This window comes from Castor canadensis, chromosome 19 (assembly GCF_047511655.1).
Source record: "Castor canadensis chromosome 19, mCasCan1.hap1v2, whole genome shotgun sequence".
Taxonomy (NCBI): domain Eukaryota; kingdom Metazoa; phylum Chordata; class Mammalia; order Rodentia; family Castoridae; genus Castor; species Castor canadensis.
The window spans coordinates 4,634,926-4,706,041 of record NC_133404.1 but is presented as its reverse complement, the minus strand read 5'-3'; the positions used below and the strand labels follow the sequence as shown (position 1 = coordinate 4,706,041).

The 71,116-nt window shown below is 48.1% G+C and overlaps 1 protein-coding gene across 2 annotated transcripts; it reads right to left on the bottom strand.

Moving 5' to 3' along the window:
• Positions 1–26,818: 26,818 nt before the first annotated feature.
• On the bottom strand, positions 26,819–36,593 carry Tbc1d21 (TBC1 domain family member 21). 2 transcript variants are annotated; one of them, XM_020165617.2, is made up of 11 exons: positions 36,534–36,593; positions 34,018–34,125; positions 33,795–33,898; positions 31,782–31,876; positions 31,071–31,181; positions 30,885–30,985; positions 29,826–29,922; positions 29,413–29,513; positions 28,093–28,209; positions 27,188–27,271; positions 26,819–26,851 (listed from the first exon to the last, which is right to left on the bottom strand). In XM_020165617.2, the coding sequence occupies exons 1-11, from the start codon at positions 36,591–36,593 to the stop codon at positions 26,819–26,821; spliced, it is 1,011 nt and encodes a 336-aa protein (XP_020021206.1). The 2 variants fall into 2 exon arrangements, with proteins under 2 accessions (XP_020021206.1, XP_020021207.1); XM_020165618.2 differs by lacking the exon at positions 34,018–34,125.
• Positions 36,594–71,116: the final 34,523 nt, after the last annotated feature.

The window sequence follows — 71,116 nt, the reverse complement described above, 5'->3', positions numbered from 1 at the left end:
GTGTCACCTTCTGAAACACCCCACACTGTACTTACTTAGAATGTGAGCTCCTGAAGGCTGGAGGGAAGAACTTAATGCTTAGAGCCATGTCTGGTATTTAAGAGGTGCTCAGACCTCCTAAATGAAAAGCCAAATGAGTGATGAATTTCCTGTTCATGTTTTCTTTGACTGTTTTCTATTGTGATGGCCATCTTTCTAGTATTGATTTGTCGGATGTAGTATATTTAACATACACTGTTCTTTATCACATTATACAAGTAATTATCTTTGTATCGATATTCTTAATACTTTATGTACCAAAGTACATGATTTTTAATGTCAAATTATTAACTTTGTCTCGATGACCTCAGTGTTTCTTGTTGTATGACCACTGCCTTCACTAAGAATTCTTTTTTCAGTTAAATTATCTTCTATGATTTGTGATTTCTTTTCACTTTTTTATAGTTTTTGTTTTTTCTTTATGTGTGGTGAGAGGTAAGGACATAGCTTTAAAGCAAATTAAGAACTGTCTCAACATGAATCATAAATGAATTCATCATTTCCCAATGATCTGAAAGACCAGTTTATCATATACCAAATATTCAAAAATATTCAGTGAACTTGGTTTTCTTACACTAGTATTGATTCCTTTTTAATTATTCTAACTTTTTTTCCTGAATTAAAAAAAATTATTTTATTAGCATATAATAATTGCACAGGGAGTACATTGTGACATTTACATGTGTGCTTACAATATATCTTAGTTAGATTACCCCCTCCATTGTTCTCTCTCCCCACCTCTTAGAATAATTTCAACAGGTTTCATTCTTCTTTTTTCATATATGGATGCAAAATACATCTATCATATTCACCTCATTCCCCCTTTCCTTGTACCCATCCATCTCCCACTGATACCCACCCCAGAAAAGATCCATTTCCCCCCTGCCTTCATTTTCTTTTAAGTATATGTTGATAGTCCAAGGGGTTTTGCCTTGGTACTTCAGGCCTGTATATATCATGTATTAGTCAAATTAACCCCCAATACTTCCTCATTCTCTATTACCATGTTCCCCTAATGGTCAACAACTTACAGTACAGTGTATTATATTATATTCATGTATAGATGGGTTGTTTCAATATTTAAAGCATGGAGTTATTATGACTTTTTGGTTTGTTTGTTTTGTAGTCCTGGAGTTTGGCATACTGTTTTCTTTTTTGGCAGTTCTGGGACTTGAACTCAGGGCCTCACATTTACCAGGCAGGTGCTCTACCACTTGAGCCACTCTGCCAGCCCTACAGTTGGGGTTTGAATTCAGGGTTTTGAAAATGTAAGGCAAATGCTCTACCACTGAGTTGCACCAGCAGCCCCATTAATTGTGGCATTTTAATCAGGATTAAAAATTGAGAGTCCAAGTCTCCTTTATTTTTAAAAAATTGTTCTTTGCTATTGTTTTATATATATACATATATATATATATATATTTTTTTTTTTTTGGGTGGTACTGGGGTTTGAACTCAGGGCCTTGTGCTTACCAGACACTCTAGCAAGCTTGAACTGTGCCTCCAGCCTTTTACTCTGGTTATTTTGGAGATAACAGTCTCAGTTGTTGCTCAGGCTGGCCTGGATTTTGATCCTCTACTTTATGCTTCCCACCATTGCTGGGATGACAGAGGCACACCACCATCCATTCTCAGCTTTTTTTCTGTTGAGATGAGGTCTCTCAATATTTTTTTGCCTGGCTGTCTTGGAACTGCAATCTTCCTGATCTCAGGTTCCCAAGTAGCTAGAGTTACAGGAGTGAGCCAGTAACACCTGGCCACATATATATTCTTTAAGATGAACTCTAGGGCTTGCAGAGTGGCTCAAACAGCAGAACGCCTGCCTGGCAAGCATGAGGTCCTGAGTTCAAACTCCACTACCACCAAAAAGAAGACGAACTCTAGACCTAGTGACTAGTTTCTAATGAATAGGATATGAAAAAATGGTGGACTGTTGTTGCTTCTGAGATTAGGTTATAAAGGCTGGCTCTCTTGCTCACTATTTATTCTCTCTCTCTCTCTCTCTCTCTCTCTCTTTCTGGCACTCTTTCTCCTCTGCTCTGATGAAACCAGCTGCCATGTTGTGAGGTGCCTTATGGGAAGCCCATGTGGCAAGAAACCGAGGTGGTCTTCAGCCAATAGCCATCCAGCAAGGAATTGAGTGAATGTGGCTGCAGATCCTTCCCCAGTTGGGCCTTCAGATGACACCCCAACCTTGGCTAACACCTTGGTTATCTCCTCATGAAAGACTCTGAGTTGGAAATCCAACTGCACCTCACCTGGATTCTTGCCTCACAGAATCTGTGAGATAATATTTTCATCTGCTAAGATTCAGGGTAACTTATTACACAGCATTACATAACTAATTCATCCCTTTTTCCTCCATCATGTTTTCTGACAAGTTATTAGGAAGTGGAAAAGCTATTAACTTTTCTATAGTTGTTTTATAACTGGCTTTACTAAAGTCTTCTACTTTGATTACATTCTTAGTTTTCCTGGGAAGACAATTCTGAGGATGTAGATGGAAAACAAAGTCAGTTTCTCCTGATGTGTTCCCACAATACTGACACTTCTGGGACCAATGAGTGGGGTTGTCCCCACCACACCAAGCAAACAATCAATTCTGCAGTGGATGCCAGCTGGATGTCCTCTAATTCCATTCTAGAGATCCCACAGGTTGATGGCTTCATCCCACAAGACTATCCCTCAAATGGCAATTGCAAGTCCAGGGCTCTGGGCTCTGGAATTCCTCACCAACCAGGATTCCTACAACCACCTTCTGGGAACTGCTCCATGTTTAGCTATCTGGAAGCCCTCCAGACCCAGTCCTTTTTTTTTTCTCTATACTGGGGTTTGAGCTCATGTTTGCTGCACAAGTACTGTACCATTTGAGTCATGCGCCTGGTCCTTGTGGTTTTTTTTTTTTTTTTTCCCAGATAGGGTCTTGTACTAACTTTTGCCAGGATCCTCCTACCTCTGCCTTTCAAGTAGTGCCACCACATCCAGCTTGCTTTTGAGATGGGGTCTCATTAACTTATGTCAGGGATAGCCTTGAACTATGTCTCTCCTGTCTCTGCCACCTGAGTAGCTGGGATTTCAGGTGTGAACTACCATGCCCAGTGTCTTTTGTGGGCTTTATAGAAGCTTCATTATGTAGCTATGATTGATAAACTCATTGGCCACTGGTGATCAACTCAGTCTTCTGCCTTTCTTCCTTCCCAAGAGATTGGGAGGTAGGGCTGAAAGTCCCAACCCTTAATCATACCTGGTCTTTCCAGTGACCAGTCCTTCATCCTGAAGCTACCTACAGTCCCAACCATCAGGTAACTCACTAGCACACAAAGAGACACATCATTTCAGAGAGTCTGAGGATTTTATGAGTTCTATCAGAGGAAACAGGGAGGAAGACCAAGTATCTATTTCACGACATCATAATGACCATATCTGCAAGTGCTTTCTTCCCCTCTTCTTTGATTTCTTTTCTTTCTAATTGCATTAGCTAGGGTCTTTAGAAAATGTACTTAAGAAGATCGCCAAAATCTTCCCTGTTCTCAGACTTAATAGCAGATTGGCGTGAGATTTATTATTCCATTGACTTTCAGACTGAAAATGTTGAAATTTACCAAACCTCTATTCAGCATCCTTTTCTCTTTTGAGCTATTGTTGTGGTAAATCAGTTTTCTGCAGTTCTGAGCCCTCCAACAATGTTTGCCTGTGGTGAATTCTTTTAATACATTGGACTCACTCTGATTATGTTCTTTTTTTTGGTGGTGGTATTGGGGTTTGAACTCGGGGCCTTGAGTTTGCTAGGCAAGTGCTCTGCCCATGCCCCAGTCCCCCAATTATGTTCTTATTAGGACTTGACACATCTATGAATGGTATATGATTAATTTTTTCATTCTGTCCTCCTCTGTGGCATTTGTCAAGTGTTAGCATCAGAGTTATTCTGGCTCTACAGAAAGAATTGAGTGGATCAAAAATCTTAAAGTAAGGCTTGAAACTGCTACAGGAAAGAATAGGGAAAACCCCGGAACATACAGGCATAGGCAATAACTTCCTGAATAGAATTCTAATAGCTCAGCAATTAAGAAAAAAGATAGATGAATGGGAGTGCATCACGCTAAAAAGCTTCTGCACAGCAAAGGAAACAGTCACCAGACTGCACAGACAGCACACAGAATGAGAGAAAATCTTTGCCAGCTATATATCTGACAAGGGATTAATGACCAGAATTTACAGGGAGCTCAAAAAAACAAAACTCCCAAAGAATCAACGATCCAATGAAGAAATGGGCAGATGACCTGAACATTTTTCAAAGGAAGGCCAATAAATAAATGAAGAAATGCTCACCATCCCTGGCCATAAAGGAAATGCAAATCAAAACTATAGTAAGATTTCGCTTCACTCCTGTTAGAATGGCTGTCATCAAGGACACAAACAACAACACATGTCCAAAGATGTGGCAGGTGGAAGGAACACCTAACACATTGTTGGTAGGAATGTATATTAGTGCAACCGTTATGGAAAGCACTGGGGAGGCTCCTCAAAAAGTAAAAACATGGCTACCATATGATCCAGTGAGATCACTCCTGAGCACGTATCTAAAGGAATGGAAGTCAGGGTACAATAAAGACACGGGCACACCCATGTTTACTGCAGCATTGTTACAATAGCCAAGCCATGGAAATTGCCCAGATACCCCACAACTGATGACTGGACTAAGAACATGTGATAAATAGTGGAATATTATTCAGTCATAAAGAAGAATGAAATGTCATTTTGCAGGTAAATGAATGGAACTGGACATCATCGTGTTACGTGAAGTAAGCCAGTTTCAGAAAGACAAAGGTCACATGTTTTCTTTCATATGTGGAAGATAGATCCAAAAGGTACATGTATACACAAATATATCTGATGTGTTTGCAATAGCAGGACTGTTTGAGGGGCTAGGGGGAGGAAAAGAGAATGATAAAGAGTGAATAATGTTGAAACGCATTGCCTCTGTGCAGGAAGAGGCATAACAAAATGCACTGCTGGCAGTATTGAATAATAGGGGGTCAGGAGGAAAGAGTAAGGAAGGGTAATAGAGGGGTTAGGCTGACTAGAGTATAATATATTTACAAGTGAAATTCCATGGCATAACCCCTTTGAACAAAGAACATACACTTAATTAATGAAGGACAGGAATGTAAAACAGATTAGAGAGAGGGTACGAGGGGGAGGGAAAGGGGACTGGAGAAGGGAAAGTGAAACCTGTCAAAATCATTTTAAGTAGCGGAAGAAGGATGAGGGAGAATGATGGTGGGGATGAACCTGACCAAGGTACATCATAAGCAAGTATGAAATTGTCACAATGAAACCCTCCTGTACAGATAATATATGCTAATAAAAAAAGGTTTAAAAAAAGAATTGAGAAGTGTTTGAGTCAGAGCCCTGGCAAGAAATGCCCACCCATGGTGGCTTAACTGAAGAGGCTTAATGAAGGAGCCAGTTATAGAAGTGTGTGTCAGGCAAAGAAAAGAAACGAGACAGGGAGAGGCCCCAGGATGCCAGCAACAGTGGGCAGGATTACTTTTCCAAGGGCTGCAGGGACTGGGGTGGAGCCAGTGTGGCTGGAGCCCAGGCAGAGCTGGAACCTTGGGAAGTCATGCAGGCAAGAGCTGAGGCTGTGGAGGGACAAAGCCACTGCCCAAGAGAGGACACCAAAGAAAGAATACATCAAACTTTACTTCCATGGTCAGAGCTCAGCCAGAAGCTGGAGGACCAGGGTGCCAAGGTGACAAATGAGGTTTGTAGGCATTAGCCCTGCTAGGGGTGCGAGGCTGTGCTGCGAAGGATGGGGCTTTTGTGTCATTTCTGTCCCCTGACTGATACATACAAAACCATGTGCTTAGCACCTTTCTGATATTGACGTCCAGATCTTTTCTACAATCACTCACCTGTATTCATTTTTTGTGTGTGTGCTATGATTTCACTTATTTGAATTCTTGTTTGCTAAGAGTACATCCCTGAGGAATTTCTTTCCCATAAAAGGTAGAGCCACCCCGGGCATATATCTTAAGTCCTGGCATTCAGGAAAGCCTTTTTCTATTATCCCCATGCATCAATGCACCTGACAAATTGTCAACACAGGTCACAATGACGATACTCCAAAATTCTATAGCTCAGAGATTCCCAAAGTGTGTTCCACTGAGCACCAATCTTAACACCTGGTCTGTGGTGAAGGCTTTCATAGTCAAATAGGTTTGGAAGACTATCCTTGCTAATGTTGGTAATTTAACAGCGTGCACAGACACTTAAAAAGCCCCGAGATGCCTCGGTGTAGGATTTTGTCTTGTTTTGCTTCATTTAGCATTTCCCAAGTTTAGTTGCTCACAGAGGCTTCTCCCCAGCATAAATGCTTACATCTCATAGCTCTCTCTCTTCCAATTACACACAGTAAGAAATTTCTATCTTTCTTTCTGCATGGGAGCTGGGGGGCTTACAGTTATTTCTTTACTCTTAAAATCAAAAAGATTCTGCCTGGTATTGCTAAGTGTTTATTTATTTATTTTTATTAATTTGGTTTAAATAACCAAGAACCTTTGAAGTTTATGGGCTCTGGTTTTTCATCGGCTCAGGAATATTTTCTTCCCTTCTCTTCATGATTCTTGCTTTGCTTAGAACCTTCTAGGCCCCAACACCTCCCAGGTTCTAATTTATTTGTTTTATTTATTTTTTTTATCTTCTTGGCTCCTTTGCCCAAGATTCTCAGAGAAACTCTTATTTCAGTGCTTTACCTCTCTAGGTTTGATTTTCTGTTGTAGTTCTGCTTTTCACCATCACTATGCAATTTTAAATTCTACTACTGCTCTTTTAGTTTATCATCCTCCTTTCTCTTATATGGTGTGTTTTGTTTTTTCAACTGCCTCTCAGCCAGCAGCCTTCTCATCCTCCTACTTATGTGAAGCTGGGGCAACAGGCGTACACCATCACTGCCGGCTTGCTGGTTGAGACGGGGTTCTCCATAACTTTTTGTCTAAGCCAGCCTCTAACATGATTCATCTGATCTCAGCCTCCCAAGTAGCTGGGATTATAGGTGTGAACCACTGTGTCAGCTCCATCTTATGTTTCAATTCTCATTCTTAAGGTTTCATTAAGTGAATTTTCAAATAATTCTTTTCTATCTTGTTTTTGTGTGTGTGGTACTGGAGTTTAAACTCAGGGCCTACACCTTGTGCTACTCCAACAGTTTTCTTTTTTTTTATGATGGGGTTTTTTGAGATAGGATCTCACAAACTATTTGTTTGGGCTGGCTTCAAACTATGATCCTCCTGATCTCTGCTTCCTGAGTAGCTAAGATTACAGGCCTGAGCCACTGCCTGGCACTCTTTTCTACCTTCTGAGGGATATACGTTTTTCCTTCCATGATGCAGAATCTTTTCAAAGGCTCAGTGTGTGTGCAGGCATATGTGTAGCCACATAGGGTTATGTATGCAGGTATGTGCTTTATTTTCTGTGTACTCCTTTAAAAATGGGTGTTTTATAAAATCTTGTTATTTTCCCCCAAACATGAGAAAAGGATTCTCTTTAGCTATCAACCTAATGTTTCTCGGATTGTCTTGACACATTTTACACTGAAGAACTGGTTCATGCAATTTCATATCACCAGTTGGCTGTGACATGTGTGGCCTCTGTCCCCCCAGTCACCAGAGTTGACCTGTGCATCTAACTGGCTGCAGGGGGTGTGTGTGTGTCCCCTGCTCTTCCCCAAGGCCCATCACCAGCTGAGGGACTGTGCTGGGAGACAGGGTGGTAGGTGGCTGGCCAGGTCACCTTGCCTCTGCCACAGGGCAGCTCCCCTCCTTCTGCTCAGTGTTCAGGGTTCCCTAGCTGTTCCTCTAGTTAGTTGGTGGAGCCATGACAAGACTTGTGTCCTCCACATCAGGAAAGGAAGAGCATGGGAGGAACCTCATCCCCATCCCCTGTTATCTACTTGGCATGGTAGCCACGTGACCCCCACTGTCAGGCCTCTCAGCCAGCTCCTTCTAAATGCTATTGATCCAGTCCTGAAAGGGGCTTTCCTGACAATGTATTCTCTGCGAGCTCCATGTCCCACAACCTGGCTAATTTGGGGGTAACACGTGGTACAGTTCTGCTGTCTCAGAAACTGGCATGGTGACTCTACCTTTGGCTGTCCCTTTGGTCTGGATCCTGTACATTGTGTGGAGACCCTGCAGTCTTGGCATGGGGATAGGCCTTCCTTGGCTTCCAGGTGGACCAGCTTTCCCTGCTGGCATAGGCTTCACACCCTTGTGGCTAGGGGATGGGGAAGCAGGCTCTGCTGAGGCATGACAGGACGCTGCATGGGACTCTGTCCCTGCAAACAGCCCCATCTCCTGAGGACTCAGGACTATGGAGTAGAGAACAGTCCTTGGCCACACAAGATGAAGGGCAGCATTGTGGCAGAGACCACTCACCCCATCTTCATGGAATGGGAGTGACTTCCCTCCTGCAGACACAAGGAGTTTCTTGTAAGGAAAGACAAATCTGTCCTGTCTTGGGTAGGTGTCCTCAACATTGAACCTCTGAGCCACCTGAGCAGGGGAAAGGGAAATGGGAGACAGGTGACCAGTGGAGTGAAAGCGCTGGTCTCAAGTTGACAGGCTGGTGTCCCACTTGCAGGAACTCCCTGCAGGGCTTGAGAGGGCTTGAATGCACAGGCCCTCCATAAATGTCACACGTCATGGGGCAAGGCAGTCAGAGAAGCAGGACAGTATAGTCAGGTGAGCATGGCTTCCATACCCTGCTCCTGTCCTCCCCGTCTCAGAGAGGCCTAGAAGATGGAGAGGAGGATGACTCTAGAGCCAGATGCCATGGCTTGGGGTCATGCAGCTAGGAGAGGGCTTCACAGCTCCAGTCTGAGCAGAGGCTTGGCCGGAGATCATGAGCAGGAGTTGATGACTGAGGGGAGGCTGGTCCAATAGATGAAGGGGAGAGCGGAGTTGTGGGATGCAATGACTGTGTCATTAGTGTCCCCACCACCCAGCAGGGAAGGGGAGCAGGGTGCAACTCGGGGCAGGGGGGGGAAATTAGAAAATAATTTTACATAGCTTCCGAACTGAGACTCCATGACAGATGTTATATTTGAAAGGATCTTTCTAAAGAGCAAAGAAGAAGAAGAAGGAAAAAAAATAACTTTGGGGCTTTTTGGGGGCAAAAATGTGTGCTGGGAACATGGGAGTGAGTGCAATGTAGAAGGCCATCAGCAGGGGACAGAGGAGGTTGAAGAACAAGTCCTTGTCCTTTTGCTTGCAAGAGAGAGAAGTACAACTCATAACAGCTTAAGCAAAATGGGGATGTACTGAAGGAATCCTGGGGTGTCTCACAGAGTCTAAGCAAGAGTCCATGGTTTTGGTGGGGGGAAGGCTGGGTTGTAACTCAGGGTTCACACTTGCCAGGCAGGCACTCTACCATTCAAACCACACCCCCAGCCTTTTTTGGCCTTGGACTAAAATCCTCCTACCTATGCCTCCTGTGTAACTGAGATGACAAGTGCATACACCATGCTTGGTTTGTTGGGTGAAATGGGGTCTCGATCCTCCCAATCTGTACCTCCTGAGTAGCCGGGATTATAGGCAGACGCCACCTCACTCAGCCAAGAGTCCAGTAATTGAACTGATGGAAGGGCAGTGATATTTATGGGCATCAGAGTTGCCTTGGACCCGAGATCTGTTGGCCACAGAAGCCCAGCCAGGTTCGTGCCCTTGCCTCCTGCTGCAGCCATCCTCATTCTGTCTTCTCCCTCCTCCCTAGTCCACAAGACAGACCACTGACACTTCTGAGTATCTTGTAGGCTCAGACATGGGAGAGAAGTGACCATAAGTGACCCTAAGTCTAAAAACACCAAAGGAAGGGCCTCCCACAGGGGCTAAGGCCTGATGCACAGCCCTGGACAGTGAGCCTGGCCCAGGAGAAAAGGTTCATCCAGGGAAGAGAGAGGGGAGCTCTGCAGAAGAGGGGGAAGGGCTAATCCAGGAGAAGGGATCAGACGATCCTGATTGGCATGCCTTTCCTGGCAGGCAGGACTCTGACAGTCTGAGCTGTAGCGTTTTGCAAAGATGTGACTCTGGCCACCCTACCAGGGTGACATGCCAGCTGCAGAGGCTCTAATGAAACTTCACTCTTCACCTCTTGTGAAGCCTATGGCAAGGGCGGCATCACCGATGACGTTAACAATAACAAGCAGCATTTATTCTATACAGACTGTGTACCAGGCCCTGGCTGTGTTCTACGTGAATTTTTATTTTATCCTCATGCAGCTGTATTGTTCCTGCTCTCTGCAGATGAGGACACAGAGGCTAAAAGAGGTTAAGCGCCTGAGGTTGTGCAGCTAGTGAGGGGCAGTGTCCCTGGGTCTGTCTGGCTCCTAAGTCTGTTTTATTAACATCAGACTCTCCTGCCTCCAGGACTGAAGCCTTCTCAAAGGAAGTGAGAAAGTGCCTGGCCCAGGACACAGCTATCATGTGGACTTACAGGCAGCACAGCCAGAGCACGAAACCCTGCCTGGGGCCTGTGCCCTTCACACTACCCTTTGTGCCACCAGGTCTCAGAGCTCCCAGGGAAGTAACTGCTGTGAGCAGCTGCTGTGGTTGGTGAGTGGCCGCATAGCTGGAGCCTCCATCCTGGTGGCTTTAGGGACAGAATGGGTCCTGGTTCTCTTTTCTCTCTCCATCCCCCACTTCCTTTCTTTCTCCCGCAGGCTTCCCTAGGCCTGCTGCACCTGCCAGGTTGAATATGGGCTGCAGGCAGCACTGGGGTCAGCAGAGGGCGCCAAAGCCTCTTCACACTCCAGGCTGAGGGCCTGGCCTAGAAGGGGAAAGCTGAGAGCTGGGCTGTACTGCAGGGCTGCCTGCTCCATTCCTCCATTGCTGGAGCCTCAGGCCCTCCATCAGCCACTGGGGCTGTGCGCCTGCGCCCTGAGCCAGCAAATGTGCACATACCCTTGTGGGTGGGGTGGGGCAGAGGGCCTCCTGAATGTCCGTGTGTCTGTGTTTGTACATCAGTCTGTGCCTCTGTGAGTCTGCATAGCCTTGTCCAACAGTGATTTCACTGTACCCATTCTGGTGTGTCTCTGGTGTGTGCATCTGCGTGGGACAGCTGAATGTATCTGTACCTCAGTGTGTGTGAATATCTAGGAAGGCCCCTGTGTTTGTATGAGCTGGTATGCTTTGTGGGTGCTCATGTATGTGCGTTATACATGTCAGCTGTCAGTCTCTGAGTTTGCTTGACTGCATGTGTGTATGTACATCTGACAGCCCTACTGTGTCAAAGAGGACGGTCAGGGCCAGGGTGTAGGGATTGATATTGTGTCTATTACAAGCCACTGACTTCACACATCTCAATAAAGTCACTTTCTGAGGCAGGCATTATAATTTTAGCTTCTGTTCTGCTGAGGGATAGTCAAAGATGGCTTTCCAGAAAGGGACAGGAACAAACGTTTATCCAGCCTTTCCTCTGTGCCAGGTTTTGCTAGAAGCCTGAATGTATTACTGTGGTTGACCTGCCTAGTGGTTCTATGAGCTAGGCGATGTTCGCTCCATTACACAGATGAGGACAATGAGGCTCAGAGAGGTGCAGTCGCTAGGAAGTGGTGAAGCTAAGATTGAATCAGTCTTTTTGATTCCAAAGTCCACACTGGTTTCATGTCCTCTAAAGCTGTCTTCTCAAACTGTTTTCCTCACATGCAGAATCCAACACAGGTGGGCTTGAGAGCAGACCAGAAAGTTCTAGGAATAATGGTTGCTCATGGCTGGGATGACTGAACTGAGAAAGTAATGTTGATGGACAATTTGTGGCTGATTTCTAGGAGTGAAAGACTAAGGACTGTATTTAGCTATTTGCTGTGCGCTACTTAGCTGGAGGGGAGTGAGAGCCTATACTGGGAAGGAGGAGAGAGAGAGAAAGAAGAGAGAGTGAGAGCCAGTGGTCTGCTGCTGGCCTGGGGTCCTCACCTCAGAGTTGAGTCTCTGCAGCCAGCTTTGCATGAAACAGTGATGGGTGGGGCCTCTTGAGGAAGGAAAGGCCTGATCATGTCACAGGCTGGTGTGGCAGAGAGGATCTTTTAGGCCTGAGGGAGTCCTCTCTGTGTACATGACATTGGTCTATGAGTTATTCTAAGCTTGGGGGTGTGGGGCCCTGTGGACCAACATTTGGCACAGTGAGGGCCCCCACACACAGAACTGCATACACATCCCCAAGGGGGTTTGGGGTTAGGTTTGTCCCTTTGATTTACTTGACCTCAGTTTCTCCTCCCCACAAGCCAAGACATCCCTCTTCTTCCTCCCAAGGGAAGATCGAGGCACTTGCTTTGGATGGACTTGGGCTTGGTTTGACCAATCAAGATGGTTCCCAGAGGAACAGAGGCAAAGCCTGCCTTCTCTCGCATGGAAGGTTCTGCTCCAGCCTGCTCTGCCTGCCTCCTTCTCAGATTTTGTCCCTCCACCTGGAACCAGTGGGGCTGTCTCTCATCATTTTCCTCAAACTGCCCGCATCTTCCCACCTCCAAATTCCACTTACTCAAGGACATCAGGAAGCAAGGTCAAGTTTACTGAAAATTTGGGCAAAGAACTCTAGAGAAGAGTGATAGCGACACTGGAAGTCCTTCTTGGACACATTTCTCTAACCTCTCGCCCGCTTTTCCCCACCTACGTCTCCCACCTCCGTGGATCCTCATTTCCCTTATTTCTCTTTCCATCCTCCAAGGTGACAGCACAGAGGGCCACCAGTGACCAGGACTCAGCTGCCTGAGAAGCCAGTGGAAATTATGAACTCCTAACAGAGAACTTTCCTATGCATAGAAGTAGCATGACAGGCTTCCTGGGTCTCTGCATCTGAGTGGCTTAGATTCTCAGAAAGGACACTAAGTGGGGACCCAGGAGACCCACCTAGGCTGCCATTCACATTACAGGTGGCCAGGAACTGGTCACTTCCCTTGTTGAACGTGGCTTTCCTTGACTGACTCTCAAATGTCTGAGTCTTCCTGACATTACAGCAAGTGCACTCCCTTCCAGACCACACTTCCTGGATGGGGAGGCACAAAGATCCCTGGAGGCCAGGGAAGGCCTCCTCCTTCTTAGTTGGTACTGGGTATTAAACTCAGTGCCTTGTGGTTCCTAGGTAAGTGCTCTACCACTTTAGTCATGCCTCTAGTCCTTTTTTGGTTTTACTTTGTTTTTCAGGTAGGTTCTCACACTTTGGCCCATTGGGCCTGAACCATGATCCTAGTACCTCTGCCTCCCAAGTAGCTGGCTTTTTAAGCATATGCCACCATGCCCAACACCATGAATTTCAAACGTTCAAAATTATATCACTATATTTGGGAGGCTGAGATACTAAGATCTCAGTTCCAGACCAGCCTAGGCAAAAAGTTTCTGAGTGCCTGTAAACCTAACTATTCAGGAGGCAGAGATCAGGAGGATCGCAGTTTGAAGCATCTGGGGCAAATAGTTTGTGAGTCCCTATCTTGAAAAAACCCATCACAAAAAAAGGGCTGGTGGAGTGGCTCAAGGTGTAGGCCCTGAGTTCAAATCCTAGACCACACACACACACACACAAAGTTTGCGAGACCCCATTTCAATAGAAAAAAAGCTGGCATGGTGGCATGCACCTGTCATCCCACTCAGGGCAGGAAGCATAAAATAAGAGAATCGTGATCCAGCCCAGCCTGGGTAAAAAGCAAGACCCTATCTCCAAAATAACCACAGAAAAAAGGGCTGGAGGCGTGGCTCAAGTGATAGAGTGCTTGCCTGGCAAGTTTAAAGCCCTGCATTTTCAAACCCCAGTATCATAATTATATGACTGAATGTAGAATTGGAAAAAGATGTGCAGATTTGATTTTTTTTCAAGTCAGTGCAAGCTGACTTCAGCATACCCTGCACACGAGGAAGGACCCCAACCTCAAAGATGTGCTGAATTCAGCTGGGCTCAACCACCACACATGCCCCTAAATCTGCATATCCCTTTCACAGAAGAAGGGACAATTAAAACCTCAAGGGAATTTTATTTTTCAGAAACAACCAAATAATTTAGCACTTTAATTGCCTAAACATTTTTTTAACCTAATTTAAAAGCACGTGTCATGTGAGTAATTGGATAACATATTGAATTACTGAGGAATTTAATGCCTAAATTGAAGAAGCAAATATTTGCTTCATCGAGTCCTTGATTGGCACCTGTAGAGGGACTCACAGGGTGGTGGGGTGGGAGACAGGGAGGCCTTGCTCCGAGTGGACTCAAGGCCTCTCTGGCCTCATTCACAAGCTGTCCTGTGCACCGTGAGCCTGGACACTGTAGAAGCAGGGTTCACTTCAACTGGACCTGGCCTGGTCCCCTCCAGATCCCATCCTGCAGCTGGTGTCTTTGCTTGTCTCCCCCTTCTCTGCCCCCCTCCCCACACCCCCTCCCCGAGTTTGTGCTTTTGGCCTGGATTCTTTAAGCTCTTGGTTTCACCTACACTCTTTCTCTCCTTTTCTCTGTTCTGTCTTGGTCTCTGCTGTTTCACTGTATCTCCTTCCCTCTCTCTGTGCTTTTTGTTTTGTCTTGTTTGCTTGTTCTCTCCACATCTCTCTTCTTTCCTTGTCTCTCTCTGGTTGTTTCTGTTTTCCTTGGAGCCTGTCCTCCTTTTTCCCTTCCTTCCTTCCTTCCTTTTTTATGGTGGTACTGGGGTTTGAACTCAGGGCCTGGCACTTCACTACTTGAGCCACACTTCCAGCCCACTTTTGCTGCTTTTTTATTTGCAGACTGGGATTTGAACTCAGGGCCTACACCTTGAGCTACTCCACCAGCCTTTTTTTGTGATGGGTTTTTTTTTTTTTTTTTTTTTTGAGATAGGGTCTTGCAAGCTATTTCCCCAGGCTGGCTTCAAAATGCAATCTTCCTGATCTCTGCCTCCTGAGTAGCTAGGATTAGAGGTGTGAGCCACTGGTGCCTGGCTCCTTTTTTGCTTTATTTTTGAGATGGGTTTTGTGGGTTTTGCCCAGGCTGATCTTGGACTGAAATCCTACCTACGTCTTCCTTGTAGCTGAGACTGCAGGCATGCACCATCATGCCTGGCTTATTTTGTTGAGAGGGGAGTCTCACAAATGTTTTGCCTAGCTTGGCCTTGAACTGGGATCCTACTGATCTCTGCTGCCTGAGTAGTTAGGATGAACCACAATGCCCAGCGTGTCTCCTCTCTTTTCCATACATGCATGTGCCCACAAACACATACCCATGGTTCTTGTCCTCCTGGCCAAGAACAGACTTCTTGCTCTGGTTCCTGCCTCACCTGGCTTTACTCTGGTCTCTGGCTCTTGTTGGCATCCATCTTGGCCCCATACTGCCCAGCTGACTCCTTTCCTTCAAGCTGGTTGTGCCACCCTTGAGGGGCATTCACAACTGGACCCTGTGCTATGAACAAATAGATGTAGGATGTCATTACACCTGGGGCCACAGGTTGTGTGGGGTGGGGGAAGGAAGGCCACTGTAGCACTCTGAAGAAAATGAAACCCCTGATTTGTGACACTTGCCAGTTCCCATGGTGTAAATACTCTCATGGGGCCAATTGCAGACTACCAGCATGATGGCATGAGCACGGAACTGGGAAACAGCACACAAGTTTGAGTCTTTGAAGCCAGAGCAGCTAAACTCTGCACACCCTGGGTGTGTCTGTGTGTGTGGGGGTGCTCCTTCCTGCCTGCAGGGCTTGCTGAGGCCTAGGAGCCACAGGGTGACACATTACCAGGACGTGACTGGACACCGGGCCAACCACTCCAGTCTGGTTAGTTCTTCCTTGTAGCTGACCACAACATTGCTGCTGTTGTGGGTGGGAATGATGACTTTGGGCAGTTTAGTGTTGTCACCGTATCAAGCCTGAGACTGAGATGGTGTTGGAGAGGAACATGGGCCAGGGAGGGCTTGACTCCGGAGAGAAAGAGACTGACCTGTTCTTGTAGGCAAAGAGGAAGGAACGCAAACGGATATGTCACCTTCATTTGGTTTTCTTCAAAGTGAGCCTTTCGATGATGATTTGGGTGAGATGATCCCTGGAAGCAGGTGGGTGAGACAGGGAAGAAAGGATGCCGATATAACCGTGCTAATAAGCAGGCTTTGACTGTGGACGGCTGGGACTCAGTCCTGGGGCCTCTGACTGTGCAGAGCAGGCCTCAGAACTGCCCCATTCAGGGCTGAGGAATGGGGGTATTTATCCAGCAGCTCCCATCTCTCCCACCGAGGCTTGCTCCTGAGGTGTTAATGCCGTTGACATCACAGTCAAACTCCTGTGTAAAGTTCAGTTCAGACAATGCCCTCATGAAGAGGGCATGGGTACCAGGGCAGAGAGCCCATGAAAGTGAGGACCAAGTGGTGTCCTTTGGGTACCATGGCACTGCTGGTGACTTTCAGGGCAGGTGCAGTGGAATAAAGGAACAGAGGCCGGGGGGAGTGAGTACAGGGAGAATGAGATTGAAGAACATGGAGACTATAGACTATTCTGAAAAGTGTGGACAAGCCACTGGAACTAGGAAAGGCGAGCTGTGAGCTGGTTGTGACATTGCTCCAAGCCATGGAGAGCAAGCAGGTGGCTCTGTAGGATCAGTAGCATGGCACTCCACCTGTTGCCAGACTTGGATTGGTGGAGCCTAAGAAATGGGGAGCAAGCACCCCAGCCTGCTCTGATTCAGACTAGCAGCTACCTTGCACTTTATCCTTCTCCTTGGGAGTCACAGATCAGCTCAGCGTGACCCAGTTCTGCAAGCGTTTATTTGATTGACTGGAAGCAGACAAGGCCCCTGCTCTCCAGGGGAGCAGACCCCGCGCTAGGCATCCCAGAGGGTAGGAAAACAAGAAAGACCTAACCTCATAATCTAGGAGAAACACAGGTGTGCAGGGGCAGATAGATGCACACAGCAGGCTGTGGAGTGTGCCCCGGGGGAGGTACCAGCAAACAAGGCCAGAGGGGAGGCTTCTTGGAGCAGTGGGGACTTGAAAGGCGACTACATTTAACAGGCAAAGAGGGACGGGCACCCAACTTGCATCAGCCTTCCTAGTAGCTGCACACCACATGTTCCTTGGAGTAGGAGGCTTACTGACTGCAGAGGCAGGTCTCCATGGCCAGGTCCCTCCTACCATCCTCCAATGGATTCAGACTGCTCTGTGAGGGGGTTGTTGACAGGGGATGTTTGGCAGATGAGGTGGGCCACAGTAGGCAGCCAGCTGCTTCCTGAGGTTACATTCCTTGGAAGGAAAAGCTGAATAACAGCCTCCCTCTTAATCCGGGTATCTGTGAGCAGTTACCTTACATGGTAAAAAGGGCTTTGGGGATCTTAAACTAAGGCATTATCCTGTATATTGTTATTATTATTTTGGTGGGACTGGGGTTTGAACTCAGGGCTTCACAGTTGCAAAGCAGGTGCTTTACCACTTGAGCCACACCTCCAGTCATCCTGGATTATTCAGGTGAGCCTTAAGTAGTTACAAGGGTCCTCCAGGGAGGCAAGAAGGTCAAAGGAGCTATGACAACGGCAGCAAGAGGTTGGGGGTGATTAAAGAAAGGTGCCCTGAGCGACAGAATGTAGGCAGAAGCTAGAATAGGCAAGGAAATAGATTCTCCCTGAGAGACTCCAGAAGGAACCAGCCAGGCTAACACTTTGACCATGGTCCAGTGAAACTGATTTCAGACTTGTGGCTTCCAGAACTGTCAGAGAATAAGCATGCCACCAAGTTTGTGGCAATTTGTTACAGCAGCCAGCGGAAACTTCACACCCAGGAAGCAGACTACCATGAGGATTTGCTGGGAATCTGAGTGGGGTGCTCTTGAGAAGTGCCCTCCCGTGTGGGGAGTGAAGAAGCAGAGGTGGGCACGGGGACTGCTGAGCTGCTGTGCTATTCAGTTGCTTTTCAGGGAGCCTCTGGGGCTGTGTTGACCCTATAGCGCTGCCCCCAAATTGAGGCAATAGAGCCTGGATTGTGCACCCACATGGTCATCACACGGGGTTTCCTTGTGCAGGGGATGTGGTCTTGGATGAACACAGGCAGTTCATGGGGAGGACTCAGCTGTAAGCCCTCAGCAGTCCTAAAAGTTTGCACAGCTCAGCATGCACAGAACTCAGGAAGGCACATCTCTCTGAGCCTCCTTCTTTGGTGTACAGCCCTGGAACTTGACAACTTTCTACCACCCTGGACTTTTTCATCTACTGGTTATTCCATGATATGCCTACATCTTCCCTGGCAAGGCATTGGAGGTTTCATCCCAGTTTCTATTACTGTCACTAAGGACGGTCTTTATTCCTAGGAATTGTGCGAGCTATTATTCCCATTTTATAGATGGGCAAACTGATACTCAGAAAGAACGAGCACCCAAGGTCAGGGCCAGGACTCTCCCTAACTCTTCACTGCCCATGACTTTATGTCCCATCACCCACCATTTCTCGTTACACTGTGGTCTTGAGCAGCTCACTTGATCTCTTTGATCTCAGTTTTTGTTTTGTTTTTAAGAATACAAGACTAGTCCTGACCTGCCTCTCTCCTGGGCTGTTTTTCCTGGTCCTCAGGACAGATGACACATACACAGGCTTGGTACCAGGACCTGACACTGTGCTATTGATACTGGAGGCCCAGCAAATTTGCTCCCACCTGGCCTCCTCTCATCCAGCTTTGAGTCTCTGGTGCAGGCAGAGGCAGAAGCGGGAAGGTGGGGGTGTCTCATTAGACAGTCTCATCACTGGTGGCTTGTGATTCCCAAGTTTGACTTGTCCTCCTCGTACGGTTTCCCTCATCCCTGGGAATTATGCATGATGGCAGTGTTTGGTATTACAGTTTGTGCATGGGGTTATCACTGAGAGTTAGTGAGGACTGAAATCCAGCCCACACTGGGCATTTTTTTGCTTGGCCAAGGGCTGCATCTGCCCAGAGGAGGCAGCCTTGTTCAGTTCTCATGAAAGCGTGCATTGGTTCTCAGGGATCCAGAAATTATGAGCTGGTTTGCAGGAGACCAGGGCTTGTAGCTTAGCCCTCAGACCCTGCAACTGGAGAATAGAAGGGGTAACAAAGGGTGTATAGGAGTGAGAAGCAAGTCCATCTCCACTTCAGTCCCATCCCAGAAGCCACTGGTTCTACAAATCCCCCTGGGGTGGCTGTCTGGGCCCTCCTAGAGTCACACAGAGGGAGCCCCAGGATTCTTGGGCTGCCCACCCCAAAACCCTTAGCCCACTTCTTACAGACCTCTGGCCCAAAGGCCCCCATGCCGGGCTGAAATCCTTGAAGCCAATCACAGAAGGATCCTGCCGATAATTTTAATTACCCCAGAGTGGGTACCTCCTTGCTCAGGCCAGAATCTCTTCCCGGTCCTTTCTACAGGGGTTCAGATTAACACACCTCAAATTCTGACCTCTCTGCACCCCTTCCCAGGCTCAGAGACTCCCATGGCCCCAATTTGTCTGGATTTGACATTTATTGTGTGTGTGTGTGTGTGTGTGTGTGCGTGCACACATAGCTGCTCCTTCTCTACTTTTGGTTCCCCTGGATGTCAGCTCCTGTCCCCCCATACCCTACCTCCATTCTGTTGCCCTTCCCAGACCTCTTTTCCTTACCATCATTCAAATATTAACTTCCCTTTCCATGCTTTTTTTTTTTTTCCTGGAGACAGGGTCTCAATATATAGTCCAGGCTGGCCTTGAACTTACTATGTAGCCCAGACTGGCCTCAGACTCGAGATCCTCTGCCTCAGCCTCCCAAGTGCTGGGATAACACGTGAGTGCCACCACGCCTGGCTTTAACTTTCTCTTGGAGCATTATGAGGCTGCTCCCTTGTAGGGCAAAGGGCCATCCTGGCCTCAGGCGAGAACAATGGACCAGGGGCGAGGAACTCTAGGAGTGAAATAGAGCCTTGAATGGCCCCCGACTGGGCTCAAAGAGGGCACTGATGCACCCTCTGCAGGGCTACACCAGATGGGACCTCCCTACCAAGGCCACAGGAACTGATGGCCCATCCACTGTGAGCTGGACCTAGAGCCAGCTCTCTGATCCCACAGGAGGCTCCCAGGCATCCCTTGCAGGAAGAAATAAGGGCCAGGCTCTCAGGTTGAGAGCTGGAAGCTCCTCAGACCCCCAGTCACAACTGCCACAGGATTCCTGGGAGACCCATCAGCCTGTATGGCAGACAGTCATTTCAGACACAGCATCAGCTTCCAGGAGATAACAAGTGTGAGGGACTGTCTGATATGCAAGCCACTGGCCACATATGGCTACTAAGGATTTGAAATGTGACTCCTCCTAGAAAAGACATGCTGATAGCATAATGTATACATCAGATTTTGAAGACTTAATATCAAAAATTTGTAATTATATATTGATTACATATTGAAACAATAATACTGGATTAAATTTTTTTACCTGTTTCTTTTTACTTTTTAATGTGGCTGTTAAAATATTTGGAAATGTATTTGTTTACATTTTATATCTTCAACACTGCTCTTGAGTGTAGGAAGACATAGGAGAGGTTCTCAGATGATTTTTCACACTGTGAAACAGGTCATGTTTAGAAATTAGCCAGTGGTATTAGAGGTTGCTTTCGGTTCCAGCCTCACATGAGCTCTGACCATGGCCAGTGACCAGTACTGGCCCCGTGGCTGGCCCTGTGGCCAGAGGGTATGGCTGGTGCCTCTGAGCAGAGCCCCCCACTGATATAAACAGCCCCTCTTGGGTGTGCCTGCCCATGGTGGGGGTGGGTAAAGACCAGTGGGCCCAGGGAGGAGGCTGAAGGATAGATCCTCATTACCATTCCAAGAAACAACTCATCTGAGGTCCCTGCTCTCCTCAAGCCACCCTGGATAAACATGGGCCATCTGGGCTATGAGGGTGATTACTCCCACCCTCAGTGAATGATGCTGGACGCGAGAGAGAGAGAGAGAGAGAGAGAGAGAGAGAGAGAGAGAGAGAGAGAGAGAGAGAGAGGGAGAGGGAGAGAGGAGAGAGAGGAGAGAGAGAGTGTGTATGTGTATGTGCGCATGCACACGCAAGCATTGGGGGAATCCCAGCCAAGAAAAGGAGTGTGGAAGGTGGGGTATGGTCCTCATTGCAAATGCCATGGGGCTCTGAGGTACTTCTAGTGGGGTCCCCATGGCTCCATTGGTCTCCAGTTTCCTTCCCAGCAAGTCTGCAGCCAGAGTGGAAGGCTTAGGACCGATTCCTTCTCCTTGCCCCCTTGATTCTTCTGCAAAGTAGCTCTAACCCAGGTGGTTAGGCGTCTTCCCCCTCTCCCGTTGCACCCAGGCACAATCTCCTCCCTGAGAAAGCTCTGCCTTCCCAGGGAGTCCTGAGTTCGTGGAGGAGGAGCGCCCTCTTCAGGATGCCATGTGCAAGTGCAGGTTGTACCTTGTGACTGTGGGAAGCAACAAGTCCTCTGGTACTGCTTCTTGGTTTAAAAAATAAATGACAATGGATATGATGGTTAATTTTAGTTATCAACTTCATAGCCTTAAGGAATACCTAGAAGCCTGAAAGCATTATTTGGGTGTGTCTGTGAGAGTGTGAGTCTGAGCACAGTAAATAGAGATCTGCCCTATATGTGAGCAGGCATTGTCTAACTGTTGGGAAAGGGGGAGTGCAGATATACAGAAGGTGAAGTGGTCTCTTCCAAAAGCTGGGGTAGACTTTTTTTTTTTACCGTCTTGGATATCAGAACACCAGGCTCACTAGCCTTTGGGCTCCAGGACTTATATCAGCAACCCTTGGTTTCTCAGGCTTTCGGCCTCAGACTAAGAGTTACACCACCAGCTTCTCTGGTTCTGAGGCCTTTGAACTTTAGCTGAACCACACTTCCAGCATCTATGGTTCTCTAGCTTGTAGACAACCTATCATGGGACTTCTCCATCACCATAATCATGGAAGCCAACCCCCTAATAAATCCCATCCTGTATTTATACACACATCCTATTGACTCTCTCTCTCTGGAGAACTCTGAACAAATACACTGATGCCATTCCTGTCCTTCCACCACCCTCCCCTCCCTCTTCACTGGCATTCTTTCCACGATAAGCATCATTGATATGACCCGTCATCTGCACTTCATCCATGGCATGACATCTGACATCACTTCCTCTATCCCTGCCATCACTGTCACCACTACCAGTACCTCCACTATACTTGTCTTCATCATTACCATGACACCATCTCCAAGCCCATTTTCACCTCTGTGATCGCATCACCCTCATTACAAGGAACTCTACCTTCACCTGTATCTTTGCCATTCTCAGCTCTACACTCCTCGATTTATGATGGGTTATATGTGAGAAAGCATCTGGGTACGTTGAAAACGCATCTAATTCAGCTAACCTACCAAACACCACCGTGTACTACATAGTAGCTGTTGGTTGTTTGCCATCACGACCCCATGACTGACTGAGACCTGGGGCTGACTGCCGCCGCCCAGCAATGCTAAGCTGTAGTCCTGCCTATGGCTAGCCTGGGAAGACAAGAGAAATGCAAAATTCAAACATGGTTTCTACTGAGTCGAAAGTTGTATGTTAAACCTTCCTAAGCCAGGGTCTGTCTGTATTTCCAACTCTGTCCTATCCACCATTACCTCTCTCATTTCCTCCACCAGTCCTGTCACCATCTCTCTCTTCTCCAAAGCTCACTACCTAGTGACTACTGGAACTTGGACCTGGAGCGCAGTCAGAGAACATCCTACTCCCTGGCTGACAGACATCCCCCACTGCATTTCCCGGGGCAGAACAGCAGCAAGCCAGCTGTCGAGCAGTCCTTCCTCTTGACCTCTGACAGGAGTCCATTCAGGCCTCCCTGTCGGCCACGCTGGTTCCCTAGTGACAGCTGCTGTCTGGTTGAAGGATGGAGGCCATTAATCCAGGGCCACCTTTGTTTGCATAATGACTGCATACATTTGCATCTCATTTGCTTCCCACCTCTGGATACTGCACTGTGGATGTTCGGGTACCATTTGCATATCACTGCAGGTGAGGGTCAGGCCTTTGAGACTTGGGCACTTATTAATTCCCTGGAGAGATTCTTCCATGTGCTGATTGGGAAAAGAACTTGAAATGCTTACTTCGAGACTCATCCAGCTGGAGGGCTCTAAGGTGGGCAGGTGAGGGGTCCAGTCCAGAGCCCGCAGGAGGGGGCAGCTGGAGCTTTGGTGTGGTCCAAGGAGGAGTACAGAGAACTCTGCAAGTCAGCATCAGCTCAGGACAGGACCCTGCAGTCACTGCTTTACTTTCTAGCCCTCAGTCCACTTAACTGTGAGACCTGAGCAAGTCTCTCATTGCCCCAGCGGGGATGGACTCCCTGTGTGTGGAAGGAAGGCGTTAAACAGACGATCATTAACCCCTCCGTCAGGCTCCTGCTCATACTCAGGGGTTCTCATCCCTGACAGCCCTTGACAATCAATCACCTGGGGAGCTTTTTAAAAATACCAGCCCTCTGGCCCCATCCCCAGCGATTTGGGTTTAGTTGGTGTGTTCAGGGCATTGGTTATTTTTAAAAGGCTCCCCTAATGGTTCTCACAGGCAGCCCAGACTAGAAGCCACTGCTCAGGACTCCAGCCTTGCACCAGCCTTCCTCATTTCCACTTGCTGGCTCACCGATATATGGCCCCAGCACCTTGAAGGACAGGTGGAGCTAAGTGCCCTTGTTTGGGGTCTCAGAAATCAGACCTCTCCTCTCTTAGGCCATGCCTGCTGGCTAGCATGTAGCAGGACAGTCCTTGTACTAGCTGGAAATTCCTTTCTCCTTGGTCTTGCTCCACACAACTCCTGGCTGTTGGGGCAGGTCCAGAAAGGGCTCTGAAGGGAAGGGTATATAGGAGGTGTACCATATTCTCTTCCACCCCTTATCTCCCAGAGTTGGTGCTGGCTTCCCACACATCTGCACATTCCAGCCTCTCAGGCCTTATTACTGCTGGTTCCATGTCCACGCTGCCAGACCTATCTTGGCTCCTGCTTGCCCCTACAGACTGATTTCCTAGTAACCCCAGAGCCCCAGCCCAGTTCCTGCCCTAGAGAAGAAACACAGAAGGAACGTCCAGAGCACTGAATTTGTTTTCAAAACAAGATGGAATAGCATGACTGTATTTGTACCTTCCCCAGCCTTCTGGGAGATATAACGAGCTTCGAGATAGATAAAGGAAGGAAAATGAAGCCTCCTCCCCACTCCACCCACCCACCCACCCAATGTCTGGCCTTGAGCATCTCAGCCCATCTGTGGGTCCTGTGAGATCAGAGCCTGCCCTGTAGAGGACCAGACAGGATGTAGGCTGTGGAAGAGGTGGGAGCCCTAAGCAAGTAAGGAAAGAGGTGAACACAGGAGCTGGAATGGTGTCAGGATTGTCATTGCAAGTCACTGCAGGACATCATTGAGATCCCCACTGGACTAACGACATGGGAACAGCCATGTATCTTTCTTCCAAAATCTCAATGCTTAGTTCTCAGTACTGAATCTCAGTACTTAGTTCTTAGTCTGAATGTTGCTGCCTCTCTAAAACTCACGTGTGGGAACCTAATGCTCACCATGATAGCATTAAGAAGTAGACTTTGGGGAAAGTGACTGCGTCATAAGGACCTCAGGAACAGTGCCCTTCTAAGAGAGGTAGAAGGGAGCTGCATTGTCCCACTTTTACCAGTGAGGAGGCAGCAACAAGGCATCAGCTGGAAGCTGAGAGCAAACCCTCCCCAGGCACCAAATCTGCCTTTATTTTAGGTTTCTCAGGCCCTAGGACAATGAGCAATGAATATTTGTTTATAAGTTAGCCAGTCTAAAGTATTTTGTTATTGCAGTCTGAACACACTAAGACAATACTCAGTGTGCTGAAATAAACTATGTAGACCAATGTAGTCCTGATAATGAGGGAAACTTAGGCTCTAGGATTCCAGTGCTTCTTACAGTTCTGTCCCTGAACTAGAAAAAAGAAACCTGTTCTATAAGTGAGAAAACAAGTGACAGAAACCTGCGCTGGCTTCAGGCTATGCATGGTGGCCTGAGGGGAAGCTCTTAATCTGAGTCTACTGGGCTGGGAGGGTGGCAGAGGAGGCTCAGTTCTTCTAAGATCTCCACATCCATCACCTCACCACCCGGGGTTTATCTGAACCTGGACCAGGTCAGTGTCAAGGCTTAAGCCACCTCATCTTTAACATCCAACAGAGATTGGCTCCCCAGTAGGCCAGAAGATCCTTGTAAGGACTACAGGGAAGTGAGATTCAAGGGGGAATCACAGAGGAGAGGGCTCTGGGATTTCCACCCAAACTTCATCCACAGGGGTCCAGGGACAACTATGTTACAATGGGGCTCCAGTGATTTTTAAAAGCAGGTTTGGAAATCATTGACCTAGAAGTTCCTGAATTTTTTAGTTTTGAAATAGATGTTTGACATTGCGTGCATATCCCAACAAAAAGTTACAGGCCACCAGGCTGAAAGAACCATGAGACAATACCAAGCCCATTTTTCTATCAACTCTTCTCTTCCCAATAAATGTCTTTTTCTGTGTGGTTCTTTGGCAAAATATAAACACAGGAGAATGAACTGTCTTGAGAACATAAAGATAAGGAGAACACAGTACCTGAATTTTCCCATGAGCCTTGCTACCGGCAAAGACAACAGCTAAGAGATTCAGAACCAGCAATGAATGGAAGATGATCACCTGAGAGGAGGACACTAACTGGGGACTTGGTGCCTTCTGAGAGATGGTTACTGAGTGACAGGAAGGGAGCAGGAGAGGCATGGTTGGCTGGACAGTGGGAGAATGGAACAGACCCCCAAGGACCAATGGATCCCTCTGCCTGACCAGCAGCCCTCCTGAAAAGTGTAGTCACTGGGCAGTGTGTGTGTGTGTGTGTGTGTGTGTGTGCGTGCATTGCTGTGCAACTCTATGCACACAGACAGCCCTAACCCTCTGTAGGTTTAGCCCTTTCTTGTTGATCACCACGTTTGCCCACAGGGCAATGTGGGGAGGCCATTCAGAGCCTGGGACAAACTGGGCAGGTGACTTGGGACTGGGGCATGGCCTGGGGAAGTAGGTGGGCTGTGCCTCTGCCCCAAGGAGACTGGCTACCTGGGCAAGAGTGGACTGCCACCTTGGGAGAGGCTGAGGAAGGCTGGAAAGCATGTTTCAACTCAAGGAAACATTGGAAAGGCTTAAGGGTGAAGAGGCAGTTGTGATGGGGGCTTTGAAATCAAGAAGAGAACTGCCTGCTGGTCAGAGAGTTGGAGTGGTCCTTCCACAGACAGTGGGGAAGCCTGGAAAAGCAGGTTAATTCTGTGTGACTGGTGTGTTGAGGATAAGAGACCAAGGGCATGGGGACAGAGGCCAGGTCAGTCTTCTCTCAGGATCTGAGCCCCAGGTATAGACTAATTCTTGTGATGTATGTTCAGTATTGTCTTCCACAAGTCTGGAAGGCTTAGAGTTGGTTCCACCCCAAACATTGGCTTCCAGATGTGGATCCAGTGAGGCTTTGCAGAACTTTCAGTAGGGGAAGAGTGACTGATCCCATTACCTTGGCCCAGGGTGACCTCTCCCTAAGTTTGAGGTGGTCTGCTCACCAGCAGGCCTCTCTTCTCACTGTATATCCCTGTCTTAGTCCTCGTGTCCCCCAAATCCAATGTCAAAGGAGGCATGTTGTCCACCACAAACTGCTACTCCAAAGGCTGTTTCTACTGTGACTGTATTCCTGCACCCTCACCCCAACATCCCATCAGACTTGATCCCGACCGTATGGCCAAGGACCACCTTCATCTTGTCTGTTGAGGGCATCTGTCCACTGTGGGTTTGGTGTCCTCAGAGAAAGAAATCCTTTAATGGCTGAGGAACCTGAGGAAGAGGAAGATTCCGGAAGTGTGAGGTAGGCAGACATTTGTCTGTTGCCTGTGCTTCAGGCCTGTGACCAGACCCACTGGGAAGGATACAAGGTATGAAAGATGACTGCCACGAGCCCAGGAAGCACAATCAACCAGGAGGAGGAGCTCCACATGTGAACAGTGAGAAGACCACGCAGAGCAACTTCCATGAGTTGGTGGCCAAGAACCTGGCCCAGACTGGGGCTGTGCAGCTGGATGTGCCTGTCATGGGCTGGGTGTGGGAGGCCAGGGAAGGCTTCTTTGAAGAGTGGGTAGGGGCAGGAAAGGAAGAAGTCATTGGGCAACTTACATTCTTTTGAATGAGCTCAGCATAAACCATGCAGGCAGCAGAGATCAGCTCGTCAGCATCAAGGTCAATGAGTTTGTTGCAAGCCTGGGAGGGACATGCCCACATGTGTGTGTGCACATTCGTTTGTGTGTGCATGTGCGTGTGTGCGTGTGTGCATTAGTGCACACACGTCTCCCTGCACTTTTGGGCACAGGCACAGCCTGCAGACCTATGGGAAGAGGCCTGCTACTCACAGAAGTAATCTGTGATTACTTGATTTCTACACCTGACTGGCATGGTGTGTGCAATTTTATATTTTGGGGGGGAGATGGTAAATACAGCTTTCACACTGGGAGGACACTTTAGGAAGTCCTGGGTTCCACCAGATACCTCTGGAGCTTCTAAGGAGAATTTGGTTTATAATTGGAGCAGCCTTTCTTTCCCTTTCTTTTCTTCTCCTTCCCTCCCTCTCTCCACCCCCTGTTGTTGGGGGATCAAGCCCAGGGTTTTCCAGAGACTGGTAAAGCACTTTACCACTGAGCTACACCGCCAGCCCCAGAACTCTTTCAAAGAAAGACTTTATATCTGCTTTAAAAAACAAAAAGGTTGGAAAACCTGAGGCTCTTTCACCACAGGAGTGTCCCAGGGCAAGGGGTTTATTGCAAGGCAGTAGAGCCTAATGGTTAGGCCACTCGAGGCCTCAGTTTCCTTAGGGGCTGACTTGTTATAATATATCGCAGAGCCTCTGCAGTGGGCTTCTCACGTCTATTAAAAGCCCTCCGCCCAGAGCTCAGTATGCCATCTGCACCCTCCCCACAAAGGTAACAGGGAAGCCCAGCACACTGTGAGCCCCAGCACCTGCAGCCAGGGGTGGGTGAGGTGTCAGAACTGCAGAGACGATGGGGGCTTGGCCTGAGTGTGCTCACCAGGAGGATGGCGTTCCCGCTCATGCTGTCCAGCAGCGCCTGCCGACGCACCATCTGTAACATGCTGTAGGCCACCAGCACCTGGAAGTTTCTGCAGGGCTTTCCGGTCAGCAGGACCTGCGGGCGGGCAGCCTCAGCCTGGGCCCTGTGGCCTGAGACTGCCCTCAGATGGTGAGCCACCCACCAACCATGTGTCAAGGCCAGCTATCCCTGGCCTTGCTGCCCCATTCATTCATTCATTCTCTCACTCGCTTGCTCAGACAAACGCTCAGGGTACCCCCGGGCTTTGTGCTGGCTACTGGGGAATTCAGAGCTAAAAGCCTCAGGGAATTCCTTCCTTTGGAAGGAGGAGGAGGAGGAAAAAGGGTCAAGGAGAGACTGGGATATGGTTGTAGTATGTTAATGGGGTTTTGCCAAAGCAAGATTGATGGGAGCTCCACAATCCAGGGGTATCCCCAAATGCCTAGGGTTTGTAGTAGACTTGGGCATGGAGACCAGTAGGCCGGTCTCCTGTATACGGTGGCAGCCCCAGGGGCAGGGCAGTGACGTGGTGACTGATGACCCCCCCAGCAAGGGTCACCAGCTGATGACCCTGGGGACTGTGGTCAAATGGCTATGTGTGTCCTGCGTTCTCCAGAGAAAGCAGCCAGCATTCTTGTGTCAGGAAAGGCCGAGGAAGGGGCTGCTGAGGAGCGAGAGCAAATGGCAGGGAGGCAGGCAGGCAGCTGAGCTGCAGGCCTGGCCTCCTACAGCACAGGCAGCTGACTGCCCTGCAGATGGCACAGCTGGTTGGGCCTTTGTATCAGAAGAACAGATGGACAAAATTATGCTCCAGCTTCCTCCAAAAAGGTGGGAGCAGGATTGCTGGCCTAATAAAACCCCAAACTAAGGTCTGGGTGTGGTGCCTCGTGCCTGTAAATCTAGGTATTCAGGAAATAGAGACAGTTTGAGGCCAGTTGGAAAGACCCTATCTCAAAAACAAGCCAGGAATTGTGGTGAATGCCTGTGATCCCAGCTACACAGGAGGCAGAGGTAGGAAAAGCCCTGGCAAAAGTGTGAGATCCTATCTAAAAAACAAACTAAAAGCTAAAGGGCTGTGGATATGGTTCAAGTATGCAGCCTGGCAAGTTTGAGGCCCTGAATTCAATCCCAGGACCCACCCACCCCCAAAAATTAAAAAAACAAAAAATACTCCAAGCCACTGAGATCCACTCAAAGCCAGGAATAAAAGGGGGAGGCAAGGACAACTTGAAGCCTCTGCCAGCCCAGGGTGGGGCCTGTCCCAAGTGTCTGGGGCTCACGTTCAGTGGAGCGTCTCACCTCCCAGAGTCTCCAGACGTCATCAAAGGATTTGAAGGCACGCTGGAAGCAGAGGCAGAACCAGGGGAAGAGGGACTGCACGACTCCAGCACCCTTCCTTCCTGTGGGGAGAGAGGCAGGGGCCCGCCCAGGAAGCCACAGTCAGGGGAAACATGGATCGCCACAAACAGCTCATGTGAAACATGAAAACCTTGGCTGCTACTTTTCCAGCTGCACACAGAGATTGTTAGGGACCGATGTTCAATAGTGCAGACACCAGGCCCCTGCAGATGGACCCTCCTCCCAGGGCCTGGACAGAAGTTCCATGGAGCCAGCCCCTGCCCCATGCCCACTGACAGCTGCCATGTCTGGTCCTGGCCCCTCCTGTGCCTGTCCTGGTGGGGTGTGAGGTGGCAGCAGAGGAAAACACTCACTTAGGTGGTCAGCGAACACGGGGTCCAGGAAGGTGATAAGGGTGTTGAGCGTGTCTAAGTTCTTGGCCACCCCAATGTTGATGACACAGCTGTGCTCCTGCACGGGGAGCAGGGGAGAGAGGCAGGGAGACTGAGTCCTCTTCAGCTTGAGAGCAGCAGAGAGCCAGCCCTGCTTCCCTCAGCCCCAGCTGTGGGCAGCTGAGTGTCTGGCTGCAGGCTGAGCCCATGTCTGTGGCTGAGTCTGGGGGGGGGGGCAGGGGTGTCTGTGTGTGTACGCATGCACATGCTTGTGTATTTATGCCTATGTCTGTGTAGTCTGTGTGTGCAAGGATGTCCATTAATACATGTGTGCAAACCTGGGTGACCATCTATGTGTCTGTATGCGTTTTAATTTTGCAGGAGGAGTGGGTAAGGACCTGAACATGTCTCAAACATGATTCACAATTCCATGAGCCCCGTTATCACCCCACCACACACTGTTGGGTCTGAGCCAACCCAGATAAGGAAAGGGCATTGCACATTGGCACGGGGTGGAGGGAAAGGTAGGGGATCTGGGCAGCTTCTCACAGGTCATGAGAAAAGAGTTTCCTAGGGGAGGGGTGTTCCTGGGAGCAACGCCTTCAAAGTCCCTCAGCCTGGATGGAGTAGGGGACACTAGGTCCCAAGGAGTCCCTGGTGTGTCCGGAGTGTAGGAGGGAGCAATAGAAGATAAGATGAAAGATAAGGCCTTGAAGTCCTGCGAAGGCTATCAGGTTTTATTCTGGAGGCCTAGGGAGCCACAGAGGATTGGCGGGGAGGAAAGCAGTGTTTGGGGAGGGAAAGGCCAGGAGAGGAAACCATCAAAGGTCACAGTGAGCACTGGACCCAGAGCATCAACTCTACCCCTCTGGACTCTGATGCCTGCCCCCCCTGTGAGCCCCCCCAACTAGGAGCCTCTGTGACCCAGAGTCTGAGGACTGGAGGGGGAGTGGCTGAGGCTGCCAGTGCCTGTCCAGTCCTGTGGGTTGATGTGAAACCCCTGTGGGGTTTGGGGGTCCTTGAGCTCTGCCTGGTCCTCACCGTTTTCTGCAGGAAGAACTGGAAGAGCCAGAAGGTTTCGTGTTCATGCTCCAACATGAGCTGGAAAAGCATCACCATCTCGTGGAAACCCTGCTGGTACTCTGGTGTGGAGGGAGGAGGCTCAGTGAGGAGGAACTGGTGGGAGGAGGGGCCAGGTCCCAGGCTGGGGTTCAGCCCTAGGCTCACCAGCCTGGGTGTTGCAGACATAACTCAGGAGCAGGGTCTTCTCCAGTTTCTTCTTATCAATGAGCACGTTGCCCAGCGGGTCTTTGTCATACAGTTTCTGGATGTCATATGCTAGGTTGGGAGCAAGAGACAGGTAGGTGGCACCAGATCATCTCCAGCAGAAGCCCATAGATGAGTTTTTCCCCACTCCAAGAGGGCAGGTCCTAGAGCATCCTGGGAGGGACCAGGACTCAACTCCTTACCACAACCTGAGCTGTCTGGGTTTCTCCCCACCTACAAATCTTTTTTTTTTTTTTTCTTCTTGGGACTGGGGCTTAAACTCGGGCCTTTGGGCTTCAAATTTGCAAAATAAGCATTCTACTGCTTGAGCCACACCTCCAGTCCCCTGCCTACAAGTCTTTGACCAATGCATATCCTTTTCCAGAAATACCCTTCCCTGTCTAATTCAAATCCAATCTATTTCAATCATGGGAAGAAGAGAGAAAGAATGCAGCAAAAGTAGCATGTGTCAAGGAAACAGTGTTGAGTATCTAGGGGGCCCCAGAAACACAGGTGGGTGGATTAACCAAGGTTTGGCAGAGAAAATTCCATGCCCAAGTCAAGGGAGCTCCCAGGACCTCAGAATCATCACCTGTCCCTGGAAATGGCCAGGGAGGGGCAGGGATGTCTTCAGCCCTCCACTCTGTCCAACCCCACTTCAGCGCTGCTCACCAATGTTGTGCCGAGTCTCTGTGAAGTTCCGGTGCAGGTTTTCCAGCAGGGGCTGAATCTTCTCATACATCTGGCATAAGGCTTGGTAGTTTTTCCTGTGAGAACAGCATCAAGGCTGAACAAGGTGGCCCTCCTTTCATGGGAGGAAAACTCAGCATCAGGAAGATACTAGCAGCCTGGCCCACTGGGGCTTTCCCCTCATCTCAGCCCGTGCCAACCCCTGCATTCCCTGATGTGTACCTGCACATTGACTCTGAGCTGGAACCCTGGCCCTACCACTCCACGACTGGGTGTCTGCAGTGGCATCAAGCCTTGGGAATGTATGCTTGAGTTGGAAGGACAGGTCAAGACCATATTTTGTGCTCAGTAGGATGATTAGTTCAAAAAGCATGTCCATATCTTACCCCTACAACCTATGAATGTGGCCTTATGGGAAAACAGTCTTTGCAAATGTAATTTAATAAGGATCACAAGATGAGACCATTCTGGATTCTCTCGGTGGACCATAAATCCAATGACAAATGTCCTTAAAAGAGACACAGAGGAGAATGTTGGGTGAGATGCCAGTGAACACCTAGAGACTCCAGGTACTGGAGGATGAGAAGGATTTTCTCCCAGAGCCTTCAGGGGAAGCCAGTGCCTTCATCTGCTCTTCTGGCCTCTAGAACCATGAGAGAAGAAACATCTGTTGTTGAAAGATACAGTCTGTTTGCTCTGCCCCCAAAACTTCAGGTGACCTAACACCAAAGGGCTTTTCCTCAGGCTCTCAGGACTCCCAAGGTGCCCTGGATGATATCCTCTGTGGGCCCTGTGTGGGAATTCTTTTTCCTCATCCTGGCTGGGTGCAGCCCCTGCCCCAGGCCCCAGCTGGTGGGGTCCATCCGACTCAGCCAGTGTGTCCTGAGCTCTCACATGGACAGGTCAGACCTGCTGCAGGCCAGAGGCAAAGGTGACTCAGGGAGGACTCTGCCTTTGGGTCTCTCAGCCTGGTAGAGAAGAGGCAGGCTCCAGCCTCATCACCCTGGGGGTCTTAGCAGAACTGCCAACCAACAGCCTGTGGCTTAGGGAAGGAAATGTTCCCACCTACCTCACCAAAACTAGCCACTTCTCTCTGAATGGTGCCCGTAGTTTCTAATTCAGCCCTTACAACCACTCTGTGAAATGTATCATTGCCTCCATCTCACAGAGGCGGCGCTTGAGACTTTGACAGGGAAGTTCACAAGCAAGTTCACTCAGGGTGTAAATGATAGTGCTGGAATTCGAACCCAGCTTCCAGACTCAGGGCTGTCCAAATGAACTAAAGTGCCTCACCGTTTGGTCCCCTGGAAGATCCGGGAGGACTAGCTTAGAAGAAGTCTGATCAGAACCTTGAAGGAAGGGTGGGGTTTGAGAGGCAGATGAAGGGGAGGCCAGAGTGTGAAGAAGGAGTGAACCAAGAGCAGAGGGGTGTGCACCAGCCCAGCAGAGGGCTGGGGCTGAGTAGACGGGGTGTCTGCAAGGCACGCAGTATGGTTGGATGTGAGGTGTGGGATGGGGTTGCTGAGATACGGGAGGCACTGGAAGAGAGGCTGTGCTATTGAAATGTCACCAGCTACACCTCTGGGGATGTTGAGCATGAAAGGAGATGTGGGCTGTGCAGGCAGGCCAAAGCTTAGATCCAGGAGGCAGCTCAGCCATGGAGCCCAGGGAAGAAGGTAGAAGAAGCGTTCCAGGGCCTGCAGTGGTAGAGCGCACAGGCCTAGGGAAGGGTGGGGATTGGGAGCCAAGGGAAGAAGAGCGGTTGTTGAACCAGTGTCTGCCTATAGTTGCTGGGCTGGTCAGTGGAACTGGAGAAGAGGCGTCGGCCCAAACCTGGCAGCACCAGCTGTGTGCAGGACTGGGCACCAGAAGCCTTCTGAACTCAGAAAGGGAAGCCCATGTAGGGGAAAAAGACGTCTGCTGGCTGGGGTGGGTACGCTGTGCCACTGCAGCACCACCCATTCCCCTCCTGACAGAGGATCTGGAATGTTCTACCTTCTTTTGCTGTCTACTGTGAGCCGCTCATCCTGGGAGCTCTGCCATGAGTAGTAGCCTGTGAGGAACTTCCAGGCTTCTGTTCTCACGGAGGGGTGCAGGCCCTGCCAGTGGGAGGGAAGCAGGAGGTCAAGGGCCTTCCAAAGAGAAGAAGACCCAAAGGGATCCGCGCACCCACGCCCCCAGTTCCCAAGCAAATCCAAGAGTAGTTTGGGGACCATACCCTTTCCAGGATGTTCACACAGATGAAGTCCCGTGACTTGGCTAGGTGACCATTCTCGTCGAAGAAGCTATCCCATTCTGTCTTGTCAATGGGTGGCTTTCTCTTCACCTGGCAAGGACAGCTAGTTTAGCCCTCTGTGAGGGGCTTTTGGCTTTTCTTTTTTATCTAGGGTGATTTTGAGATGATACACTCTGGACTTCGCAATAGGAATCACAGCTCACAGCCTCTGACTCACTTCTGGAAATCTACCCTGAAGAAACTACTGAACATAGGTAGAAAAAAAATCCTGCATGTGTAATCATTTTCACTGTGCATTATTTCCCAGAATGAAAACTGTGCTGAATGTTCTATAATAAGGGAATAGTTAAGTAAACTGTGGTTTATATGCTTGATGGAATATTGTGAAGCAGAGAAATAGATGTTGATAAGGGATGAATAATAATCTGGAAAAATACAAATGTTAACAAGATGCAAAATTAGATATTCGGTATTCTATGTACTGTACTCTCTGGTTCTATGTGGTTCTCGTAGTACAACCCGTCTTCACAGATTAGACGTTTGATCATGGATTACTAAAACCATGCCACATAAACTCTAACATAGAGTACATTAACCTGAAAAAGTTGTTAGAGAAAAAGACTGAAAAAGCTAGCACAAAAACTCCCTCCATTAAAAACAACAGTGATTATCTATCTTTGGATAATAGGAATGTAAGTGGCTTTTTTTCTTTTTCTTGTATTTTTCCAATTTTTTCATAATAATGGGTACTGCTTTGATAATGGAAGATGTAAGATAAGCAGTCATTAGACACATTCATGTGCTCTATTTTATCTTTTCCTGGAAATGTAAAAGAGTTTGTCACAAGGAACGGTTTCCAGTCTAGATGGGGGGCTGGGGAGGAGGCAGGGAGAGAGAGGTAAGTGCCTTGCATGCAAAGCAATTTGAAGTGCTTATAAAACAATATTCGGAGTGAAGCATCCTGTTGGATGAGAAGAAGACACCTCCCTTTCTCAGGTGTCCCCTCCTGTTGAAAAGAAGGTATCTTGAAATGCCTCTTTGCAGACAGACAGTCACGCTGATGAAAAACAGCCCAGAAGCTGAGCAGTCACACCCCCAACTTCCCCTCAATATTTGAATATGTACACGCATGACTCAAGATTAAATTTGCATCAAATCACTCAAGGGACTTCTCAACACAGAGTCTGATTCAGAAAGTGTGGGGTACAGCCCAAGATGAACCTCCCTCATAGGCTCCCAGAGGACAGATGCTGCTGCTGGTCCATGGACCAAGAGGTATCAGAGACAAAACAGCACAGAAATAAAAGTCAGAGCTCACAGGCCCCTTTAATAACGCTCTTTAATAACTCTCACACGCTCTCTCTTCTGAGCCAAAATAGGACACAGGGGGCTGAGTAGGCACAAAGGCATTTGACATTGGCTTGCCCTTGGGAAGCAGGGTGTCCCTGACAGCAGGCCCTGTCACTGTCATTGGTGACCATCTCCACACTTGGAGAATCGCTTCGGACTTCACAGCCCCCTGCCTTGACCTAAACACCAACTCTGCCACTTACTATCTATGTGACTCCAGCAAGTCACTCGTCTCTGTACCTCGGTCTCCTTGTTTATCAAACAAAGACCATCATATCACCTTCCTCAGAGGGCTGAGCTAACAAATGGCCTGTAAACAGAGCATTTAGGTATCGTTGTACACACCAGAGACTGCGGACAACTCATTTTGTTTTATTATTAGCCCTCTCTAAGCTCAGAGAACTGAAGAAAGACATTGAAAAATTCAGATCAAGGCCTGGTGATGATCTAGAAGCAAAAGCATTTAAAACGCAGGGACTGAGGTGCTCATTGTGTATTTTTTGCGTCTCGCTCTCTTAATCACTACGATCAATGAGACTTGAGATTCGTTTAGGCATTATCATTGGTTATTATGATTCTGGAAAAAACTACCGTGCCGAAAATTTTTGTGACTGAGGCTGGTTTCTAAAGAATAGCTGTGTCTCATTACCTGGGCTTGGAATCACCTACTAATAAAAATGTTACTGCCACCTGATGGCAGCTGAAATTGTTGGCAAAAGCACCAGAAAATTTGCCAGTCTTTTAAGGAGTGAACTTGCAAATCTAAAATTCAACAAAGCTGGAACGACACATATAAAGAAAAAGTAAGAGTAGCTTCCAGATCTCCAGATAAGGTAAAAATGGACGTGGGTGTTTTGTCCTGTTGTTGGTGCTGATAATAAAGACCAAGGTACAATCAACCCTCATCTGCTTTCTCTGTTACTTCTCCAGTCTAGCTTTTCTACCCAGCAGAGGAAAAGAGTCCCAGTGCAAACCAGAGGCTAGGGAGGGAGGCAAGAGTTAACGAAGAGCATGCACCAGCCAGGTGAGGTAGTGTACACCTGTAATCCCAGCACTTGGGAATCGGAGGAAGGAGGATCTCAAGTACGAGACCAACCTGGGTTACATAGGGAGACCCTGTACAAAGCAAAACAAAAAAGGGCACACACCAGGATGAAGGAGGCTGATCGCCTGGCAGAGAGGCTGTTTTCGGGAGAGAGGGTGGTCATGGCACCTGCTAGCTGTCTTCAGAACACCCTGTTACCAGAACTTACTTGGAGCCCTAGCGAGACTTAGTTAGCAACTCATCTTCCTTTTAGGAGATGAGTTGCGTTCCCAAGTGGAACTGGACCTCTCCTGACCCCTCCCACTTGAACAGAGCCAGCCAGCTGTGTCACAAGGCCCCTTGAACTCATCACAATGACCTTGGAACATGGTGCCTTCACCTTCAGAGGTAAGACACAACACAGGAGCCAAAGGGCTAAACCTGCTGGTCATCCCACCAACTGCAGTGGATGTGGGTCCCAGATCACGGTTGGCCTGGTCAGGGTGGGCTTCCTGGGAGAGGCATGCCATGAAGCCTCTCTGTGTACCTCTCACTCTGCTTCTGGATTCTCTTAGCTTGCTATTTCCCCAGACCAGCACCTGAACCTGGAGAAGTTTGAGTGCAAACTTCAGATTGGGGAGGACCTCTTCCAAAGGCTCTGAATTAATATGTCTGGACTAGAAGCCCGAGGAATGCATTTTTAAATTTAATTTTAATTTTGAATCAGCATATATTAATGATATAGGGACTGGGCACTGGTAGCTCACACCTATAATCCTAGCTACTTGGGAGGCTGAGATCAGAAGGATCGCAGTTGTAAGCCAGCCTGAGCAAACAGTTTGCAAGGCCCTATCTACAAAAATAACCAGAGCAAAATGGGCTGGAGCCATGGCTCAAGTGGTAGAGTGCCTACTTTGCAAGAGTGGGATCCTGAATTCTAAATCCCAGTCCTACCAAATAATAATAATAATAATAATATTACTACAGGATTTCATTTTGATAATTCCATCCAAGGGAATGTATTCTGATAAACCTCCTTAGGTGACTTAGATTTAGTATTTGGACAGTGGCTTCTGGGCCTACAGACTGTTTTATTTGCCCTAAGACAGTGCTGTCTTGGCCAATGTAAGATAATGAATAAATGATGGAATGTCTTGGGTCTCATGTCCTTCTGTTCCCTCTCTGTGTGTACCACAGAGGCTTGTGAGTGTCCCATCACTCCTCTTACCCTGAGTTCCTTTAGGCCAGGGTCAATGTCAAATTTCTCTGTGCTCACAGCTCCCAACACCAATCCTGCCGCCACCTGGCACTTACTTGGTCGGTGCCCCTGATGATTGAATGACTTACAAGTTGGCACTCTTGGCTCCAAACCCACCTTCTCCAGCCCCGCTGCTGCTTGTGTCTCCACAAGTCCCCTGTGGCTCAAAGGCATCCTTAGTCATGAGGAGACGAAAGTCATTGGCCAAACCAAATTGGAATCAGTAGCTCCAAGATGGAATTGAGACTCTGACTCCTTCTGAGCCACAGTTTTCCCAGCCGTGAAATGGGACTACAGACAACCTCTGCCTTTAGTGTCCTCATTAACCGAAAGAATTGGCACCTCTGGAAGTCTTGGGTGGACAAGATTCGTGGTCTCACTCGCTGTCACTCTTCTGCTGGCTGTAGGCGCTGCAGGAGGCCTTTAAAATCACAGCACCTGTCATCTGCCTCCCTCCACCACCCCATCCCAATTTAAGAAGGTGCTGAGCTCTTTTTCCTCTTAGCCTGATGCCCGAGGTCTGCACAGAGCATGGAGCAGGGAACGGGTGGCATAAGAACGGACTCCTTCCACATCAGATTGGCTTTTGTTCTGAGGTCTGCGAGAAGTCTCCGAGCACATGTCCAGAGCAGGAGATATGGCGTGGGTGTTCCTCGTCATTTGGGATGATGGATATATCTGTTCTTCCACCTTAGCCATGCAGACAATGGAGAATTAACTGTGAGTTTCCCTAAGATGAGGATCAAGCAGAGAGTTAGAAAAATCTGAGTGCAAAATGCACTGTGGTGGACGTAGATCAGCCACCGAGCTCCCTTTAACCTCTGGCTCCTTTGCACAAATTGAAGGTCATAACTCTCCCCCAAATTAGGCATTTCCAAAAGCCACATAGCAACGCAGTGCAGGCTTAATATTCAAACAGAATTGCAGGGCCCTGCACTAAAGCAAAATGGTTGTTGCTGGTGGGGTGTTTTTGTTTTGGCCGTCCTGGAGTTCGAACTCAGTGCTTTGCGCTTGTTAGGCAGGTGCTCTACCACTTGAATCATGCCCCGCCCCCCGCCACTTGTTTTTGCTTTTAGTTACTTTTTGGATGGGGTCTGGCATTTTTCCCAGACCCCGTGATTCTTCCACCCGGGCACCAGTGCCTCGGAGTAGCTGGAATTACAGAGGCACACTACCACACCAGTTTGTTTATTGAGGTTTTGTGAACAATTTCCTCTGGCTGGCCTTGAACAGTGATCCTCCCAATCTCTGCCTGATGAGTAGCTGAGATTATAAATGTGTACCACCATGCCAGGCCAAAGAAAAAGGTTTTGCTCTGCCCCACTGACTTCTGTTTCAGATTCTTACCACGGACTTAATGTGTCCCTTGCGGGGAGGGCTAAATGGCCCTTGCACGTGAATTTTTGTACACAATTGCCCAAGGGCTTTAGCTACCTACCTATTTCTCTCTCTCTCTGGTGGGAACCCAGCTTTCTGCCTTAAATTTCTGCACACAGGAATTCCTCAGGGCACAGGAATCCCAGGTTTTCAAACATCATTCTTGGAATTCGCGTTCAAGAAATGCTGGATGGACGAAACACACCTGACCCATTTTTTTCTCGGTCGAATCTGGCTGTCCATTAGCTGATGCGGTTGTGCTGGTGAGGTGGGAGGGGCCCTGGGAAGTACCTCGCACTCTCAGATATGAGATGCTTATGCAATGAGAGAACCTCTCAGCTTTTGTGCCAGGAAGACACAGGTTCAAATCCAGACCCTGCTCCAACAATGATGTGACCTCGGCACCAGTCATGGGAAAAGGCAGTCTCGGGTATGCTGTCTGCTGATCCCTGCTCAGTGGCCAATGGCCAGAAAATCTTCCTTCCCAATCAGCTCATGTGGTACTCGTCACTTCCGTGGGAATATCATTTGCCTCTTCTAGGATCTACGTATACCCCTTTGTTCTGCTTAAGCTTCTGTGTCACATGGCACCTGGCCAACCCCACAGCTCTATCTGTTCCAGGTGGAGAGAGAACGGGTCCTTCCCTTGCAGCAGGAGGGGGGACCTGCAGACTTGTCCTGATTCAGCCATGGACAGAGACCCCTGGCCATGGTGGATGGACGGACACCCACTACTGAAGTCAATCTCGCTCTGCCCTCCTCTATGTGAGTAAAATGTTGCTCCATCCAGCGCTGTGTGAGTCGTGTGCTCCTTGGTGACACCTGCCAACTGTGGAGTGGGCTGACACCCTGAGACAGCTGCTCCTGGTGGCAGGCAGTGTTGTGCCATTTGCTGTCCTCTACACAATGAGACTCCTCCCTGGAGGCGGAATGGGAGTCATTTGCTTGACATGTCTCCTACCCTGTCTGAGCCCCTGCATCCTCCCATGTGCACAGGGGCTGCAATGCCTCCGGCAGCGACGGGTAAATGGAGCAGCTATGGAAAGGGCTCAGCACAGCCCAGGAGCGCAGGCGCACTGGGCACACAGGGTTACTGTTGTCCTCAGCACTGCCACCATTATTACTGACACCTAGGGCTTGGCCACAAATCACCATGAAGGTTTTCTCTGTGTAAAAACTAGACTCCAGCCAAGATGCTGCCCGCTTTCTCCGGGCTTATAGTAACACTTGTTACTACCCAAGTTCAAAGATCCCATGAGCCGGTCAGTTTCTGCTTCTCTGCATGTCTCCAGGATCCAAAGGGACCTATAAAAGCATAAGGCCAGTATCAGAAACCAAGTTGACTCAAGTACCCTCATGCCAACGCAACACGACAGGACTCTGAAACGCCATGCAGCTGTGTGTCTGCTAACGGGGATCAGACCTTTCACAGGCTGCCTCCCCAGGACTGTGTAAGTCCAGCCACCACTCCAGTTCTCCACAGAAATCACAGGAAGTCTGATTTTGTCTCATTGCTGAAGTGCCAAAGATCTTCTGTGCTAAAGCTGTTCTTTTCTCTTCGCCCCTCTTTGTAGGGAGCCAGGATAAGTTTAGATTTGGGGCGTCAGGCTTTCGGTCCTCGCCCCCACGAAGCACAGTGTTTCTGACAAAAATGGAGACAGCCGTACCTCATGTGTCACTGGCATGACAGGAGCAGCAGTGAGGGCGGGGCAGCGGGAGACAGCTCTCTTCTGAGCACTGAGGTCGCTGGAGTTCCCCAGAGCAGTAGCCAGCTCAGTCACCCTGCCAGTCCCCAGAGTTACCTGGAACGCCAAGGAGTTATTTGCTGCACTTTGAGTTACCTCCCAGGCCACAGGAGCCCACCTCCCAGCTAATTCTTGTGGGTGCCAGAAATGACCCTTAAGAGCCACTCTGGACAAAGGGAGTTCCCTGAGCCTTGGGCAGCTGAGACTAAGCCCCGGGAGCACTTTCCACTCCAGCCCACCCAGTCCTGCTCCTCAGGGTGGACCTCATCATTCTTCCTGCTACTGCCCCACCTCCCGCCCCCACTAGCCCAGGATCCTGGCAAACCACCAAACTGGTAGCTCTGACTCACCGAGTCCAGGTTGTGCCCTTCCTCTATTGCCCATGGCAACCAGGTGTCCCCTCTTGCCTCTGGACATCCCAACCACAGCTGCCTTTTCTTGAGCACCTGCTGTATGCCTTAAGTGAAGTGCTTTACATAAGTGAGTGTAGTGTTCATCTTGAACACCCTCTAGAGCAACAGAAGCTCAGAGACATTAAGTTACTTGCCTGGGATCACCCAGCTAGTCAGGTCCTTTCCTAGCTCTGCCCAGATTTGCTATCAGTCAGGCCATCTCTGGGTTGTGTGGAACTGCCTCCCCTGTTGGCAGTGGTAGGTACAGCCCACCTTGCTGACTTAGGGAACTGTGTTGTTACAGCCCTGTGGGGAGGGGGAGTTAGCTCACTCTTCTCCAGGATTTAACAGTTACTCCCATCCAGAAGCAGTGTGAGGCCATGACTGGTGTGGGGAGGAGGGGGAGCACTGCAGCCCAAATTGTAACAAGGATGGAAAGAGTGAAATGGAGAGGAAAAGGGACAAGGCATTCCAGCAAACACCAGGGACTGCTAATGCAGGGAAATAACATGGTTAATTACATCTCTGAAGGCTATCCATTCCAAAATGAATTTTTAATGAAAAAATAATGCATTTTCCCTGCAACTTAAATCTGGAAGAGGATGAGCAGAGCCTTGCAGTGTCAACAAGAGCAGCTATGTTTGTCTAAGGTGCTGGTGACAGCTGCACCTGAGTCACCTCCCCAGCATCTTCATCCCTAGGGCCAACACAAAGCTGTCTCCTGTGGAAGTCACAAGAACAAGCCATGGGCACCTCACATAGGCAACAGGGCTCCAGGGACACCAGGTGCGACTCGTTCACTCCATTTGAGCCCAGAAGTGTTTCTGCCCAGTGGCTCTGGAGACCTCCTCTGAGGAAGGACCAGTTCTCCTTAGCTGCCCTGCTTTTGTTCTCTGCATTGGGACTAAGGAGCCTTAAGTCCAGGGGCATAAAGCTCTTTTTGTGAGATGGAGGCCTGACTCATGAGCCCAATGGCTCCATTTGGTAAGTGGGGCTGGAGAAAATGAACCCTGTCCTCCCTCTTTCTAGCAAAACCTGTAGACCAGACAGACAGAGAGAGAGAATGAGGTTTAGACTCAAGCACACCTGGAGTCAGATCCTGGTCTTAGAACTTACTTGTCTTGTGGCCCAGGCAAATCGTTTAACTTCCCAGACTCAGTTTCCTTATCTGCAAAATGGGGTACTTCATAGATTTGCTGTGTGGTAAATAATATCAGTAAAGTGCCTAGCACAGCATCCGGCATGTGTTATGTGCTCCAGAACTCATCCAGGCTAACCTTGAACTCCCATGAGGTTTGTGTATGGGATTCTCCAGCCTCACTCAGCTCCTTTTGTCGGCAGCAGCTACCTGGACCAGGCAGTGAGGGGGGTCAGCTGTGATCACTGAGTCTGCTGCTGACCCTTGACCTCAAGCTGGCTATGTGGTCAAGGGCCCAGCTCTTGTTTCAATGCAGAAGGCCAGAGCCAGAAGGAAGACCCTCAAACCAAGGAGAAGGGGTCGATGTGCTCAAGGGCTCGCAGGTAGCCAAAACATTGGCCCTTGGGCACTTGTATAGTTCCTCAACACCCCTCAAATTTAGGAATGCACCAGTGCTCATAAAAAGAGGACCCCTCACTTCAATATTCATTCCTCTTCCTATCTAGATCCCCCGAAACACAGACTTCCCCACAACGCGTGTATATAAACATGCTGTAACATACTTACGTGTTTCCCCAGACACAGCACAGAATAAGTCCAGGGCTCTGCACTCCTGTGTGTGTGCACACGCACACACGTGCACACGCACACAGCCCACAGGGCAGAGTGTCAGGGGCCTCTGGGCCTCCATGATCATGGTAACAATTCCCAGATGATTTCCTTCCCTGAATCAATCCCAAGCTTAGGAGGTCAACATGGGGGTGGGCTGAGGGAAGAGCTCCTGAGAGACAAGGCAGAGGGACCCCAGACACACTGAACTGGGGCAGGGGATGGTGAGGGAGAATAATGATGCTCACCAGCAACTCTTCTGGGCCTGGAGGTAGAAAGAAGGTTCTAGATCTGGGCTGTCACTCTCCGATGTTAAGCAGAAGGAAGGAGACAGGAAATATGTCTTCCCCACTTCATTCCCCATCTGGAACTAGTCCATCCTGTATACCCTGGGAGACTCTGGGACAGGTTGTGTCTGGCCTGACAAGGAGCTCTGTCAGGGTCCTGGAGACCGGATACAGGAAGTGTACTGCTGCCTTCTTATCAGCTCACTGGGTCTGTGTGGAGGAGACAGGAGAGTCTGAAACTCTCTCTCTAGTGGAGGAGGGGCTACACCCATAGGGGGCAAACCCCTGACCCTCACCACATTCACCAACACCCAAGGGCAGTAGGTCACAGGACATTTGTCCAACCCCTACTCGCCCTCAACTCCTCCCCACCTGCTCCCTTCTCCGTGCTCCCTCCCCCAGCCTCCCAGGGAGGCTCCCAGGGCCCTGCAAACCTTCCCTCGGTCTGCACAAGCCAGTAGGGAGCGCTCTGTCCCTCTGGGACAGAGCCTGCACACTCAGAGCCCTGCTCCACTGCATAGCTGCCTTTTGTACCGAGACCAAAAGGAACTGGTGAGGCCAAAGCTACGAGGGCAGTTCCTCTGTGACAGGATCTGAGAAAGACAGTTTTACAACCTGAACCCACATTGAACTCTGGCCCTGGCCACCAACTGGTCTTAACCACAGACTTTTAAATCTAGCCCTGAAAAACATTCCCGGCAACTCTACTTGGTCCAGGAAGGAAGCTCCAGAGCAAGGCAGTAACTTGCTCAAGGTCACACAGCAAATGAAAGGTAGACCTGTAACTAGAATCCAGTCACCTGCCTCCTGGCCAGGTATCTTTAGATCTCAGCAAAAGGTTATGTTTTAAAGTCAGACTTTGAAGAAAAGAGGAGTGCCCGGGAGAGGGGATCCTTGTGAAAGTTTGATGAAAGAGTACCTAGAGGTCTAATTTCTTTCTCCTCGTCTCTGAGGCTGAGCCAAGTGGAGGCCACAAAGTGGTGGAGTCTGTTCCTGCCCCTCACCCCAGGGCTGGGCAGGGAGGCTGGGCAGGGCAGGGCAGGGCTGGGCTGGGCTGGGCTGGGCTGGGCTGGGCTGGGCATCGCCTGCTCTGCTCTGCTCTGTTCTCGGACTGCAGCAGCACATGACCACTGCTGTGCTCAGAAGCTGAGATAAGAAGGAGGATTGATCTTTCTGCTGCTTCAAAGAGAACAGCAGCCATCTCTGTCATCACTGTGGATCAAAGTCTCCGCAGAGGATGTCTTAGGTAGCCATTGGCCTCCACTGCAGGCTCTGCAGGCAGGAGCTTCACTCTTCATCGTGATGAGGCCTTCTCCCAAGTTCATCTCAAACTGTAGACTCCCCTCGCCTCCCCTACCCAACTCCAAATTCCTGCCAAGCTTTGCTCAGGCAAGAGCCTAGTCAGTGAGAACTGAGATTACCCCCATTGTACGGATGAGAAATTGAAATAAAGAGGTCAAGTCACTTGCCCAGAGCCACACACTAGTTACCCGCTCCTCTTATGGGATCTGTCCTCAGAAAGTCCCTGATTGATAGGAGAAACACGTCCCTCACTCTGGAGCTGCAGACCCCAGAAAGACTGTAGAAATGGCTTGTTTCTAAGATGGCTCCTTTCAGAAATCTAAACACTGTGGGGCAGAATGCAAATTTACCCTGCCCCTTCCCCCATGTCCCCCAAGCCACCCTCAATTCCACCTTCTTGCAAATAGTGCTCTCCCTTATGCATGAAAATCCTTAAAGGCTTATCCTTGAAATACAGTGCAAATCCCAAAGTCCTCAGCCTGGCGTTCAAGGCTCTGAAGACCGGGGAGGCTATGTGGCCTGGTGGTTGACTCTGTGGGTTCCTGCACTAAAATCTCAGCTCCTAACCTCTCAGCTCTTGGACCCACGGATTATTTAGCAGTGTGTTAATTTCCAGTACAGTCAGTTCCCATTGACTAACTACATTTTAATCCACACAGACTATGGTGGCCCCATAGTTCTACCACCTAGTAACATTGTAGCCATCTTGGTTTGTGGAAGTACACGCTACAATGCACATATAGTGACAGAATCACAGATGCATTTCCCAAAATGTTTCTTTTGTTGTTAAATGACATGTGACTGCGTTGTTATAACTTGTTTTATTTTTATCATTAGCTATTATTATTAACCTCTCACTGTGTCTGCATGTATTTATAAATTAAACTGTATCATAGGTATGGATGTATAGGAAATAAATCACCATATATAGGGTTTGGTACTCTCAGGTTTCAGGTATCCACTGGGGGTCTTGGAACATATCCTCCATCAATAAGGGTGGACTACTGAATTTATCTGTTATTGATGTTTTCATTTCATGCAAGTTTATTAATAGATATAACTTAATTGTTTTATGACCCAGAACATGTTCCATTTGGAACAACTGAAAAAGTACATACATTCCATTGATGGAGGTAGATTGCTTTCCAAATGTCAATTCAGTCAAGCTGGTTCAGGTCTTCTGTGTCCTCCTTGATTTCCCCTCTATCAGGGAAATCTTTGCTATCAATTAGTTATAGATAAGGGTTCAGGTCTCCAAGTATAAATGGATTTGTGTGCTTCCCCCTTTCCAGTTCCATCATGCACTTTGAACTTCTATGATTGGGGATGTATTCATTTAGGATTATAGTCATTGCTTTGCATTGTGTAAAATTCCTCAACATGACTTCCCTTCCTCTGCAGTCTACTTTGCCTGTATTAATATAGCCCTCCAGCTTTTTTAAAAAGTTAATGTTTCATGATCTATTTTTCCATTTCTAACCCAGCAATATCATTATATTTAAAGTTGGGTATTTTAAAAAAAATCTAACCTGACAATCTCTGTCTTTTAATTGGTATGCTTAACCATTTATAGTTAATGCATTTGTTGATATGGTTGGAATCAGGTCTACCATTTTATTTGATTTTGGTTTGCTCCTTCTGTTTTTAATTTGTTTCCCCTTTTTCCTGCCTTATTTTGGATTGTTTGAATATTGTTATAGAATTACACCTTTATCTCTCTGTTGGCCTTTTTAATGTTGTCTTTTTGTACGTTGCAAAATGGTTGTTCTAAGGTTATAATATGCATACCTAACACTTTATGGTCTACTTTGAGTTATTATTTTACCACTTCAAGAGGAATACAGAATCACAGGCACATAGGACATTTTCTCCTCCTCCTTTTGTGTTGTAGCTGTTGTATGTACTACATCTTTATAAATTAATAACCTCACCACATAATCTTGTACGTTTTGCTTTCAACAGTCCTGCATACTTTAGAGTACTTAAGTCTAGTATACCTACCCAGTTGTGTGAGCCAGCTTTCCTTCACTAAAACAAAATACCTGAGATAATTAACTTAAAAAACAAAAGATTTATTTTGGCTCACAGTTTTGGAGGTTCTAGTCCATGACCCCATTATTTTGAGCCTGTGGCTGGCCAGCACATCGTGGCAGGAGTGCATGGCAGAGTAACACCACTTCTGTCATGAGCCAGGGAACAAAGATAGACAGGAAAGTGTAGGTTCCACAGTCCTCTTCAAGGGCACATCCCCAATACCTAGGCTCCACCTGCTGAAGGTTCCTCTACCTCCAAACAGCACCACCCTGTAGACCAAGCCTTGCAGGACATCCAAGATCCAAACTATAGCATGACTATTATCATTTTTGTTTCTCTTCTTTTTTTCTTCTTCTAGAGTTCCAAGTTTCCTTTAGTTATCATTTTTCTTTCTCCTAAGGAATTTCCTCTACTGCTGGCATGCTGGCAATGAATTCTTAGTTTTCATTCATCTATAAATGTCTTTATGTTGTTTTAAGAAATATATTTTTACTGGATATAGAATTCTGGGTTAACAGTGTTTTTCGTTATTACTTTATTACTGTCTCTTGGCTTCCATGGTTTCTGATGGGAAATCTATGGTCATTGTAACAATTGTTCCCTGATATGTAATATATTGCTTTCCTCTGGCTACTTTAAACTTTATTTCTTCATTTTTGATTTTCAGTGATCTAAGGCATATTTTGGCCAGGTTTTCTTTGAATTTATTCTTCTTAGAGGTTTATTCAGTGTTTCTATTCTATAAATGTATGTGTTTTCATCAAATTTGCAAACTTTTCAGCCATTATTCCTTCAAATTTTTTTTTTTTTGCATCAAACTTTATGTCTTCTCTACCTGAAACATAGCTTGAATATTAGACCTTTGGATATTGTCTTGCAAGTTCCTGAAAGTCTGTTCATTATTTTCCATCTTTTTTCTCTCTGTTGTTCAGGTTAGATGATTTCTGTTGATCAGGTTCAAGTTCATTGACTCGTTGCTCTGTCATCTCTATTTTATCATTCAGCCCATCGAGTGAATCTTTTATCTCAGTCATTGTATTTTTTACTGATGAAATTTCTATTTAGTTCTGTTTAAAAATAGTTTTCATTTCTTTGCTGAAAACTTCCACCTTTTCATTCATTTCAAGATCATTCTTCTTTTCTTCACAGACTGTTTTAAAGCTTCATGTGCTAGTTCTGGCATCTGGACCATCTTGGGGTTAGCATCTGTTAACGGTCTTTTCCTTTGACAGTAGCTGAGATTTTCCCAGATATTTGTATACGAAGTAACAGGGAGCATTTTGACTCTAGGTAATCAGTGCTATTTAGTTCCAACCACAAGTTCTCACTTACCTTCTGCTTTGGGCCAATTTTACATATTCACAGCTGTAGATGAAAGTCCAGGATATCACGTACAGATTTTAGGGAGTCCTTTTGCTAGCTCTTCATGGATTCCCTCATACCCTTTGGCTCTCAGATTGCTTAATCTTTAGCCTCTTCATTTGTCACATATTTCCCCTGACCAGGTCCACCTCCAAAACAGCAAGACAAAAGAGAGAAAGAAATTAGCAGAATCCACACCCTACCCATACAGGGACCTGTTTCCCAGTTCCTCTGGCCAGAGATGAGGACTTTCTCTTAGAGTTTTAGGTTGTGAACTATCAACACTACTGGAATATAATTTGTGATTGGGGTTTCCCTTGCAGCATCCTCAGGAGAATAAAAGGAAAAATAAAAATTAAAAAGGATTTTCCCCCTTACTCACTGTCCTTCATGGTCCCTGTCCTCAGTCCCTAGCCAGAAGGAGAGGTTTCTCTTACAGCAGTTTCCGTTTGTACCCATTGTGCACTTCTGGGATTTGGGCTCTCTAGAATCCAAGCTGGGAAATATGGGAGGGGAAAAGATCCCAGGAAACGGATCTTTTTTTGAGTGTTCATTTCCCTCCAAGACACTGCTGTGGTTTATTTTTCAGAGTTCTTAGTACTGCATGTATTTCTTCCACAGTTTTATTTGTAAACAATGTGAGAGAAGGTAAAGTGTGCTTGCTCTATCTTAGCTGTAATCAGAAGTCTGTAATTTAAGTTGAAAGGCATGGGAGAATTTGACTACTTTTGCAGACAGTATTTATGGGAATACAAAAGTTGCTTTACTTTTAACATTTAATCTATTAGATTTACAACAGTTTTTCAAGTACACGATGAAAAGGTTTTGCTTGTTCAATTAGACATTTAAGTTACTTAGGAAAATCGAATATATTAAATGTTTAAATGTAGCTGAAATTGTTTAAGCAAATTTAATTAAGTTGTAAATGGAACTTATTGTTTAAAGGAGTTTAGTTTTTTCAACTTGAGTTAATCAAACTTTAATTAAAGAAAAAGTGAAGGTCTTGTTCTTTTTTTATTACATTTATAAATAGAACTGAAAGACTGGTAAGTGAAACCTAATTCCAAAAAAAATATGTTTTAAAGTGTGCATTCTTAATAAATTGAATATTAATTCTGAAAAAGTAACTATAAATAGTATTTTTGAGTGCACACCCTCCCCCCCCCACACACCAGAAAAATCTCATGACGGAGGCTTACCTCTGCTATTCTCAGGCAACTCCCACAGCTGAAAGGTACCTTTCTATCTGCCTGAAATCTGTGCGTCAGGTATGCAAAAGATACAAAAGCTTTTGGAGACAGAGTGGAGAGTTTCTAGCACTCCAGCCTCATTTCCATCTCTATAAAATACAAGTCAAAAAGGACTTACTTAGAAGTTTGTTTTGAAGATTAAAATGCTTGTGTGCATGCACAGCTGAGCACAGAAAGCTGTAGAGTTTGGTAGGAGTTGGGAGCAGTAAGAGTAGACATTACTGCTTTCCATGTGTGGTTATTCTCTGAGCCAGTTCCAGAGGTGCCAGGGTCTGCCCTGTGCCTGGGAAAAGCAGTGAGAAGCTGAGTGAGGGGCCGGCAGTAGGACCCTCTCTCCTGGGCCATGCTTGGCTGCTTCCTGTCTGGTCCAGCATTCCTGACCATGCAGATGGTTGTCTCGTATCACCAGGTGGTGGCTGAAAGATGGAGGACTTTGGTCTCAGAGAGACCCATGTTGACTCTGAGGCTCCACTGCTTCCTCCTAGGAGGTTTGGAATAGCTACCAAGACTCCCCAAACCACTGGAGCTGAGGACTCTGAACTCATGGCGTGGATTTGAATATTGAATGAGGCACAGTGAGGAGCCTAGCACAGCAACCAGCTTGTGGTTATCTTGTGTCTACACAGTATAAACCTTCCTCTAAAACTAAAGCAGATACCTTAAAAGCAACTGAGGCCAATAGGAAAAGGGGAACAGGTACTAGAGAAAAGGTTAGATCAAAAAGAATTAACCTAGAAGGTAACACCCACGCACAGGAAATCAATGTGAGTCAATGCCCTGTATAGCTATCTTATCTCAACCAGCAAAAACCCTTGTTCCTTCCTATTATTGCTTATACTCTCTCTACAACAAAATTAGAAATAAGGGCAAAATAGTTTCTGCTGGGTATTGAGGGGGGAGAGGGAGGGGGCGGAGTGGGTGGTGAGGAAGGGGGTGGGGGCAGGGGGGAGAAATGAACCAAGCCTTGTATGCACATATGAATAATAAAAGAAAAAGGAAAAAATAAATAAATAAACCTTCCTCTAAAAGGAATCCTTTGGCCCAGGTAAGCCAGTTAACTTGTCTACACTGACCCAGGTTGTTCTATTAGCTTGTCTACACTGACTCAACAGAAGAGTAGGCTCAACCTGAGCCTTGACACTTCAGCAAAGCTCTCTTCCTCTGTGGAACTCAGTTTTTTCATCCCTACATTGGGTATTACAATCCCCACTCTGCCCCCCATTAAGCTCTTCTGTTCTCAGATGACTGGTGGGTGCAGAGGGCTTACTTCTGGGGGGCAGTGTGGATATGTGGGAACAGAGCAGGGTTCTCTGACCTCTTCTCACCCTGACAGGAAGTTGGGTGCCTGTGCTTCCAAGGCCTAGCAATGACCCTCATTCTGGAAGAAGCAGACAGCTGCTTACAGACTTGTGTGTGTCACCCATTCATCATCTCTGTGCTCCTTCTTTTGGAGCAAACACTGCTATGACAGAAGCAGAAGTGGGGCTCCTGGGGCCTCAGTGCGATCCTTGCCTCCTCTCGAATGCCTCACTAGCTGCAACTGGCTGGATTTCTATGCGTGGGGCAAGTGAATACGTACCTGGACTTTGGTTTTCCTGCCTGTGGAGCCACATGACCTTAACACACCAGACCCACGCTCATTGCAGAAGTAACTACATTCTGCGATGACCAGCTCAAGCCCCTCCCTTCCTCCAGCCCATGCCACATCTGCCCTTCTCTGAGCATCTACACCACACAGCCTCACACCAGCTCCTGCTCACACTCTGTCCTGCTCTGGCCTCTTCTTTGGGTGACTCTAGCAGCTTCTAAGGAAAGGCTCAGGAACACAGCCCTCTCTAGCTAGGATGGGTCCAGAGGGACTTCTGAGACTGCTGCCATTGCTGGCTGGGGAACGTGAGCCGGGGGAATCGAGGTGGGGTCAGAAGCCAGGCGCTAGCTGTGCTCCTTGAAGCTTAAACCAAAAACAGACCTACAAAGGAGGGATACAAGGCCCTACAATGAGGTACCCTTCATATTAGTCCTGTAGTCGCAATAATGAAAACATGTCTTACACGTACAGAGCCTTATGGCTTCAGATTCTTTCCCATCCCTATGGTCATTTGACAGAGTGGGCAGTACCACCTCCTACCAGCAGAAAAGAAAACCAGTATCACAGAGAAGTTGGGATTCCCAAGCCCACAAGGCCCTGAGGGCAAACACACAGACAAGAAGTCAGACTTCTAACTTCCAGCCGCTTCATCACTGTCTCTGGCTTTTGCAGTAGTCGTGGGAGGAGGCAGGGTAAGCGCAGAGCTGTGCTGAGCAGCCCTTCTAAATCCACCCCCAGCCTTTCCAGCCTTCTCTGCTGGAGCACGGGTGGGGCAGGCAGAGGAGAGGGCAGAGCAGGGGAAGCAAAGCGTGAACCCCTCCTTGTCTGTGACGGGTGGCCCAGTGGTCCTCTACCCTACAGCCCCAGTCCTAGCCACAGAGACCCCAAGAACTCCTAACCCAGGCTCCTTACTGGTGTCCTGGAGGAGGCATGATGTGAGCATCTTTGGAGCTGCCCCACCCCCAAAAGAGAGGCTGGAGTGAGCAGCTAGCAGTGGTCCAGCAGGGAGGATTCAGTCTTTAGCTCAGAGGTTCAGGCTTCCTCTCCTCCTCTGTATCTGGAAAGCTTTAGCATGGACCATTCCTTGCTGGAGTGGAAAGGTCTTTCCTTCTCTGGCTTATTCTACATTGGCCCATTTTTCTCCCTTGACCCTGGGGGATCAGAAGGAAAAAAATGCAGCCAGTCAGCATTCCTTCTTACTGGGCCAGCAGAAGCTGCTGGGAGTGGAGCCTTCAATGCCTGTGTGTTTCTTGAAGACCAGTCAGGCCTCTCCCCACAACACCCCCCCCCCACACACACACATGGAGGGACCCAGCTTTGTCCCAGCAGAGATTTCAAAAGGCCTTTTTATCCCACTGGCAGGTCAGGAAGTAGAAGATGCTGGCTGTCAAAAGGAGTCAGTCCAACTCTTTAGCTACCGCAATGGAAGGCACTGGTCAGAGCTGCTAGCAGGTGGGAAGCTCTGACACACAATTCAGGCCAGGGAGGAGTGGCCAGGCCAGAGCAGGTGGTCAAGGGCTGGAGGATACAGAAGCATGCGTCATAGATGTTCAGTATTGGTGGAAGTGGGGAAAGGAATAGGCACAAACCCTTGTTATACAGATGGGGAAACTGAGGCTTGGAGAGGAGCAGACTTCTGCCAAATCTTGCAGAGCAAGGTGAGGACTGAAAATAGGTGTTTGAGTTTCAATTGGGGCTTTTTGCCATGTATCATGACAAACTCAATAGCCAGAAAATGCTCTCTCTATTGCTCTATTCTGAGGTAACAGGCCCTGTGCAGAGGCTGGGAGGGACCCAAGGTTGCATGGGGATGTTCCCTCTATGCCTGGGACCTATTTACTGACCAGTAACTGTGACAGCCCCATGAGGGAGAGAGCTCTGAGAGAGAGTGCTGCAGTGAAGCTGCAGGCAGAACACAGTGGGATACAGCAGGACAGGAAGACAGAGCCACTGCACCTCACTCCCCAAAGGACTTACTGTGGTTGTGATGCTGTGAGCTCACAAAGGTTCCAGGGTATGGCCTGGTCTTAAAAGTGACCAGAATTTAATAGGGACAAGCATTCTAGGAGAAGAGGACAGCGTGAGGTCTTGCAAAGCCCTAGGTGGCTAGAATGGAGAGGTCAGAGCAGGCAGTGGTGAAGGAAAGGTGGTCACTGCTCAGATTCCCCTTGTGCCAGGTCACTGTAGTGCCACTGTGGGCCAATCTGCCTTTCTAGAGGCTGGTCACCTGGGCCTTAGTCACTGTAATACCAAATCATTCCATGTAGCAAACCCCTAAAATGTAGTGATTGAAAACAATGAGCCTTGCAGTCACTCGTCTATGGTCAGGAGTTTAGACTGCTCCTTCAGTTCTGAGATCTGATCCTGAAGGTCACCTGGCAATTGGCTGGCCTAAGCTAGCCTTGACTGGGGTGCGGGACGAAGGTGACTGGCCCTTCTTCTGCATGCCTCTTGTCCTCTGAAAGGCTAGCTCGGGCACGTTCCCATGGTGATGGCAGAGACACAGGAAGACAGGGTGGATGTGGAAGCCTGTCTTAAACCTCTGCCTGCAGCACATGTGCTGACATCACATCAGCTGAAGCAAGTCACATGGCTGGACCCAGAGTCAAGGGGTAGGTAGGTCACTATTCACCACAGGAGGGCAATACGAAGTTGTTCAGCAAATGTCATAGACCCAAGGAGCACGGAGTGTGGGCCATCAATGCAATCCACCAGTCATTTGCCACCCAGCATGGCACAGGCGTCCTGGACAGGTGTGGAGCAAACCTTCAGGACCCAGCTCAAACCCTGCCTTCTCCAGAGGGCCCTCCTTGCTGACTCAGAAGTAATTGTGTGTGTATGCCCTTGCATGCATGCACATTGCTGCTTCAACCTGCCAGTGGGAACTGGTAGAGGGCTAATTGTTTCTTTATCATTCCCCCCTTGCTGGGCTGTGCCACAGAGGTGACTCAGGTGCACCCCTGCTCTCCGGGATACCCGGTTTTCTGTAAGAGATGCACCTGGCAGCAGCGACAAACCAGCATGGCAAGAACTAGGATCAGGCACACAGGGCACAAAAATGGCCCCAGAGAAGCACAGACCAGCTCCAGGAAGGACCCAGATCTCTGACTCTGCCAGCAGCCTCAGAAACCCTTGGTGCAGGGGCAGGGCTGCTCTTCCCTTTCGAGCCACCTGACACAGCCCACGCTCCCTGCCTGCTTCCTTTTCATCTGGCACATCCCTACATCACAGCACAGAGACAAAGCACAGAGAGAGCTTGAAAAAGCCACTGAAGAAAGGTGGCATCAAAGCACCTTCCCAGCCTGCACTCCCTCAGTTTCAAAGTTGCTTCAGATGCACACAGGGCCACGGGCTTTAAGGGTTCACTGTTCACCAGGGAGGCCTGGGTCACACTCCCTCCCCCCGGGAGTTTCAAAAGTAGTCCTACAGAGTCACGTCCTCTTCCCCACCAGGGAAAGAGGTCTCTGTCCTGTCTGCTACCTGGAGCCCTTAGTGCCTTCATCTCTGGGCCTCTGACTGACACCAGCTCAGGGGGCATCCCGTCCTCCTCCTCGGGATCTCCTCTCACCCCCCAGGCTCCCATTGGCTGAGAACTTGTCTCCCACTGTGCCCACCTGGCTCACAGCATGGGCTTCTCTGCTCTGCCAAGAGCGAGGCCCTGGCCTGGCCTAACACTGGCTGAGTATGCTGCTGGTCCAGAAGAGTTGGGTCCAGCCAGCTGTGAAAAGACAGTAAGGCCCCTGGACTTAAATGAAGAATTCTGTGGGACTGGAGGCCTGGCTCAAGTGGTAGAACACTTGTCTGGCAAGCACAAGGCCCTGAGTTCAAACCCCAGTACAGCTACATAATAATAATTTTCTGAACAAAAGTTTCATTCTATAGAAGAGTCTCCCTCTCTTACTTATAGACAGGAGCTGTGTTTCAGGACAAGTCCTGGCTGTCATGTGTTCCTAGCCTTGATAATGTGACTTTGAGTCACTTTTTTTTTTTTTTGATGGTAGTGGGATTCGAATTCAGGGCCTCAAGTACTCTACCATCTGATCCAGTGTGTTGGGTATTTTTGTATTTTTGAGATAGGATCTCACAAATTACTTTCCCAGGCTGGCCTCCAACCACCATCCTCCTGAGCTCTGCCTCCTGAGTCACCTCTTTGGGCATCAGTTCCTTCCACTGTAGAATGGGCTTAATAAGACCACCTTGAATAGGCTGGTCTACAAATCAACAATGCATATGAATTGCCTTAGAATGCCAGACACATAGTAGGTACTTTTTTTTCTTATCATTAAACAGTGTACATAGAAGTTATAATGTACTCCCTATTCCTAGTGTACAGGAAGCCCAGGAAGGGGAGGACACAGGAGGGAAAGGGGCTTGCAGATGTCAAAGCGGGTCCTGCTGAATACCCCTATCCCACATAGTATCAAAGAACACAAATCAGGTGAAGTCCAGCCAGCAGTTACCATAGCGGGAGTGCTAACAGTAGTGTGACTGAGGGAGTGGAGGCAGGAGATGGTGGGGCAGGGGTTAGGAATGAGGGGAGTGAGCGGGCCCAGGAGGATGTTAGGATTTGACAGGGAGAGAGGATGGGGTCAAGGCATCCTCACAAGCCTGGTATGTTCTCTGTCATGGGTTCTTCAAGGGGCCCTCTGCTCTGAAAGTAGAAGAGGGAAGAGAAACTTCAGTTTGAATCCTGGATGTCTTGATTGACAAGGAGAATAGCCTGCTGGTCTGACCCAGCGTCATAATCTTGCATCCATTCTTAACCCAAATGTACACCATCACCTTAGGCTGAATTAAAATTTCCTCTCTGGTATGGTTGTTTGCAATACAGCCTGCTTGTTTCTCATCCTACTGACCCTAAACACAACAAACCTCACAGCTGCTGACCATAGTAAAATCTATCGTCAATGCCAAAGTTATGTCAACAGGTTCCTTCCTCTGCTTGTATTTTCTTTAAACTAGCCAATCCACAACCACCATGGGAGCACTTAAAGGAGGGGGCCCATGGCCTTAATGAAAGGCCTATCCCGTAAGTTCTCTCTCTCTCTCTGACTCTATCTGCCCCCTGCCCCCACCCATCCCCGTTCCTCTTGACTTCTCATCAGAGCCCCCCCATAGGCACCCACAGCCTCTCTAGGACCTGTTAGCAATACATTTCCTCTTTTTAGTGCATTTTGGCTTCACTTCCTCATTATCCCACACTGTGTCAGTTAATCTTGATTGTCAGCTTGATTAGATTGAGAACATTTAGGAAATTAGTAAAACACACTTCTGGAACTTTTTTTTGGTGAGGGCATTTCCAGAGACAGATCACAAGGGCTCTGACCTAATGAGTGGTTTAATCCATTGATAGATTCAAAATCTGAATAGACTACTGGGAGGGGTGGAGCCGTGCATGGTGGGTCTGGTTAGAGGAAATAAGTCACTGGGGCTGTGTCCTTGGGACTATAGCTTGCCCTGGCTCCGTCCTGTTAATGCTCCCCGCTGCTTTCTGTTCACCATGGTGTGATTGCTCTGCCATGCCCTCCCTGCCACGATGGACTGAAACCTTGAACAAGATAAATCTTTCCTTCCTTAAGTTGTTTCTGAGAGGTATTTGGTCATAGCAAACTGAATAATAGATACATTAAAGCTAACTTTTCCCCAGTCAGGGTTCTCCCAGAGGATGGCCATCTTGGCCTATGGCCACTCTCCAGAAACAGACCTCAAGACCAAATTACAATAAAAATTACTACACACAGGGAAACCAAACAGTCCTATGCTGCAGGCCCTGGGCCAGGTCTTGCTGGGGTGAGGATGACCTTAGTGCAACAGATATACCTGGAAGTGCCAACTGTTTGCTACAGGAACTGGAAGTCTGGTGGAAGCTTGCCTAAAGGCAAGAAGATTTGGAACTCAAATTCCAAGAACTCAGAACCTGAAGGTGTCAGCCATTCCCAGAGTAGCTGAAACGTGAGTCTTATCCTTCAGAAGCAATTTGTGGGGGTTCCTAGGCAGAGTAGTCAGGGCCAGTCAAGATGCAGAGAGGATCTGGGCACAGTGGTTCAAACCTGTAATCCTAGCTAGTTGGGAGAATTGCAGTTCAAGGTCAGCCTGTAGAGACAGTTAATGAGCCCTCATCTCAACCAATGGCTGAGTGCCATAACACACACCTGCCATCCCAGCTACTTGTGGGAAACATGAACAGGAGGATCGGATCGTGTTCCAGGCCAGCTCACAGGTCAGGACATAAAGTGAGACCCTATCTTAAAAATAACCAATGCGAAAAGGGCTGGCAGAGTGGCTCAAGTGGTAGAGTGCCTGCCTAGCAAGGGTGAGGCTCTGAGTTCAAACCCCAGTGCCACACACACAAAGGATGCAGAGAAGGTTGAGGAGAAGCAGAGAGGCAGAGCTTCCCCAGGACTCCTTAAGGTCAGGGGGCTTCTTCCCCCAAGCCCAGTCATGCCTTGGTGCAGCGCAGATGGGAATAAGAGTTTGTCAAACTGACTTCATAAGAAGTAGATCCAGTCACAGAGACAGACAAATCAAGGCATGAAAAGAATTGCATACTTAGGGAGAAAAACCTAGAGAGATAGTGGAGATGGAGAAGGGGGAGAGCAAGAAATAAAAGAGAACAGAGATGGAGCAGAGAGGGAGGAGATAGAGCTTTCATCAAGTCCCAGAATAGCAGCTGCTGGTGCCGGCAGCCTGCCCTGAGATGGCCCTTTAATTGGGGCTGAATTCAGCATTTCTGAATCTAGCACGTTAGTGTCGCTGAGGACAGCATGTCCTGGTCCAAGGTTGTCAGAAGGACCCAGCTGGAGGAGCATGTGCACCAGGTGTGTGGCTTTGAGCCCTGGGTTTCACATGCCCCTCCAGCTTCTGCCATGCGTGCCCAGCCCACGAATGTGTGATGAAAACGTGGCACCAGCCCTGGGGAGGTCAGGGCCTCTCCGGCTTGCCTGGGGATGGGGGAGAAGGACTGGAGAAAGTAAGGCTGAGGGAACAGGGGGTGGGCATTGCATTTGCAAAGAGCAGATGATCATTGTATTTGAAGAAGAGACTTGGATACTTTTACTGTATCTGGGGACAAGTTGTACTTTCACAAAACTCTCTAACAGGCTGATCTCACATTCTGTCCCCCAGATGCCTACACCCAGTTGTGTCCCAGGCAGTTGTATTTTATGGCATGATCTCCTTGCCAGCCATTCACCTGTTGCTTAGGAAGAAGGGCTGGTCCTGGTGTCTTAAGAGGACAGAGTCTCTGCTCCAGCCACGTATAAAATGTGGCCTGGCTTCACTCCTTAGGGTAAAGTGAAAACATCTGCTATTCCTTGCACTGCAAAGAATCTTCATTAGATTGCAAGATTTTTCCAATAGCATAAAAAGTATGGTTAACATACAGGAAGAATTAAATTGAATGACCCTCCTCCTTGATCCAGCCTATGAAAACTTCTAAATTTTTCCTGTACTTGTAATTCTCAACCCGGGTCGATTAAAGAATGTGATTTGACAATTAGTGAGAAAGTATCCCCAGACTTAAAAGAGGAAGAACACTAATGTTTGTTGAGTACTTATTTATATGCCAGACACTAAGATTTTTTTAAAACATTGTTTGTGTTGTGTCACTTAATCCTCACAATGGGCCTATCATGTTTTTATTATCATTAATGCTTCCAGATCAGGGAATAGTGACTTGGAGAGATTAGGTTACTTGCCCAAATTCACCTGGCTGGGCTCCAAAGCCCACTTCACTATGCCAGGTGAGCCCAAGAGCCTCAGGGAAGGCTGAGCTCTGTGATAGAAAGTGGGGCGAGCAGTCCCTCAGCAGACTAGGGAGAAATTGCTATGCAGGCAGCTCTCCTCTGCCTTCGTGGGCCTGAGTCTGAGTAGCCGAAGCTCACAGGTGGGCTCACCTGGACGCAGACGCTGAGATGATTACTAGTCAGCTTTTCCTCTAGAGTGGTCTCAGACCAATGTGAATGGGAGAAGGAAGGAAGCCAGCAGCTGTGCCATCTCAATGAGGGCACTGATTCCACAGGAACTCCAAAGCTGGGCTGACCCACTGTTGGGCAGAGGGGGATGGGTTTTCATAACCTGTCACTGAACAGTCAGTGACAGCCTCTAGAAGGGGTAATACTTTAGGCTAGGATGCTTTCTGCAGCTGAAGCAGCCTCCAGAGAGACTGACAGATGTGTACTGTCACACAACCATCTTCTCAGCAGTTAGGAAAAGTCCTCCTGTCCCCAAGGGCCATCAGGGTGGTACAGCATAGCATCTGTGACAAAGTTTCTCAATATTGCCAGTGAGTGAAGTGGTTGGGGAAGGTGCTCCCTGGACTTGACGAGGCTAACCCCAAGACGCACAGACTTCTAGGGACAAAACAGACCACGGATGAAGGTTTCCAGGGCCAAGGATCTTACTGATTATGGCATAAAAGGGAGAAAGCTGAAATGAAGTGCTCTGGAAGGTGACTTGAAGTTTGAATACGTCCTCTCTGCTTCCCATCACCACACAGTGAGACAGAAAAGATGCCCAGTATAAAATTCTGGACAGAGAATCAAATTTGAAGACCAAGCCATCCCTGAGCTAATATTCTCCAGAAAGACTCTGAGTGCCTAGCCCGTGTGGAGCGACATTGGGTGAGAGAAAGGGAGGAAATGGAAGAGACAAGTGAAGGACAAGTTGCCTTGGGGCACTCACATTCTATTCTGTCTGGGGGTGCAGCTTGTATGTGGGAGCAGGCAGAGAAAAGCACATGGTGTGCTTCTGGGCCGTCTCCAACAGTGCTGCCAGATCTCGGGGTAAATTAATTCAGAGGAAGCAAGCAAGGTGGGAAAGTCAAGGAGAGATCTTCAGAATGGAAGCGCCTTGAATAGTGGAAAGCAGAGATCTGCACTCTGGAGCTGTCCTCTCACTTCCCCGCCCTGCGACTGTGTGCATGTGTGTGTGCGTGCGTGTGGGCACGTGCAGTACTCACCCAGGGTCGGTCCATCTCCAGATTAAAAAAAAACTTTCCCAGCTGCCCTGGAGCTGTCCGTGGTGCTGAATCTCCTCACGCTTGTCCAGCTTTTACCTTTGAAGGACGAAGTCTGCAGGGTCGGTTTGTTCCTCCTTGTACAAGAAAGCAGCATGGTGGACCTCTTCATCATAGAGTTGTGGAGATCTCTCCCTGGACACCAAGGTCACAATTTGCTCTCCCTGGAAAGGCCACACTGGGCAGAACGGGACAGGATGGGCAGACTTTCCCAGTGGGCAGAGCACAGGGGTAGCCCATCCCCGTGCCTGTTCAGAGCAAACTGTGGGCAATGTAAAGGTGTGTCCTGAGGGATCTCCTGGGTGGTGACAGAGTCACTCTGTACTTTGACTTTAGTGGTGGTAATATGGATTTATACGTAAGAAACATACTCACACAAAAAAGAGTACCGGTGAAAAGAGGCAAGAGCCAAGTTCCATTAATTGTATTTGGGAGTGTCAGTTCCTTAGTTTTGATGTCATGCTACAGTTATCTTCACATTCCACCAGACCTGGAGGAAGCCAGGTGTAGGTAGGTATTGAGGGCATTTTTTGTATAATTTTTGCTACTGTTTTTAATTTTTTTATTGAGCTCAGGGCCTCACTCCATCACTTGAGCTCTGCCCTCAGCCCTTTTTGCTTTACAGATAGGATCTCACACTTCTGTGTGGACCAGCCTCAGGCCATGATCTTCCTATCTCCACCTCCTGAGTAACTGGGAGGCATGCACCATCATGCCTGGCCTCTATTTTTGCAATTTCTTAAAGTCTGTAATTGTTTAAAGATAACATTTTTAAAACACAGACTGCCCAGGGCCAGGGCCTGCTTGCGAGGTTTTCATCAGCTGCTTCTTCCTTGCCCTCTAGACTCCTTGAGAGCCCAGCTCATGGTTTTCCTTCTCCAAGAATCTTGCTGGTCATCCATGCCCACTTCTGGGTCCTGCAGTACTATGCTTGGACACACAGGCAGGCCTCTGTCCTATGTTGCCTCATGAGTCTGTCCTACCCCCATCCATGCTGAATTCCCCAAGGGTGGTAGGAAACATAAGTTCTGGGTCTCCCATCTCCTTCTCAGAGCCTTAGGACACACAACTGGTGCTCAATTACTACTTGGTGAAAGACCGATAAGTATCTCAAGTTTTACTGCTCCATCCCCGCTCCTAAGTCCAGCTGAAGCACAGTCTTAGAGCACTGAGCCCCTACTGCATCATAAGCCATGTGCTGAAAACCTGTCGCAGCCGTGGTCAACTGTGCTGTATCTCCTCTTCACAACCTCTCTGCAAGCAGGGAGCTGCACCCCCATTTCATAGATAAAGACATGGAGGGCACGGGGGTAACAGAACTGAAATCTGGCCAGGTGTGGTGGTGTTTGCCCGTAATTCCAGTACTTGGGAGGGGGAGGCAGGAGGACTACAGTTTAAGGCCAGTCTTAAATTAGATAGCAAGACCCTGTCTCAAAATAAAGAGAGGAAGAGTTCTGGAGGATGTAGTTTAGTGATAGAGCACTTGCCTAGCATGCACAAGACCCTGGGTTCAAGCCCCAGTAACTCAAAAAAAAAAAAAAAAAAAAGAATTGAAAAGCAAGCTTTACTTCCTAGCATTACCATGTACAAATGGTGGCTGCCTAACCTCTGTGGTCTTCAGTTTCCTCATCTGAAAAGTAGGAAAAATAATACCTGTCTCACAGAGATTCTGTGAAAGGAAAGTGAAATATCTTCATAGCATTTTTATTTTGTGAACTCCTCCAAAGCAGGACCAGGCCCAACTGGTGGATATTCACTGTGGGTTTATGGACATAATTTGTGAATGTGCTCTGCAAATGCTCATTCCTTCCCAGTTTTCTGCCCTTCTTGTCCTCTTCATTCTACCCTAGTCCTTTCTGGCATGAATCCTCCTCCTATCAGGGCCATAATGGTAGAGAATTTACCAATTCCTCTTGTTGCGATGTGCCACCTGCAGTTTGGGGAGTTTGGATATGGGCTGCTGGCATACCCAGGCGGGGACTCCTCAGGCCTGCGACTGGGCAAGGCTGGTAGAGGCTAGACAAACAAGTAACTGGGTGGGGGGAATGCTCATGGGTCCCTTTTCCAGGGTGCTGGAGAGTGCCTGCAACCTCGGGGCTCTCCCTCTCAGTAACCTCATATAAAGGAGTCAGGGAATTCAAGGAGGCCTATAGAATGCCCACTTTTGGGAAAAGGCAATGAGATATTATAGCCCACACCTGTGTAGCCCTCACACAGTTTTGGACTCTATGCTTTTCATGAGTACAAACTCCAGAGGGCTGATTCCTCTCCAAGCAGGAACAGGTCCAAGTCTTGAAGGCCCTCAAAAGGTGGGGACTCACTACTTCCCTATCACAGTCCTGCCCCTGGTAAAGGGGCAAGAAAGACCATCCCAGCATTCCTGGAATCTAGGGGTGCCTGAGTCCAGCTGAAAGTGCAGTGAAAGTGATGGTTCTGCATCAATTCTTTTCACTGCAGTACTGGAGAGCATCACTCTCTTACTAGGAGACAGAGTCTCACATTTGTCTGGAGGGTTCAGGCTGGCAGTTATGCCCAGTGGGGAGGGGCAACCAGCCCAGAATTCACACTAGAGTGTGAATGATTGCCAGGCTAGGCTCTTCCCTGTCTGAACAACATCTGGCATAAGGACTCAGAGGAAACATCTCATGCTTTTTGCCTCCAGAGATGATTTTTCAAATGATGCAGAGCACATCCCTAATGCTCTCTTGTCCTTTTGACCACAACTTCCCACTCCCCTCCCTTTTAGGCCCAGATGTCCCCTTCAGTATACCATTATTGAGTTTAACCCATATTCCTTTGATTTGGTATAATTCCCTTCTGTCTCTTCCTAATTTGAAAGCTAATCAGAATTCATATCATTTTAAGAGTCTTCCCCACAAATCATACCCCTTGTGTGAACACATATGGATTAATATTCTGGTTATATAGATGTGGAAAGTAAGGCTGTGCTGGTGATAGTACAAACATATGCCTACGGTCACATGGGAGACAACAGTAAGGCCAAATCTAAATCCCAGGACTTCTAATTTCTGCCCCACACTGGGCTCTGGATCCCCTGCCCCTTCTAACCCTTCATAGGCTGCAGCAAACACTAATGGCTGTGGCCTCCTCCAGTTCTTCCAACTTGGACATGACAAACAAGGCTTTGTTCTCAGAACACTTCTGGGAAGAGGCAGCCAAACCTGTGGCCCATGGAGCAAGGAGACACAATGAGGAGGACTGAAAGAGTCAGGATACAGAGCCTGAGGAGGACTGGGAGCCAAGGAGGCCTTCCTGGGGCAGCTTGAAGTCTACTACAGGGACTGGGACAGCTCTCCGGGGTAAGTGATGGCTTCTTCTATGGTGCAGGGTCTGTGAGAACCCCTGACAATTCCAGATGGAGCCCCACCCTGGCAGGTGTCTCCCAGTGTGCTCAGACTGCCTCCTAGGCCCCCCATACACACCCAGATGCCTTCAATCCAGGTGCCACACTCATCACTGGAGGCCAGATGCCCTTCCCAGGTCTATAGGCTGCCCGCAAGCTGACACATCTAGACTGAGGCTCTCAGAGGGAGACTGATTCCATCCTCACATGTTCCGCTCCTCCCCCAAGTCCCCAACACACACTCCGTGACCCTCAGTTTCACGCCTACCCTTTACCTGGGGTCAGTCATAGGAGTTAGGCGTTAGCACAAACATAGCCTCTCTCTGGTTTTCATGCCTATCTACATGGCTTTCTCAAGAGTCCTCTTCCTCCCTCCCTAGGGACCCAGCTCTGAAGCTGGTGCTGCAGGGGAAGGTGACAGAGGTAAAGGCAAGTCTGTGAGCCAGGCCAGCCCCACATGGAACCATTTTCACAAAGGAGTTTTCTATAACCTCCATAACTAATTTATGGTTTAAAGCCACACAAAAGAATTTTCCTTACTGTTCTGATGTCAGCAGTCTGGTGAGGTTGGGCACAGATGCTTATGTCTGTAATCCTAGCTACTTGGGAGATGAAGATCAAGAGGATTGTAGTTCCAGGCTAGCCTGGGCAAAACATTTAAGAGACCCCCATCTAGGTGAGGATAGGTAAGACACCTAAAAAACTAGCTAGCATTTGTTGCCCTTAATGCAGAGAAACTAAAGCAGATACCTTAAAAGCAACTGAGGCCAATAGGAAAAGGGGACCAAGAACTAGAGAAAAGGTGAGATCAAAAAGAATTAACCTAGAAGGTAACACACACGCACCGGAAATTAATGCGAGTCAACTCCCTGTATAGCTATCCTTATCTCAACCAGCAAAAACCCTTGTTCCTTCCTATTATTGCTTATACTCTCTCTACAACAAAATTAGAAATAAGGGCAAAATAGTTTCTGCTGGGTATTGAGGGCGGGGGAGAGGGAGGGGGCGGAGTGGGTGGTAAGGGAGGGGGTGGGGGCAGGGGGAGAAATGAACCAAGCCTTGTATGCACATATGAATAATAAAAGAAAAATGAAAATAAATAAATAAATAAATAAATAAAGGAATTCAGCTTTCCTAAAAAAAAAAAAAAAAGAGACCCCATCTAAATCAATAAAAAGCTGGGCGTGGTGGTGTGTGTCTGCCAACCCAGCAATGTAGGAAGCATAAATAGGAGGCTCTCTGTCCAGGCCAGCCCAAGCATAAAAGCAAGTTCCTATTCGAAATATAATGAAAGTAAAAAGGGCTGGAGGGCATGTATTGAGTAGTAGAGTGTCTGCCTGGGCAGAGGGAAAAGGGGGTTATATCTGGTGATGTCTCACAAAGCTAAAATCAAGGCACTGGATGGTTGCATTTCCTTCTAGAGGCTCTAGAAAAAGAATCGATTTCCTTGCCTTTCTTGCTTCTAGAGGCTGTCTACATCTCAGGCTCAAGACCCTTTCTACCCTCAGAGCCAACAATGGACAGTTGAGTCTTTCTAATACAGTAGCTCCCCCACAGTAATCTATTTTAATTTCTAATACAGTAATCTCCCCCACAGTAAGAGAGTAACAACAACAACTAATAATATAGAACAATTATAATAATATGATTGGATAAAAGTAGACTTATGAATTGTTTATTTCTGGTATCTTCCATTGATTATTTTCAGACAAGTAACTGATATCATGGGAAGTCCCCTCCTTCCACTTTAAGGACCCTCATGGTTACTTTGAGTCAACCCAAATAATCCTGTTTCCAGCTCATCCGATTAACACCTTTAATTCCATCTGCAATCTCATTCCTCGTTGCCATATTACCATAGCACATTCACAGGTTCTGGGATTAGGATGTGGACATGTTAGGCCAGGCATTATTCTGCCTACTACATCAAGCAGAAGAGACTAAAGTGTAACCATCGTCTCCAAGCTGGGCTTGTGCTTCCACAGGGAGTCAGGGATTTGGGCTCTTATTCTGCTTTGCTCTCAGACTGGTATGCACCTTGGATAGGTCCTTTCCCTTCAGGACCCCAGAACCTTCCTCTATAATCAAAAGCAGACTAGATGACCACAGTATTAATTACTGTGAGATGATCCATATCACATCCACTCTCTTGTTCAGCGTTTGGTCCCCTGACCATGCTTAGCTGCAAAGAATGCTGGGAAATGAAGTCCTTTCCTGAGCAGCTCCACAGCTAGCTACCACTGGATCACTACGGAAGATGGGGAGGATGGATTTGGGCCAATAACAAGCAAGTTCTGCCATGATTGCAGAATGATTTTGAATGTATCTCCTGAATCACAGGCCTCACCTGATAAGCTGGATACACCCTAAAAGTGTGTCTTCACCTACTCCAACTTGGTTCCAGCCTTAACTAACAGTTTCCTAGACATCCTGTGTTGGTCAGCACACCAAGGTCATTTTCCAATTTGGAATGAGGGAAGGGCCAAGGACAAAGGCAGTAAGCTTTACAATGTCTTGGCCGCCTAACTTGAGTAGATGAGCTGGGGATGAGGGACCATGATTAAAATATTGGGCATATTCACTTTCACCTACCTCTTGAGATCCACAAAATACTAGCAGTTTTTAAGACATTCCAGGGACAACACAATGGGGGACACACTGGTCCCTGCCCTTCCTCTTCCATTAATACTGTTAAGCATTTATTGGGTGTTTACTGTGTTCCATCCTTGAATTGTGTGCTCAATGAGGAAGTGATCCCAGTTGCAGGGGGTTCAGGAAATTCTCAAAGTTTCAAGTGAGAAAGATGGGGGACAGCTGACCACCCTCTTTTCCCTCCAACCACATTATTCCATGAGCTTCTGAGAGGACTCCCACATGGACAAGGAGAGACTCAGGCTCCCCTTTACTCTAGAGGCCCCAGGAGTCGGGTGTATCTCCTTGTCCTGTCCCATCATTCACCTGGAGAGCCCCCACTCAGATTTTCTTACAATGTCACTGCTATTCCTGCTTTCTCTCTTGGAGGACCTGATTTCCTTACCCCTCCAGCCCAACATCTGAGTTTCGGGTGTTTAGAACACTGTCATGAGCTGCTGGGGGACAGGCTGTGACTTCTGCAGAGCCACTGAGAAGAACGTCTCTGCATTTCCCGTGGGACCCGAAGAAGATGCTGCCCATTGTACGGCCCTGTGTACCTTAAGTGATGGCTCCCATGACAAATGCTGCTTAGATTTCATGCCAGGGACACGCTTACGGCTCCTGAAAAACTGGCTTTTTGTTCTGGCAGGGAGAACGCTATATCCTTTTGGTTCTACTTTGGTCTGAGCTGCCAGGAGCCTCAGAGCTAAATTTAATGATTAATTGCAACAACTTCAAGATTTTCAGTGGAGGATGTAGCTCTTGCTTCACCAGGGCTTCTCAAAGAGAAGAGCCTGGAACAGAATCAACTTGCTAAAAGGAAGTCCATTGGTCCAGTCTCAGACCTAATGAATCAGATTCCTGGGGTGGGGGCGGGCTGTCTTTTGTGCCCCAGTCGATTCTTCTTTTTTTTTTCTTTCAATTTTTCTTTGCCATTTTTATTTTATAAAATATGCTTAGGGTCTGGAATGGGGGTGGAATTCTTCCAGCATTTTTTAAAATTATTGTTGTGCTGGGGTACACTGTGACATTTACAAAAGTGCTTACAATATATCATACTTGAATTCATCCCTTCCATCGTTTCCCTTTATCCTCCCCCACGTATTTCTAGAATAATTTCAACGTCTCATGCTTCCTTTTACATACATGGGTACACAGTATTTGCACCATTTTCACCCTCCTAAACCCTCGCTCCACACACCCCCACCACTAGTACCAAGCCCCCAGACAGGACCTGTTCTGCCCTCCAGTCAATTTTTATGCAAACCGAAGTCTGGTGCCCACTGCTGTGAGTCATATTGATTTTTATCTCAAACATCCTCTAGTGAAGTTATGCCTTTCCTATAAACCTCTTCAAAATCTGTTTGGATGCAGGAGGCTATTTTTTAAAATGCATCATATACATTTCATTGTGAGAAGTGAGAAATAGAAGTGATCACATTAAACTTCTGTACTGAGTAGATGAAAACCATCTTAAGAATAAGATTGATAAATTTCAAAGTTAAGATACTTTGGAGTCTATTATAAATAAGAAAAGTAAGAAAATATGTTAATGGTCTCAGAGCCTATCTTGGCGACAATGGAGCAGCAAAAAAGGGGAACCGTGGTGAGCCTAGGCATTGAACCTCAGAAGCATTTTTCACTCTATTAAAAGTCATGAGAAGAATGGAGGTGTGGCTCAAGCAGTAGAGTGCCTGCGTTGTAAGTGTGAAGCCCAGAGTTAAACACCAGTCCCACACACACACACACACACACACACACACACACACACACACACAAAATTTCAATCTTATTTTTGATCTTTTTGGGTTGGAGGCATGGTTCAAGTGGTAGAGCACCTTCCTTGCAAGTGTGAAGCCCTGAGTTCAAATCCCAGTACCACAAAGCAAACGAACAAAAAATCGTAAGTAGGCTGGATATGGTCTGGGCCAATGCTGGGACTATTTCTGGTCTGGCAAGATGTGGTTTAAAAGTTTATGGTATATAGCCAGGCACGGTGGCTTAAACCTGGGTACTTGGGAGCCAGAAATCAGGAGTATCTTGATTCAAGGCTAGTGCTTGCAAAAAGTTCATGAGACCCCATCTGCACTGATGGCTGGGCACTGTGATCCCAGCTACAGGAGGAAGTACAAATAGGAGGATCTCAGTTCAGGCTGGCCCAGCATAAAGCAAGACCTTATATCAAAAATAACCAAAAGCTTGGAGGCTGGCACAGTGGTTCAAGCAGTAGAGTGCCTGCCTAGCAAGCATGAAGCCTTGAGTTCAAATCCCAGTACTGCCAACAAAAAATAAAACAAAAAATAACCAAAAGCAAAAAAGGCTGGTGGAGTGATAGAGTGCCTGCCTAGCAAGCGTAAAGCCCTGAGTTCAAACCCCAGGACCACCAAAACAAAAATTGTGATCAAGAAGGATGGCAAAGTTCAAAGCAGGCAGAGGTCAGGAAGGAGGGAAGGAGAGGGAGGGAGAGGGAGGAAGAAACCAAGAGAATGAAAGAAAAACCAGAAGAACTAGCCCCTACCCCAAAAGAACAGCTCCTCTGGGGTCCCAGCCACGTGAAGGGAAACTAGGTGCCTTGGCTCAAGGCCCAACCCAATGCTTGACTCCGGCTTCCCCTTGGAACTTGGAAACATTCTGGTTCAGCAGATCAGGATGGGGTCTGCTGTGGTTTGGATATGAAGTGTGTGTGTGTGGTCCCCACCTGGTGGTGTTGCTTTGGGAAGTTCTGGAAACTCTAGGAGGTGAGGACAAGATGGAGGAAATAAGTCACTAGGGAAAGATAGGTCCTCAGGGTAATTCTGGCCCCTTCCTGTCTCTCTCTCTGCTTCCTGTCTGCCATGAGTTGAGTCATCTCTTGCCACAGACTCCCATCGCCGTGATGTTCTGCCTCACCGCGGACTCAGAATCAACCTCTGAAACCAGGAGCTAAAATAAACCTCCCCCACTGTCCTTAAGTTGCCAGTGTTAGGTATTTTGTCACAGTGTTGAAAAGTTCGGCTAACACAGGACCTGTGGCCTCATCATATAGTTTATACACTGGGATCTTTTCTTCTAAGTCATTAGCAAGGGCTTCTCTGAAGTGAGAGGCTGGGGCAACAGTGGATAAAACACTCCCCAGAGAGGGCTGCAAATAGGTAAGTGGACACGTGCATCTTGGGGTAATAGAAATGGTGAGTCTGGGAGATAGAGATGCTTCAGGAAGCCTGTCCCTGAGAGAGAAGAAGAGTGGCATAAATTACACCTTAACACCCCAATAAATCCTCATCTGATATTTTGGCGTTCTGGCTGCCTGTGGCGGATGGACGGATGGATGGTGCGTTTGAAGTGATGGAGCAACTCTGATCTCCCGGATGATGCTGGACTGTTTTATGCTCAGTATTTATAACAAGAATGTGTCCTGTAATGAAAGGTAGTCTAGGGATGGCAGGATCAACCTGTCTCCGTTATATCTCCGTGGCAATAGGGGACTGCCAGTGCAACCTCAGAGCCAAAGGAGCTCACCAGCCAGTTCCTGGTGCATAGAAATGACACAGGACACATTCTTCTCCCACCATGTGCACCTCATCACTTATTGGCTACTGGGGGGAGAAGAAGTGCACTTGGGAAAAGGAGATGACATTGTTTAGGCCAACATTTAAGCACCCTCATCTCCAGGAATTTCATCCTTGTGCCTCACCTAAATCTCTTTCAATAAAGCCCAGCTTGCTCACTGTCCTCCACAGTGAGCTTGGCTCCCATCCTTAAGCATATCCCTTGCCTCCTCTTTGTCGGCTATGTGGCCAGGATGGGGCTGTCCTGTGACCTCACTTTAAATATCAGAGCCTGGGGAATGGCTTTTATCATCCCTGCCAGTTAGTTCCATCTGTCTTAATTACATTTTTGATTTTGTCACTTACCGTCACTTTGTATTTCCTTCAGTGGCTGAGCTTGCCCATGAAGGCCTAGGGGCCCTCTGCCCTTCCAGGCCACTCAGCAGGCCCTGGCTCCATCACTCAGGACTGGCAAATTGCTGGCACCTGCCCTGGGGCTCATTGCAGAGCAGGCAGAATAAATCATGCCCCCCAACACACACCCTCTACCCCAACTAAACAGGGTTGGCTGTGGTTCAAGGCCGTGATACGAGACATCCATCCTGCCAGCTCTTCCACCCAGCTGTCTGCCTGCCCGCCTGCCTGCCTGCCTGCCCGCAGGTTTCAGGGTGACCTGGGGCTTGTTTCCAAAACACTGCAGGAAGCTGTGAATCTACCAGGCTGCCCAGTGCTGGGCACCTGCTCAGCTGGCCTTTTGCCTGGCTCTGTCCAGCTCTGAAATTGCTGTGGAAGGCAGGCAGCTCTATTTGCTCCTCAGTACATACCAAAGGAATAAACCACAGGTTTGAGGAAAGAGAGGGCCTAGAAGCCAAATGGAGGCTAGAAATGACACAAGGGAAGATATTACATTTATACTCTGATACCCGTTCATTTCAGTTCATTACTTCGAGAAGTAACGATATTGAATAGATTCAGTGTTAGCTAAGCGCTCCTTCCCATCTAAACCAGCCCAGACTGAGCTCTGCACTGATCCTGGACAGGCCTAGGATTCCTGTCACAGACTGAACTGTGGCTGTGGCCCCAGTTGAGCCCAGCCTGTCACAAGTTGGTCCCTGTCCTTGCCTCATTTTTAATCCTGCATGGATAATTCTCTTGCCCTGAGCAGTTTCACTCTGTTCACAGACTGAACCTTGACTTTGGTCCTTACATAAGCCAGTTTGGGCCTAATTTCACTCTGAACACATACTCTCCACAAAGATGGGTGAAGGCAAAGCATCTGATGGGTGCCACCAAGCCCCCGGGCATGCATGCAGGTCCATATGACGGTCTTCAGTCTCCAGGCTGCAGACCAACTCGAGACACCATGTGAAGGGTGAACTCCATGTGTCTTCCTGGGGAGGTGTCACAGGCAGAGGAGGGAGGGGTTAACCAGAAGCAGGCACCAACCACTTCATGACTTCAAAGTGTCCGTCATCTTCCTTGTCCTCAGAATCTGGTGGACACAGCCTCTCTGTGGAGCAATCTTAACCCTCTTCCCTCCCATCTCCCAGGCCACCCTGCCCCTCTCCATCCTGCCCCACTGGAAAGTCAGCAGCCCTGGTTGATTGCAGGTACCACGCCTCCCACCTCCCTTTTGAGTAGCCCTCATCAACAGAGGATAAGGTTGGGGACAGGGCATGGTACCTCATTAGTTGATTCAGCTCTCAAGAGGAGAAGCCTTTCTCCTCCTCTCTATCTGCAGCTATGCCTCCTCCAGGAAGTCTTCCCCTAGATTCCTATTCCTGCTAAGCTCTCTCTATAGAGTCCTGAGTACTCACTCAGGCC

What these genes read in the sequence shown, in the direction of transcription:
- Tbc1d21 (XM_020165617.2), bottom strand. Translation starts at nt 36,593, where the DNA reads ATGACCACCCTCTCTCCCGAAAACAGCCTCTCTGCCAGGCGATCAGCC. An exon ending in GATCAGCCTCCTTCATCCTG is followed by an intron (nt 34,126 to 36,533) that starts GTGTGTGCCCTT and finishes TGTCCTTGCCAG; the next exon opens with GTGAAGAGAAAGCCACCCAT. An exon ending in TGTCTGCAACACCCAGGCTG is followed by an intron (nt 30,986 to 31,070) that starts GTGAGCCTAGGG and finishes CCTCCACACCAG; the next exon opens with AGTACCAGCAGGGTTTCCAC.